This window comes from Melitaea cinxia, chromosome Z (genome assembly GCF_905220565.1).
Source record: "Melitaea cinxia chromosome Z, ilMelCinx1.1, whole genome shotgun sequence".
NCBI classification, from domain to species: Eukaryota; Metazoa; Arthropoda; class Insecta; order Lepidoptera; family Nymphalidae; genus Melitaea; species Melitaea cinxia.
In genome coordinates, this window is record NC_059424.1 from 17,867,319 (window position 1) to 17,932,752 (window position 65,434).

At 32.7% G+C, this 65,434-nt stretch overlaps 3 protein-coding genes across 3 annotated transcripts; all 3 read right to left on the reverse strand.

Annotated features, from left to right (window-relative positions):
- Positions 1–27,949: 27,949 nt before the first annotated feature.
- On the reverse strand, positions 27,950–31,740 carry LOC123668891 (actinia tenebrosa protease inhibitors-like). The gene is made up of 5 exons (XM_045602582.1): positions 31,722–31,740; positions 31,536–31,626; positions 30,671–30,780; positions 29,230–29,323; positions 27,950–28,081 (listed from the first exon to the last, which is right to left on the reverse strand). Exons 1-5 carry the CDS (start codon positions 31,738–31,740, stop codon positions 27,955–27,957), a joined length of 441 nt encoding a protein of 146 aa, XP_045458538.1. The 3' UTR covers positions 27,950–27,954.
- Positions 31,682–34,209, reverse strand: LOC123668942 (ATP synthase subunit b, mitochondrial-like). The gene has a single exon (XM_045602634.1). The coding sequence runs from the start codon at positions 33,179–33,181 to the stop codon at positions 32,408–32,410; it is 774 nt and encodes a 257-aa protein (XP_045458590.1). The 5' UTR covers positions 33,182–34,209; the 3' UTR covers positions 31,682–32,407.
- Positions 34,210–34,673: 464 nt separating this feature from the next.
- On the reverse strand, positions 34,674–50,146 carry LOC123668940 (chitinase-like protein EN03). Its single transcript, XM_045602633.1, has 9 exons — positions 49,996–50,146; positions 44,802–45,052; positions 43,013–43,145; positions 41,013–41,183; positions 40,693–40,861; positions 39,888–40,018; positions 38,964–39,089; positions 36,615–36,714; positions 34,674–35,466 (listed from the first exon to the last, which is right to left on the reverse strand). The coding sequence occupies exons 1-9, from the start codon at positions 50,102–50,104 to the stop codon at positions 35,355–35,357; spliced, it is 1,302 nt and encodes a 433-aa protein (XP_045458589.1). The 5' UTR covers positions 50,105–50,146; the 3' UTR covers positions 34,674–35,354.
- Between the last annotated feature and the right edge of the window lie 15,288 nt (positions 50,147–65,434).

A 65,434-nucleotide genomic window follows, 5' to 3' on the forward strand; every position in this document is an offset into this window, starting at 1 on the left:
GTACTAAAATATCATTATTTCGCTAAAGTTACGTATAAAAGAGAAGACACGAAGTCGAATTGATCAATTAAAGCATTACTTTGCTGGATCCATTAGAACGTAGTCGTTTTTATTGTCTTTTGATGTTTTTTCTAATGATTTTAATACATAAATTAGAATGATCGAATACATAGAATGCTTTAGTTTTATGAGTAGCAGAAACTTGACATACTGCCTCAGACATGTTGGAAAGTTTTGGATTTATTTTATTAACGGAACACTTTTTAAAATATATGTTTATAATTATGTAAGGTATTGTTTTTTTTTTCTTATGATTTTTCTACAAGCTAAACAAAGGTGTGTACTTTAGACCACACGATTGCAGAAAAACTTCTGCACAATAGGCCTGCACTGTGTCATAGATATACGAAACTGGCTATGAGAGAAAGAGAGAAAGAAAATTTGTACTCGCACCTCTCTCTCTCTTGCTCCGTATCTTGCCCAATAACACTTTTCGTAACGCTCTCGTCACGCATTCACCAGCTTACTCCACAAGTCAAGCGTGGGAAAGAAGTTTTACTTCAAAAAAACGGCGGTGCTTTAGACCACACGACTGAAGTAAAACTTCTTAAACTTAAAATATACGAAACGTAAATCTCTCTCTCTCTCTGACTTCACTAACTTATATCTCCCTCTCAACGGTCACAGCACTAGTTTGTAGCTGTTTTGCTAGCGGTTGCGGGTTCGATCCCCGCACATGACAAACATTTGTATTGGCCATGCAGATGTTTGCCGTGGTCTAAGTGTTTGTTCAGTCCTTGTGTGTCTCCCCACCGTGCCTCGGAGAGCACGCTAAGCCGTCAGTCCCTGTCTTTATCGTAATAGTGTCATTATTTTAATAGTGATCGTAACTCATAGTAGGGAAAATATCCGCCAAAACGCATTGGAGCAGCGCGGTGGATTAAGCTCTCATCCTTCTCCTACATGGGGAGAGAGGCCTGTGCCTATTAGTGGCATATTACAGGCTGAAGCGAAATATAATATTACATGTGAAATGTCGTATACGTCAATGGCATTCGGTAGGAATGCTACATGTAAATGCCTTTCCAGGTCTATATATTATATCTAATATATAAAATTCTCGTGTCATGGTGTTAAACATTGAACTCCTCCGAAACGGCTCGACCGATTTTAATAAAATTTTGTGGGCATATCGGGTAGGTCTGAGAATCGGCCAACATCTATTTTTCATACCCCTAAGTTATAAGAGGGGGGGATTAAGGGTGTTAATAACATATATGGCAAAACAACGTTTGCGGGGTCAGCTAGTATAGATATATATAGAATTGACATAGTCCCCCATTTGGGTAAAAATATTGATAAAATAACATGGACCATTGATAGATTTCGTGCAAATAGATATAATAAAATTAAAATATTCAATTACTGAAACTACTAAAATATGATTATACTTTACAATTAAATTCATTAATCAAATTTATCGTAAGTAGAATATATAGAGAAAAACAAATTACCAACAGTTAACACCCATGCATTCCACATAAGAATAATTATTATATATTATCTAGCTGACCTGGCAAACGTTGTCTTGCCTCTAAACGGGTAATGTAATGTAAATGTAAATAGGGGTAAGTAATGGTAGAAGGGTAACAATTTAGGGTATGTATTTTTAATGTCAAATCATAATCAAATAAAAAATAAATAATTTATCTAAAAATTAAAAAAAATTAGGGGTGGACTACCCTTAACATTACCCAAAATAGATGTTGTTCGATTCTCAGACCTACCCAATATGCACACAAAATTTCATGAGAATCGGTCAAGCCGTTTCGGAGGAGTTGAACTACAAACATCGCGACACGAGAATTTTATATATTAGACTAGATATGAAATAATTATGAAATAAATACTGAACCTCGTATGTTTACCATCTTTACCATTTTTCTACTATTATATAAGCACGTGTTAATCTGCTCTTATTTCGCCTTCTTCATGTATCAACTTAACATATAAAATAGCAACTGACGCAATCACCATTTATGCGACATACTTGCATGCTATTCACTTCGTTTATAAGATGAGTTCACGTGGACGTAGTTGTGTAATAATTGCATTTTTATGAATAATGTAAGTGGAACTACTGTTTTTGATAAAACGGACACTTAAATACGCATTATTAGAGATAAGTTCAAAGAATATTTGTCAGATTCGATCGAATTTAAAGGAAACCACATGACAAGCACGAAGTTTCGATTGAAAAAAGAATTAATTGGTACACCCAGTAAAAAGTAATGTTTTACAAAAAAAAAAAAAACATTCGAATTGAGAATCTCCTCCTTTTTTAAACTATACTCTACCTATACAAATAAATAAAATTCGAGTGTCTCTTTGTAATATTAAAATAATCGATTTTTACCAAATGCATATGGATGTATACGCGGTGCATATACCAAAATAACACTTTTTACAATTTTTGTCTGTCTGTCTGTTGGTTCCAGCTAATCTCTGAAACGGCTGGACCGATTTTGACAGGACTTTTACTGGCAAATAGCTGATGTAAAAGGAGTAGCTTAGGCTACTTTTATTTTAGAAATTTATTTATTTTATACCTCTGCGAACTGAACGATAACTTTCTGTTCAATTCCACGCGGACGAAGTCGCTGGCACAGCTAGTTAGTTTATAAAGTTTGTTACATATTCGGTCAAGTGTCTAAACGCGGCGCAGCAGTGTGTTACTTACGCACGATTGTCCCACTTTCTCAGGACAAGTTTGCGCATAAATTGCGCTCCCGGGACGTTTTTGGCTCTTCCTTTAACAATTGACGACGCGTCGCGACGGCCGGAATCCAAAACAATGGAATTTACTTCAGCACTGAACTCGTTTTTATTGTTATCTAGACTGTAAGACGTTTAGTAGTATTACATTTTATTGTTTTTTTTTTCGCATTCCTTGTAATAATAGTATTGCCAACACTTTGTATTGAATAAAAACCTACTAATAAGAACTAAGAACTAGAATCGAGTTCATTGTGAATTTATTTGTAAGGTATGTATAGAATTTAATTATATGTATTGTATTTTCATAGTTTCAATTTAAAATAATTTTACATACATATAAGTGTTTAGTTTTAAGAAAAAAATTACTTAAGCATAAAATATTAATACAAATAATGATGACAGACGCATACAATTTATCCAGTTATTTTATAAAATATAGAGAACAACAACACTACAAACTAGCTGATCCCGCATACGTTGTTTTGCCATATATGTTATTAGCCCTCCTTAATCCCTCCTTATAACTTAGCTGTATGGAAAATAGATGTTGGCCGATTCTCAGACTTACCCGATATGCATACAAGATTTCATAAAAATCAGTCCAGACGTTTCGGAGTAGTTTTGTAACATTGTGATAAGAGAATTTTATATATAAGATTTTTCACTTAATTTTTTGTTTAATCACAATAAAATATAGCCTATGTTACTCCTGAATAGTGGAGCTTTCTGTGAGTGAAAGAATTTTCGTGATCAGATGAGTATTTGCGAAGATTACCCCCTACAAACAGAAACTTTACCTCTTTATAATATTAGTATAGATTATTACGTTATACCGTATTTTAGCAAAAATCATATCTTCTTGGTCTTGACGATGAGTAATGAAAAGATTTCAGGTGAGGTGCTTGTAAACAAAGCGCTAAATTTTTCAAAATTAATGAATAATTTAGCAAACATTTCAACGCGAGAGATTTATAAAATGGACTATTTTCAAACAAAACACTTAACCTGTCATCTCCATACCAACGACTATCATTGAACCCTCATCATTGGACGGTATTTTTGAATCCTGTATTTTATTTGTGTATTTAAAATTATTAAAAATCAAACTCAAAACCTTGCTTCAAAAAATTAAAACTCAAATTTAATTTTAAATAAATAAAAATAAATGTTACTAAGCGCACAACTCGAGAATGGCTCGACCAATTCGGCTAATCAATTTTTTCGTATATTCCTTAAGGCCCACGAAAGGTATTAATACAAAAAAAAATATTATTTTTTTTACTATTATCTTTTGACAGAACGAAGTCTATCCGAGCAGCTAGTCTTCTATATAAATAAAAATGAATGTTGCTAAACGCATAACTCGAGAATGTCTCGACAAATTCGGCTAATCTATTTTTTGTATATATCTTAGGGCCCAAGGAAGGTTTTTATACTAAAAAAAATAAAAAAATCTATATAAATAAAAATCTATTAACTTTTGACAGAATGAAGTCTGTCCGGGCAGCTAGTTTTAAATAAATATTCTAAACATTTTAAAAGGACAGTGCATTGTGACGCAGCAAATGGCCTTAAATGGTCTTTGAACCGAACCTTCTTGTTAAAGATCGTCATTTAACTACAAGCTTACTTTTTGAACTACTGTAGAATTCTTCACCAATGATATAGGCACTAGTTTCCTTTTTTTTAACAAAGAGAATTGCTGGATCTGATAGCTGGAGTTTTCTGATTACCACGAGATGAGTGATCGTGCTGACATGGCGAACGACGCGTGAATAAATCATTTTCAAATTATAGCTTGTCTTGACTCATCAACAAAAAGTTTATTTAAATTAATATTTTTGAATTACGTAATTCGATCATTGTTATAAAAAGATACAACGATGACTATTTAGAGGACAACAGGACATTAGCATTAATATTTAATAAATTATATTATCTTATACTTTAAATATTATTATTGTAACGAAGTTCCTTACGGCAGGCTTGACATTTGGCTGGGCGACCGAACTGAAAAAAATTCGATACTAAAACCATAAGAAAAATATATAACGGAAGTGACGTAATATCAGTCACACGACTGTATAATATGACGTTTGTAAAACTAAAATATTTAGTAAACTCTTTTAAAATATTTATGTAATTTTATACTGTTGACAAAAATAAATAAAGACATGTGTTTTATAGTTTGGATTATTATTATTGTTATTATTTTGCTTGATTTATTTTATTTTACGGTATTTGTTATTTTCTAAAATACTAAATTTCCTAAATACTTTTATGTACTTAATTAAAAACTAATCAATAAAATTAAAAAAAAAATCAAGAACTAAAAAATGTATATAAAATTCAACACTTTTTTTTTAATTGTGTTGCTTCTATACTATCCAAAGGAACTTCGTTCCTACCTGGTGTCCCATGACACCACATTTTTTTTATCATTATGACGGAGGAGTAAAAAATTTTGCACACCTATAGTTTATCTATATAAACTATAGGTGTGCGAAGGGATAACACAGTTCCACTACCACATTGGAACTTAAAAAGTCGACCGATGGCGGGATAACCATCCAACTGCTGGCTTTGAAATACACAGGCCGAAGACGGGCAGCAGCGTCTTCGGTGCGACAAAGCCAGCCCTGCGGTCACCAACCCGCCTGCCCAGCGTGGTGACCATGGGCAAAACACGTGAGTTCACGCCATTTTTGGCGTGAACTTGTGGAGACCTATATCCAGTAGTGGACTGCGAAAGGCTGCTGTGATGATGATGATGATGTGATGAACCGTTGCGCCAACGCGGCGTCATTTTCGATTATCTCTAATTAGAATTAATTAATGCAATATTATCTGGAAATTAATTAATCTGGTTATGGAAAGATTCAATATGCTAAGTGTCTTGTATTTTTTTATTATTTTGTCATAGCTTGAATAACTATGATGGTAAATGATGAATGATGAATAAGAGAAGGAGTGCAGGATGTTAATACACTTTAAAACTATGCATTAAAAAATACATTAAGTCAATTTAAAAAAAACACTACACACACTACCATGTATTTGACACACACGTATATATACTCTTTTTTTAATGTTCAAACTTATAATTTTAATTAATTATAGTCGAATTTCGACCATTGACCGACCACTCTATATACCAGTATTAATACGAATCGAAGAAAATAACAATAAAAAAACTCGAAATATATTACGTTGTTTAGTATAATTATGTATTATAATTTCAAAATGATATATTTCACGAATACGCGGACCAAATTACGCTAATAACATTTTGAATGCTAAAATAATTCTCCCTCGGGTATATGATGGTATCTTTATATGAAAGTGAATTCCTAACAACGTTGATTTTCATTTCAATCGGAATTTTTTAGTACTTTACTTTCTGTAGACAAATGTATCCTTAAAAACTACATTATTTTTATTATTTTTGATATTATGCTATTAGTTTAATGTATTTTTGCTTTTAATTTTAGCGAAAGCTGATTCTGTTAAATTTATTTGTGGACACAGTTTTGATTTATGTTTTATGTTTGTAAATTTAATTGTACGTGTTTATTTTTAACTGTTTGTGCTACTTAACAATAAAAAAAATCACTCGTATGTCTTTGTCCTAGATGGAGAAAAAGGCATATGCCCAACAGTGTGATATTACAGGCTGAATTTTTTTTTTTAAATGTTGTGTCACCAGACTTTTCAAGCGGTAAGAATAGTACTAAGCATCTTTTATAGCAAATCCTCTTTTAACGTAGTATATGATTTCTATCACGATAAAATAATACCCGATATATATGAGTAGACCGTCTATCGAATCGCTCTGAGAAGATTCCCAACAAACACCATTGGGGACTTAGCAGTAAAGTGCTAATCGTGCAAGCAGATCAAACACCGTTAATAAGGTGATGAGACTAGGTTACATAATCTCAGGCAGTCAAAATATAACATGACTTGTTTTAAATCTGAATATCCAAGAGACATACAAACGAACCGGTGACAATTGCAGGCTGCCTTTGAATAATTGACGATTTATTTTATAAAGAAAAAGTAATTGTAATAAGTTAATCTATACTAATATTATAAAGAGGTAAAGTTTATAACTTTGTATGTAGAGGGTAATCTTCGCAAATAGTGATCGGATCATGAAAATTCTTTCACTAACAGAAAGCTACACTATTCAGGAGTGATATAGGCTATATTTTATTGTAATTGAACAAAAAATTCAGTAAATAAGAAAAAGATTAAAATATAATATCAAAATGGTAAATAAACTAGCGCCATCTATCGCTATTAGAAAACAATTTATTAGTCTTTCGACATTATTAATTTAGTCTTATTTTAGTCTATCGACGACGTTTTCTCGATTTACGATAGATGGCGTTGGAGCAACATATTATTTATTTCAGTGCTATAAAATTTGTTTTTTAAAGTATGTTATTTGGTTCTGTAATTTAAAATAATAAATACAGGGAGCAACATATTATTTATTTAAGTGCTATAACATACTTATTGTTCTTTGAAGTATGTTATTTGGTTAATATAATAATAATTAACGCCCAACGAAGTGGGCACGGGTCGGCTAGTATTAAATATGTATTAAATATGTATACATAGTGAATCACTGTTGACACACTTTCTGTTGTCAGAACTATAAAGAATAATAATAATAATAATACTTTATTTTTTTATAAAAAAATTTACATTTGTACTTAAACGTAGCCACAAAGCAATTTCACGGTAATTGTATTTAGGATGCCTCGTCTGCCATACTAGGAAAACCTGTGTTATGGCACTCAAAAACCATACATGATTATCCCCGATCTGACAAAACAAAAATTATAAACTGAGTAGGTACTCACCACAAACAGTAACAAGGCTTTTATTATATTAGATGTGCATGTTTGTATCATTAGTGGATCGTTTAATTATTCGTGTTATTTCAAAAAGAAAAATTTTATGATTAATACGATCTACATAAAAATACGGTGTAAGTTAGTTTTCCAATATGTCCCTTCTATTTAAGATAAGCATTATCAGTCGTTTAGTACTTTTATGGAAGCCATTGAATTAGAGCAGAGTAGGAAAATCTCGACTGGGAAGTACCTCAACTTTACAAAAGATTTTCGAAAAATACCCACTAGTCTTGAGTAATTTTGTATTTCTGTGGTGAGTATAATAGTCAGAGTCCAGGGGATGTAAGCTATCCAGAGCTGTGATGATAGTTTGTCAAGATCGGCTAGTCGCTAACATCAGGTGAGTGGTATACAGGTTGTTGCAAAAAAAATATAAAATGACAAAAAACTAAAGGATAGAATAATAGAATTTTCATAAAAAAATATACTAATATAAAAAAAAAATCAAACAAACATTTTCCGATAGAGGCGCATTTAACAAAAGATGACTCTTTTGTTACCATACCATATTAGATTTATAAAATTTCAAAAGAGGATTACATAAAATTAAGTAGAATCTTTATCTACTAAAATAAATGTTCAAAGGACCAGTAGGTATTAATTAGACTTGGACCTTTGAGAGGTATTAACGGTGCATCTTGACTTAAAAACATTTCGTTACTTATTCATCGACCCTAGCCGATCCCATGGCTCAAAGAGAATTTTCAAGGAAACTTAGACTAGTTTTTAAATGAAGTCAACCTAAAGCGTCATAGTAAGATATTGGCAAAGAAAATTCTATATCAATCAGACAAAATAAATATAGTTAAATATATTTACAAGATATGAATAGTTTCAACCTTATTGAAAACTTGATGACCTGAACTTCACTAACTTTGTACTGCCATTGTTTCTTTTTTGTGATTATGTAGATGTGTTAAAATTTTCTGTAAGAAATAAGTTATTCTAGAAAGAAAGATAGCTAGCTATGCAATTTGGTGCAGTCACTTAGACGTTACAATCCGTGCATTTCTGCTATTCAATTTTATTTATACAGATAATTAAAAATTGATTTTATTATTAGTGATTATTCATACGACGTGTTTTGAAGATGTATTCAAAAAATTAATTCGTTAATTTGTAATATAACCCACTAGCTTACCAGCTGACGACATCTAGGCCTGTAAAAAGACTGAAGAGAGTACATGTGCTCCCTACCTAAAAGAGGGCTGCAGCCCAATCCTGCAGCCACTCTAATCGCCATTCTCCTTTTAACAAATTTACTTATAGTCTGGCGACTGATTGTAAATTACAAAAAAAAAAAAAAACAAAAAAAAATTGTAATATTATATGTTATAGTTGAAACGAAATGATTCAAATTAAATTACATAAAAAAGTATGTTAAAAAATTACGTTTACTGTATTTTTTTTACAGATGATACGGCAATTTTGTAATAAAATGGCAACGTTTTTGTCGATGGCGCTGGAACGGAAATCTAAAGCTTTAGATTTGTATAAATATAAACGAAACTTATAAATTAGTTTGCCAAAGAACTTTTACTTCAGACATGTGAACTTTGTACAAGCGCACTTTTTAATATTTTTTACTTTTTAATGTCTATAATAAGTTGTTTTGTAAACTACAGTAGGGCTTTTCTTGATTAGATCGGTAGACTGTAGTATGTTTCGTTACACAAATTGTCGTAAAAATTACATTCCAAGTAAATAAAAATACAAACAAAATGTAAACTACAAGGTCAAACTAAATCAAATTCGTACGCGAATCTAATCGGAAATCTTTAATTAATCAGTGTAAATATAAACAAAATATCTTAACAATGATATCGACTAAGTTAACAAAAATGCTCATAAAATAAAAACTTGTTAGCTAAACTGAATTACATTTTTATGGCACCAAATGGCAAATATTTTACATCGAATAAAAAAAGAATTGCGTAAATCGAATCAGAAGCCTCGGCGTAATTGGTGTACATACATAAAAAATAGCAACCGAATTGAAAACCTCCTCCTTTTTAAAGTCGGTTAAGAATAAAGTCATAAACCCAAATGTAAATAATAATAATTTTTTGCCTAAAATTTTCTCTGCTATTCGAAACTTTAACTGATCCAACTTACGTTTTTTTCCCAAATTCCCTTCTTTGACTAAAGCAAAAATTGAAGTCAGTGAGTGCAGAAATATTTTAATATCACAGGAAATGAAATCTAAAGATAGCTAAAATCTGCAGAGTTCCTAAAGATAGTCATCTCGACTCAAATTATATGCTACTGCAAATGATGAAGTCCAAAATATTACGACTGCATTAAATACAAGCGATTCAGTACCGTTCTTTGACGACTTAGAGCGTTTGAAAGGCTTACATGAGACTTTGGTACGAAATTTATATAATTACCAGTCGACCCGTGCCCACTTCGTTGGACGTTAATTATTATTTTTGTGATACAAATATATAGTAAAGTTTTCATCTCGGTCGCATTTCTGCGACTTGATTTACATATACTATTATTTTTCATTAAATTTTTGTCAATAAAATAAATTATAGCTTATATGACTCCTGAATAGTGTAGCTTTCTCTTAGTCAAAGAATTTTCATGATCGGATTAGTATTTGCAAAGATTACTCCTTACTAACAAACAACGTTACAAACTTTACCTCTTTATAATATTAGTATAGATAAACATTAAAAGTAAAGCCAGTATAAAAAAATATATAACATAAGGGAAATGAAAGTGTAGTGAAAATATGAATTTATATGTATATCTTATTCCATTAACTGAATAATTATCTGAATGGCAACTGTTTGTATATTTAGACTTATTGCTGTCACCTCATGTTATCGTATAAGTGAGTCTATCTTATTGATAATATATTCTTTAGCATATTTAAATTTTTATAATAACTAAAATATTTCCCGTAAAAATACCAAAAAATGCTGGAATGTTGAACCAAAACAGAGATAAGACTTCAATTTCCAACTCCATCAACACCGGATATCTCAGAATAGCTCGGGATTGAACACTTTATTTAATGCCATAGACCGTTAACCGTTACTAGGAGAAAAGAGAATATTGAGAATTAGAAGTTTAGATTTCGCGAATTTGTCTGTGTTAAATAGCTTTTGACTCTTTTTAAATACACTTTAGTTATAATAATAATTATACACCTAAAACAGAAACATACCAATAACCAAAATAGATAAAACTAAGGTTCATGTCTTATCGCTGAAAAGCGATCTTTTCCTGTATTGTCCTTCTAGTTATCTGTTCTCTAATGATACATTTTTTATATTTCCAGATTCATGAACTCCTAAATATTAGTACCTAACATCTGTTGCCAATTGTTTGAAAGTTATGCCACTCAGACGTCTGTACTGTCCTCCTTCTGTACTACTTCTCTGTCTTGTACTTAAATCTAATATGTTGCACTACTCCAAACCGAATTTTATGCCTATGTCGCTTGTGAATATCTCTACACTATCAAGTATGACTTTTAGATTATTCCTATTGTTTGCGTATACATTAAGGTCATCCATCATGTATAGTAGATGATTGATCCAGATATCTTTGAGGTTGTAGTTTTTCATTTCATACTTATTCAACAGGAATCCTAAGCAGAACAATTATGGCGAGAGCGAGTCGCCCTGGAATATGCCGCGTCTGATGCAAATTGATTCACGGCTGTTATAATTACTCGCCAGGATGGCATGGCTAAAAGAAGAAATCTCTTAATTATAGGTGAACATATACATCTAGCAGCTTGAGAACACATTCGTGTGAAACACTATCAAACGCCTTTTTTTGCTTAAGATAAAAAAATGTAAACGACGTTTAAAAATTACATTTATATTTACACAAATTCAAGTGATACATAAACGTTAATTTGAAATTATTTATATTTGAATTTAATTAATTTGAAATATCACAAAGATGTACAGTTCCTGCTTGCACTAGTACAGATTTATAGTATGCGTCACCGGATCGCAGTGTACCCGATCTTTAAATCTTGTTAACGCTAAGCCTGTAATAATATCGTCCCCGTTCTTTCTTTATCCTTTCAAATAGACTTACAGATTTTCGGTATTAAGGCAAGGAAAACGGTATCCAACGTTAAGTATTCCGATTATGTACTTGTTTTAAGTTTAAAATTTCGATTATCCCTAGTTTTCGGTATTGGGTCACTTGTGGTACATTTTGTATCCAAAAAGAAAATACGGTTAAGTATTCTTTAATCTCAGTAATCAAAATGTGTTGATTTTAATAAGAATCTGCTATCATCCCATCTATCTATCACAGGATATCTTATCAAGTCATCTCACAGTTCTGGAGATTCGGATCAGGATGCAGGTTATCTTTGAAAGCGTACTTTTAGTGAATTCACTTTCTACCAGTCAGTTTTATAGCAGTATAATAACGATACAAAATCATTTTTAAATTAAAGTAATTATAATAAATTAAGATTTGGACTATATCTGAAACAAAATAAATAAATAAAAATAAAATAAAATAAATAATATGAAGATTAAACTTGCCAAATTGGCCATTGTACCTCTTATACTGTAACTCTCTGTAGGATTTGTTTGTAATGTATTTGTATAAAGTATACGTAAATAAATAAATTGCTTATAAGCACAGCTTAGTAAAAGTTCCATTTTTATATAGAAGTTAGGTTTTAGCTTACAGAAATGCGTAAAGTTTTTCTATCAAAAAGAAAAATACTTTCTCAATATTTATGTATTTAATAATTGTGTTTGCTCGCAAACGAAAAAAAAACCGACTTCAATTACATCGACGAGTAATACAACGTAGATCGACGAAAAAGTAGTCAATTTACTACGCGTTATCAAAGATTACTCAAAAAGTAGTTATCAGATCTCGATAAAATTTATATGCGACAACATGACGACCTACGTTGTATTATACCGCATAACTTTCTACTGTATGTACCGATTTTGATAATTATTTTTTTGTTGGAAAGGAGATATCCCTAGTTTAGTACCATGATAAGGAAACCAGGATCTGATGATGGGATCCCAGAGAAATCGAAGGAATCTCTCGAAAATCCGCATAATTTTTTACTGGGTGTACCGATTTTGATGATTTTTAATTTAATCGAAAGTCGATGTTTATCATGTGGTCACATTTAAATTTCATCGAGACCTGAATACAACTTTTGGAGTAATCTTTGATAATGGGAATTTACTTGACTATTTTTTCGTCGACCTACGTTGTATTACTTGTCGATATAATTGAAGTCGGTTTTTCTTCGTTTGCCTGCAAACACAATTATAAGTTAGTACTGCGACGGTTAATAAAATACCCCACCTTTCTTAAAGCACCCTAAATCTCCAATAGTGTTGGTAATAATTATCATCAAGGCAATAATATTTCGATGACCAAAAATATAAAAATAATCACATACCTATTTTTAAAATGTAGGTATGTCGAACTCATATTCACCCGTTTAAGAATATAAGTATCGTGGTCTTCAGATTTATTGATACCCTGACCTTTACATGCAAATAATGATTTTATTTATTTATTTACTATATGATAAGCGACAACAGATACACTAATAATAATTTCTTACACATGAGCTTAAAAAATTATGTTATTAATATTCTTTTAATTACAAGTTACAACAAAACACAAACTTTTAACACTACTTTTAAAAGCAGCACTTAATTACATAAACTTTGTGTATAGTACTAATTAATTTTAAAACGACAATAACACCTAACTTAAGAAATAAAATATGTATTATAAAATACGTATTATAAAATATTCTCGAAACATCGTCGGAAGCAACATTGGAACAAGGTTGATATGATCTTTATTACCGATACGTACACATAAAATAATAGTTTAAATAATTTAAAAAAACATGCTTTTATAAATAAACCAACTTAAAAAGAAAAATCATTTAATCCTGAAGATCTTAATTAGTATAATGGAATAATCTTATCAAATTGTTGTATTGTCATCGGTTCTAGATAAGTCTACTAAGTTTAAATGAAATCTGAACTTTTAAAGTGGGACGAAATGAAGTCCAAAGGAGTCGTTTACAAACAAACAAACAGACAGGTGAAGCTCATAAAAACCGTGTAAGAAGTAAGAGGTCGATGTCTGTACACAGGAGATACTTAGAAAAACTCTACGGGGTTCTTGGTAAAAGCATGGATGATGTTGAATTCAGAAATCCTAGAAGTCTAGCTAAACCTACGATTATATATCAAATTGTATCAAGTAATAAATTAGAAAAATGATAACCGAGTCGTTTTGTACACGCATTTTTTACTATCGACTGCCTTTGTCTTTACTATTAACATAATGATTAAATGACCTATTAATATCTACTCAAGTTTTTTTTTATCGAACATGTTAATCAGTCTAATTCTGACACAGTGTTTGTACTTAGAAAGTGATTGCTTCATTGTAGCTTAATTTTTTGCAAAGAAATAAAATTACACTATTACAAATTCCACGCGTAAAACGTCGCGGGTAAAAGCTAGTATTTTACCTATATTATGGCGGGTGCTATGTTTGAACAAGTTTTGACCAAATATCGCATTGTAATGAGCCACCGTATCGAAGTATAAAGTCTTTCTCACACGTGTTTCATTTTAATTAAATTTAAAGTAATCTCATACAACATCACGTGAAGCAAAAACTTTGTACCCTTTTTACGAAAACTACGTGGACGGAGGAGTATGAAACTACGTACACCTATAGTTTATATAGAGAAGGAGTGTAGAATGCTAATATTTTTTTTTAAATTATGCTTAAAAAATACATTAAATCAGTAAAAAAAAACATTACACACACTACCATGTATTGACACACACACGCATATAGATGTATACTCTTTTATTTATTGTTAAGTCTGTAGTCAAATTGACAATAATTGTGTTTGCTCGCAAACGAAAAAAAAAACCGACTTCAATTACATCAACAAGTAATACAACGTAGATCGACGAAAAACTAGTCAAGCAACTACTCGTTATCAAAGATTACTCAAAAAGTAGTTATCAGATCTCGATAAAATTTATATGTGACCACATGATAAACATCAGCTTTCGATTAAATTAAAAATTATCAAAATCGGTACACCCAGTAAAAAGTTATTACGGATTTTCGAGAGTTTCCCTTGATTTCTTTGGGATCCCATCATCAGATCCTGGTTTTTTTATCACGGTACCAAACTAGGGATATCCCCTTTCCAACAAAAAAATAATTATCAAAATCGGTACATCCAGTAGAAAGTTATGCGGTATAATACAACGTAGGTCGACGAAAAACGCGTCAAGTAAAAACGCATTATTAGATATAACTCGAAAAGTAGTTGTTAGATCTCAAATAAATTTAAATGGGACCAATTGGCACACACCACCTTTCGATTAAAACAAAATTTGTCGAAATCGGTCTACCCGGTCAAAAGTTTGAAGTAACATACATAAAAAAAAAAAAAAAAAAAAAATACAGTCGAATTGAGAACCTCCTCCTTTTTTCGAAGTCGGTTAAAAACGCTGTCTAAAAAGTTATAATATGCTTTATAAGGTACCAAAAGAGAGCGATGAGGCGACTCACCGAGACTCAAATGTAAGATAATAAGAATTAGCCACATTGGTCGAACCATTTTCTAGTTATGCGCTTAGCAACATTCATTTTTATTTATATATAATAAGATTAGTATAAGTACAAATATCTTCTAGACGTCAGTATAACTTATGCGCAACTAAATTTTATGCAAGGCAAAAAGTTACCAACTACCTAGGCTAGGCTACAGAAAGACTGACTTACCAAGATTATCATTTTAAAATTTACGGTATTTTTCGGACGTGTCAAGCACCATGGTCGCGTCGTCAAGTGTTCGTATTGATCGTGAAAGCTAAATTGATTGATAGATTGATTGGTTTAATGGCTTTCAGTTGTGCTAGTGAGGCACGGTTAGTTCCGCCAATGTCACGTAGAGTTGCAAACACACGATGGAGATTGGTTGGGTCAGTTGGGATAACGTGAAAGTTTAAATTATGGTAGGTACAAATATTACATGCCATATTAACATCATTAGACATAGCTACGTTGACAGTTCCACCGGCAAAGGATTTACTTTTAAAAATGTGAATTTCAATACAAACATACACAGAACATTTCAAAAAAGAGCGCAATGCTATTAATATTGCAATAAAATATTCAACATACAAATCTATCGGACCCGTATTCCAATATAGGGTATATTTTGCAACTGTAATATTAACCGACATTTGACCAGCTATGTTGACTGAGTGAACTATGAAAAGGATAAAAGGTCAATCATTCATACTTGTCATCTCAGTTAGTAAGTTAAACGAGAAGTTTCACGTTTAATATAAATTAATATGAGGCTGGAATTTTAGGTCAAATTATACTAACGATTAAAATGTAGGTAAAGAGACAATTTTTTGTGACGTTTAAATTTCTATCTACTCATATGAAGTGCTCGTGCAAAATAAGAGTTAAAATTTGCAGCGTTTTAAAAAAAAAACTTGTCAACGATCTTTGACTTACGTTGTAATTAAGGTTCCTTTATATAATTAATACGTGAAGCAAAAATTTGTACCCCTTTTTACGAAAATCGCGCGGACGGGGGAGTATGAAATTTTGCACACTTTTAGTTTATATAGAGAAGGAGATATTTTTTTAAATTATTCAAAAAATACAATAAATCAATTTAAAAAAAAACATTACATACATTACTATGTATTTGATACACACACGCAAATATACTATTTTGTTTATTATTATAGAAGAATGGTCTTTAACAACAGAACGGCAATAATGTTCAAACTTATAATTTAATTTAATTATGGTCGAATTTCGACCACTGAGCGACTACTAGTACTTATAAATTTGTATCAGGTGTATATTTTGTTTGTGTATATATCTATTCCAATTTTACCAACCCACCCGCTCAACGGCACCGCACCGCCAAAATGGGATGTCATAGGATTGCTTTCGGATATAACCATGACGCCCCTGCACTTAGCGAATAAATTAATAATTTACCTCACCTTAGGTTATCGTTATATATTAATTGTTCACCTATTAGTGATCGACTATAATTCGGTTTCCAAAGGACGTTTTGTAATCTCACGGTGATCAAAATATTTATATGAAGTAACATACTCGATTCGAAATTATTTTATTTAAGTACGAAGAATTGTACGAACAATGGTTAATTAAACATTGGTACAGACGTGACGTGAAAGAATATAGCCACCCCCTTTCTTCCCGTGAGTGTCGTAGGTGGTGACTAAGGGATAACACAGTTCCGCTACTACGTTGGAACTTAAAAAGCCGACCGATGGCAGGATAGCCATCGAACTGCTGGCTTTGAAATACACAAGCAGCAGCGTCTTCGGTGCGACAAAGCCAGCCCTGCGGTCACCAACCCGCCTGCCCAGCGTGGTGACTATGGGCAAAACACATGAGTTCACGCCATTTTTGGCGTGAACTTGTGGAGGCCTATGTCCAGTAGTGGACTGCGAAAGGCTGCTGTGACGTGACAGAAGTAATTAAAGTTGAAAATGTTTCATGTCTTATTACTTTACGTAAGTAAAATTCATTAATAAAACATATGTGTTAGAATGATGGAAGAAAATTTAAAAGAAACTCATTATTTGCCATTTTGATAAACATACATAACCTTTTCTAGTTTAAATGCCTTTTTTATTCTGTATAAATACAATTATATAGTTAATAAAAAATACACTAATACACACGCACACATACACATGCACACAGTCCGAATCACTATGAGATGTTTATGCTTTATAAATAATTAGGGAATGGTATAGTTCTATAACGAACATATAAAATATCGCGCTTAAATCAATAATAACCCACAGAACATATTTATGACAAAATTTTGCAAAGGATGTTTGGTAAAATTTCACTACAATTAAGTTTAGAGTTATGATAACAACATTTCTAGGCGATGTATCAACCTACAACAGACTAAATTAGTCCACCAGAATAACAACGGCTAGAATCACAGCCAGTTTCACAACAATAGATAATACGCTAAGGCGGAACAAAGACAGACAGACAAGTTCTAGAAATAAATTACTTAAATCTTTTATAAAAACTTCTACAACTTCTCAAATGTAGAGATATTAGATATGTACAATGAAAAGACGAACGACAACGTAACAGATACCCGTTTTCACGCTTTGAGCAAGTAACCTTTAAAACTTTTAAATCTAAGAACGTCAGTTTTTTCCAGTTGAAACCAAATGTCGTTTTATTGAATTTAAATTATAGATATAAATATTTCAATTTATACCATTGTATACAAAATAAAATAATGTTTGGAAGCATGTCATAAGACACAATTAAAATTATTCATTATGATACAAATCTAAACATCAAAAACAGACATCCTCTCGGGGCTTAAGCGTTTTTTAATTTAGGACTACCATCCACTAACTGTGAACAGGTATTTTGTCTTTAAATACATATAAATCAATGCATCTTATTTATTAAAATTTTAAATCAATAACTCACATGTTCATAACCATATTACGCAGAAAAACCTTACGAAACGCCTTAAATGTGTTCTACTAATATTTACCAAAGTCCAAAAATATGCTAATGTAGCTTCATAATCTCCCCATCAGTATTTGTTCTAGCTATGAAAATTTCACTTGAAACTCAAATGACTTGTATTTTTTACTCTTTTTACTGTACGCTACTTAATCAAACGCTGCTTCATTATTAAAAGAGGAGTTTGAGTGCCTTATGAACACTTAAGAATTAAGATCATATTGAAGTCTTTTGACCAAGATACATCTGTATAAATATTTTAGTTTGTATTTTTATTTTCAAGGGGATATTTAGGCCTTTAATTAAATGGTGTACATCAGAGCGTAAGATTGTCCTTTTCAACAGCTTTTTAATCAATTAGTTACAAAATTTAGAGTCGGCTAGAATTAAATAGTAACGTGATTGTAAAGCCTACACTCAAGAAGATGAAATGACTAATAAATATACAAATAAATGTTTATAGTTTTTTTTTTCTAAATTATTAGTAATATTTTTTTGTTGTGTAATGGGGATATAAGTGTATGGGGATATACTTGACTAGCCCGTTGGCGCAGTTTGTAGTGACCCTGCTTTCTGCTCCGAGGCTTGTGGGTTCGACTCTCATCCCGAGTGTGGGTGTAATATAAATATTTATTTATATGCTCATATATGTATTATTTATAAGTATATCGAAAAAAAATATATGTAGCTATGCCAGTCGGCTGTTACCTATAACACAAGCATTAAGTTGCTTACTTTAGAAACAGACGACCGTGTGTGTATTGTGTAGATATATATTTATTTATTATTTATTATATATAAAAATAAAAAATAATAGTGTAAAATGGGGACGAAAGATTCTAGAAGAGTTCTGCCATTTTTATAACAAGAAATATAAAGAAAATGCCAATTATACCATTTCGTAGGAAGTTAATCTCTTTCAAAAAACCAAGACGAAAAGGAGGAAAATCGGCGTGTAGAGAAGACTATGAGTTAGTTAGCACTTATAATGGGCAATTTTCAACATTAATATAATAAGAAACAAAACTTTTTCCAGTCATGTATTCTCATTAATTTTGTTGGCAGCCAATAATTGTAAAAAATAAAAAACAATACCCAAATTGAAAATTTATCGCTAAACTTTTTGAATACTTAGAATATACTCGCGATTCTGAAAGAAAACTCTAAGAAGACTCTTTTTTCTGCAAAATCTACACGAATAAATGAAGAGCCGGTTTTTTTTTTTTTTGTTTGGTTATATTGCGAAAACTATTGAACCGATTGAATTAATCCTTATACCATAAGATGTGATAAGATAGCGTGTTTCGAAAAAGGTTATAAGTTGGTGATTGCTTGTCGTGTAAAAAAAATATGGAAGGACAGAGGTCGCTATTTTAAAAAAAGAATTCTTTATTTGAAAACGATATCATTCAAATAAAGAAACGTATATTTTATTATTAATTTTCTCATAGATACTATTATAATAAAGCATACTTTTGGCGAATTTTCTATGTTTTTTTTTTACTTTGAATAGTGTGCTTGTGTTGAGCAAATGAAAAAGTACGAAGACCTGATGCAGTAATGATGAGATACGGTTAAAAAAACAAAGATCTATTAACAAAGTTAGTTTTCTATAATTTCTAACCGACTTCGAAAATGGAGGAGGCTATTAATTTGACTGTTTTACCTCATAACTTCAACTGGGTGGACTAATATCGATAATTCTTTTTACAATCAAAAGGTGGTGCATTTAAATTTGGATAGATTGTCATGTGGTCTTTAAAAATTGAGATCTGATAAGTACTTTTTGAATTATCTCTAATAATGCGCATTTACTTGACTATTTCTCGTCTATCTACGTTGTATTACTAGTTCATGTAATCGAAGTTGATTAAGCAAATACAATTGCTGGCTGAATATCTTTATAACCTGATCAGGGATATCTTTACGTTACAAGTGGATAATATCTCCGAGAATACTTTTAAACTTATCAAAGGATAAGTCCTATATACTCACCTACTGGTAGAATTTATTACACGACATCGATACACAAAGGATCAGATAAATATTGAATGTCAACACGTTTCGGATAGTTCTTTCTATATGTACAAAGAGATCAATAAATGTATGCCTTAAACGAATAGTGAGAGAGGAAACCGAGGAAGGGCACAGCAGGAATATCCTGCTCAAAATCTGGAGCAGCCCGACTGGGGTTGTACCTCGACCTTACAGAAGATCACAGCTAAATAATACTGATTTCAAGCAGTATTGTGTTGAGGAGGATTGGGGATTGGGTCGGCAACGCGCTTGCGATGCTTCTGGTGTTGCAGGCGTCTATAAGCTACGGTAATCTCTTACGATCAGGTGAGCCGTACGCTTGTTTGCCGAACTAGTGATATAAAAAAAAAGAGGAACGTCGATTATTATGAGGATGCACAATTGCACATGCAAAAATATATTGGACAAAATCTGAGCAGCAACATAAGAACCAAAAAATTTGTGTATCTTCTTAAAGATAAAGAGCAAGCAGCTGAAAGACGACCAATTTCCAAAAAAAAAAAATAATAACATGTCAGTGGCAGATTAGAAACGACCGTCTGGTGCAGTAGTGCGAGTAAGTCGCCTTAAATACCGACGGTTTGCGGATTCGATTCCCGCTTGGGATGGATATTTGTATTTGTACAAATTTTGTTTGACTGTCTGTCCTTGCAAGTCTCCCCACGTGCCTCGGAGAGCACGTTATGCCATCGGTCACTGTTGTTATGATACCTTATAGCGATCGTTACTCATAGTAGGGAACATATCTGCCAACCTGAACTGGGGCATCGTGGTCGATTAAGCTCCAATCCTTCTCCTAAATGGAGAAAGAGGCCTATGCCCGACAGTAGGAAGTGGAAGACTGAATGCTTGAGATTAGAATACCGAAAATTTTAAATATAACCATTATGTGGGCAATTTCGCATATATGAAACAGTAAGATAAGAAACCCTGGTGTAATTTCGAAAGATTAAAAGGTAACTGGTTTATTTTTTTGCTAAAAGCGTATTTTTTTACGACTAGGGTGGCAAATCCGCAAGCGGTTACCGTAGGATGAAGGTATATATGACCAATACAGGTATGTAGGACCAATACAAGGGCTTAATGCTCTAGCAACACCAAGAAGAGCGTTACGAACGCGTTGCCAACTTACCACAGTAACACAATACTACTGAAAAACACTACTGGATACTAATATTTTTGGCTGCAATAAACAAACGATGTTTCAATGCTTTAAGTATTATTAAGATATATACATTTATTTACCACTGGCAAGGATATAGCTTAGCACACAGTAAAAAAAACAGTCGGAATGAGAACCTCTTCTCTCGCAGGTACGGATCTCAATGCTCACATTACCATAAACGGCGCCGAGGGAAGAATACCGATGGAGTAGTCTAAGCGTTATTTTATGAGCAAATACCGAATCCCATTATATTAGTGCCTCCCGCGAGCATTGTCGGGCGTTTTCTTAATGTTTGCTCAACGATACCAATTTATGAGACTTGATATAATATGTATGGGGTAAATTGAAAGCTAACAAGTACCTTACGTCAAATAATTTGTTTATCGTAATGGAATCTTTTCAAACCCAATGGAAGGTTCATTCGATTTAAAGAAAATGACAAGGAATTTACTTCAAAGTTTGATAAATCTTTCCTTTTATTTTAGCAAGATAGGAAGTTGTTTGTTTGTAGCAAATTTACTTTAAGTTCTATTTGAAGAGTACGAAAAAAAAGTTTTTTACAATTATAATTGACCAATGCGTTTAACTTCGTAATAATTATAACATAATGATTTAAGTAACAACGGTCATAATAGTCAGTATTCCCACGGGAATACCTTCTAAATCCAATTACGAGTTAAAACTATACAGATATCTACACAAATACAAACAACAAGTATAATATTTATATCAGACCAACCACTAAATAGTATCTAGTTAGTTTTGTATGTCAAACAATGTATTTGGGAAAAAGTAAAAAATATCTGTATTAACACTATTATAATAACCGCCCCCGTGCTGTGCCAGCCCACGTTGATGACAATCTCATGATAATACGTACAAATATAAACAAAGAAGTTATTTCTTCTATAAATGATTATATCCTATACTCAGATAGGACGATTTTATTTCAAACTAGCGACACATCATCAGCGACATGCAATGTTGATACTAAATATAAAATAATTATTTGCAATGTAAGCGCATTTTTTTTTATTTACGACAACACATTATAAGTCCTTAAAATTATCAGTATTCCTCTACTGTAGTATGAATGTATTATACACTTAAACGCTTCCTCTGGAATCACTTTATGTACTAAAGAAATCCGCACCAAAATCTGTTGCGTACTTTGAAAGATCTAAGCATACAGACAGCGGGAAGCGACTTTGTTTTATACTATATAGTGATTAATACCAGCTCTGTTCGAAATGGACTCGAAAGAGCAAAACATAACGTTTTCACTTTTTACATGAGACAATTAGTTATATTTAGGTTTTCTTGATTTCTAATAAGTCGAGACGCTAAGCATCGCGCATGAATTTATCGTGAGAATCGATAAAAATGATTACTTGATTGAGTTTTTAACACTATTAGAATAATTATCAAGACATCATATGTAGATTTCTATAGGGTATTTGCTCAGACAGGAGACACATTGTTGCTATTTGCTTATTAATCTTTAGTTCAAAGTGAATTTTAGCCTTATCTTCTACAAACCTATAATGAAGACAGATTATAAATATAAGATGTCAGTGCTGCTAGGAATGTAAAAGATTTTAATATATATATAACAAACCAAAAAACTATTATTGTATTTGAGACACAGATAAAACACCGTTTATAACTTCAGGTATGAAACAGCGATAAAAAATTCAACGGTATTTCGGTCGATCTCACAAAGCACTTTCAATACTTATTGAGTTTCAAATATTCCAATTCAAATGCAATGTTTGAATGCTGTGTCCAATAAACATTAACCCGTATGTGCTCAACTTTTTTTTCTCGTAAAAACTTATATTTTTTCGTTATATTCTAAGTCCAATAAGCATAAAAATAAAGGTATTCTGTAAATTAAATAAAAAAAATATGCCGTTTTGGACATTTTCACCGCCCCAATTTTGGGGCGCTGAGCACGGCAGATCACGTCTATAACTACTCCTTAATTTTTTCAATTGCAATTATTTCAAAGGGTAATATTAATAAAATAACTGTTATAGAGGTTGTAAAGAAATTTTTATTACATCTAAGAACATCTATACACATCCACACATCAGAATAATGCCATTTTTTTAATTTATGCTATTGCGGTAGCAGCCTATATTTTGATCTAGACGATCTATTCCGCCCATATATTGATTATATATTTGAACACAAAAGGGCTGTTGAATCGAGGGTTTTTTTTCAGCACTTGACCATCGCTTGCGGATCCAACTGGAGAAACACCTTCACAGTTCGAAGCTACGGTAACGACGTTACTGACGTTGTATCGCACTAGGGACACGCCTGATGTTTTCATCAATGATTCGATGAAACATCAGGCGTGTTGATCATAGCTCCCACGCTGTTTTTTCTTTATGTCGGCGATTAACTCCAGCACCGCATTTTTGACCCTTTGGCCCGTATTGTTCATGTTCTGTTTTAACTGAGGTAGGGCACAGCAGGAATTTCCTGCTCAAAATATGGAGCAGCCCGACTGGGGTAGTACCTCGACCTTACAGAAGATCACAGCAAAATAATACTGTCTTCAAGCAGTATTGTGTTCCTGTTGGTGAGTAAGGTGACCAGAGCTCCTGGGGGGATTGGGGATTGGGTCGGCAACGCGCTTGCGATGCTTCTGGTGTCGCAGGCGTCTATAAGCTACGGTAATCGCTTACCATCAGGTGAGCCGTACGCTTGTTTGCCGACCTAGTGACATAAAAAAAAAAAAAAAAAAAATGTTCCCTGGTGACCAAATTCCTTGAAAGCGATAAGCAATCTAAACTATGTAAAGAAATTGTCTGTGTAAACATGAACTGGAAAATCTGTAGGCAATTTGGCCGCCAAGTTCGTAATGACAGATCCTCCAACACCTAGATCAGGATAAGTGCTACCTGTGCTAGCTCTTTTTGGCGCAGAAGTGGATGTATCTCCGATAGGGATATCTTGTCGTCATCAATCGAGTCCACTTCTATAACTTCTCTTTGTAAAAGTGAACCCGATTTGCGCACACATTCAAGCAGCGCCTCGGCCCGTAGTTGTTTGCCTGTCAGATGACTGATATTACCTACAAGCGCATTTTCTTCGTCACTATCGCAGTCACTCGTCAACATTTGGTTGCTGGGCTATGTGTGTGTTCAGTGTCCTCATCTTCCGTCTCCAATAAGTCGATAATTCCTGCCAAACTCAACCTAAAACAACATAATAAATATAAAAATATAACATATAAAGTACCAATATAATCGGCAGTTGCTATAAACAATGTAAATAAAGTATAACACATATACTATAAAGTTTGAAATCAACATGCAAGTACGCGCCCAGCGCCCCAATAATGGGGCGCTATAAATAATGCCTCTAAAAAACTAAATCTCAACCGAAAGAATCGATTTTTATCACAAAACTAATCAAATATAAAATAATACATATAAAAAAACTGCTTTACACGGTTTTACTTATAAAGAAATAAAAAATAAACTTACTTTTTATTCCCGCCATCGTGAACGTCACACTTGCACTTTCTATTCTTCCAAAAATCAGAAAAAATGGCGCCAACAACTTTACGTTTTTTTGTTTTTATAATGCCAAAATATAAACAAATCGAACAGTACAATTCAATAATCAAACCACAGTTTTAGGTCGACACAGAAAATAAATAACCTGCCGTTTTAAAAATGAGGCGGTGAGCACATATGGGTTAATAACAAGATCTACAACGACGACATCTACAACGTTCTTTCTTTGAGCTGAGTGTTTACTCAGCTCAAAGAAAGGATGTTGTAGATGGTTGCAAGTGTTTGATGTATTAAAAGTTTTAAAGAAAAGTTTAAAGTTCGTGAACAGATTTCGTTTCTTTCATATCTGTAAGAGAAACTGCAAACTAGATAGAACGAGGAGGAAATTTTTTGTTTTGGAGTACTCGCAAGAAGGGTTTTTAATAAATGTTTGCAACCTTTGAAGTCATCTCAAAGTTTTGCATGCAAACCGAAGAAAAAAGGTGAAATATAAGCAAAACAATTTAAAAATTCTGCTGAATGATAATAAAAACTTTCTCATAATTTTTCTACATAATAACCAAATCGATTCATAGTTTACGTTTTATTTTGTTATAAACACTGTATATCGTCGCAAATGTTTCAAAGCTACGACCATAAAATAACCTTAAAGGATCTTAAACGCTTTACATTCAACAGGTAAAGTATTTTATTACAAGTTCAGAAGTGTACATATATTACACATGGATAAAATCTTTATGTACCTGCATATGGTTTTTCTTCACGTGTTCTGAACTTCTTCTGATAACAGAACTGGAAAAAAAATATTAGTACGTGTTTCATTGTTTTCTTTTTTTAATTTTTTTACACATGATTTTATCTAACAGATAGCACTTCCGATATCGATTATCGATATCGATATCGATTTCCTATCTTTTATTAGTTAAATACATACGTGTATAGGCATTCCGTCTAAAATATAACTGTTTCTAACTGTTACACCTACTTCTTGTACTCATACATAATATCACTCACTATATCACATCACTAACTATCTTGTACTCATAGATCAATAAGACAGAACAAGTATCTTGACCATAACCAAGTATTTTAAATCTTAGTAGTTATTATATACTCGTATTTCTAATATAAAAAAGATTCTGAAATATAATAGTGACCAATGATGCTAAATAGTCCAATGAACTGTATTCTGAATTGTTATAAGTTGCACCAAAAGAAAATCAAATGTGAATTTCTTAAAAAAAATCCCAACTAAAATTTAAATCACACTGTAAAATTCTCTTTTGATGCAACAAGAACCTCTTTTAAACCATTTTATTTATCGAGTTAACGCAAAGTTATCGTACTTTAAATTCTCATCTCTATCTAGAATAATAACCATAGGGTTGTAACTATCTTTTTGCTAACAAGAAGTAATTAAGATCAATAACTTTAATAAGACTAATTATGTCTTACTATTTTATTTTCATAATTTTTCTCGTGAGAATTTTAGTACACATAATTATTGAGGGAATTTTAGTTATTTACGTAAAATATTTCATTGCATTGGATCCTCAAAAACATTACACTAATTACAATACCTACCGGCTATAGGCCAGCATTGCTGAATTTTCAAGTGTTCAATTTGTATGAAATTCATTGCGAGAAAGGCTGTATGTCTTAAAAGAAACGTTGGAAAATGTCATTTTGAGCATCTACAATTCTGTAGTGGAACGTGTTTTTTTGTCCATTAGCGAGGCTTTGTTACTAAGCATTATGCAAAACAAAAAAAAATCAACCAAATAAAAAATGTTTTCAATGAATAATTTAAACTATATTTATTATTTTTATGCAAAGTAAGATATTATATTTTGCGCTAACCAACGCAAGGCACAAGGTCAACAACTATCGAGCATCAAGTATTCGAAGAGGTCTAGACATGATGATGCAACAATACCTTATACCTAACCTACTACCACCTTACTAATACCAGGACAAATTATAGCTAAAATTAAGCTCACTGAATGACCATTTCAATATAGAATACATTATAATATTATATTAAAATAATACATAAGCTCAATATGGGTGATTTTAAAAAATATTTGGGAGAAGAACAAAGGAAAACCATAGTTTTATATTTAAAACAACTTAACAAACGAAAGAATTTTACGAAATGTTGGCAAATTGGAAACATAATGTGATTTTTTCATGAATAAGTTTACTCCAGAGATGGTTCCATATCTTTTAGTTAGGTATATAATTAAATTCAACCAAACTTCGCCGAAGTAATGCGTAACTTTCGTGTAAACTGTCTAGATGATAATGATTTACCGAGGTATTCGAAACAACTAAAATGTTACAACATTGTTGCAGCAGTCACGTTTATATATATTTAGAACTTCTGCTGTGGTCATAAATATATCTTTATGTAAGTAAAAACCGCCCACGCGCCACAGCCATGTGGGATCGGCCTAGTAGAATAGCACCCCCTTTCTTCGTGTGGGGGTCGTAAGAGGCGACTAATGGATAACACAGTTCCACTACCACCTTGGAACTTAAAAAGCCGACCGATGGTGGGATAGGCATCCAACTGCTGGCTTTGAAATACACAGGCCGAAGACGGGCAGCAGTGTTCTCAGTGCGACAAATTCAGCCCTGCGGTCACCAACCCGCCTGCCCAGCGTTAAGTGGGCTTTTTAAGTTCTAAAGTGGTAGTGTAACTGTGTTATCCCTTAGTCGCCTCTTACGACACCCACGGGAAGAGATGGGGTGGCTATATTCTTTACTGCCGTAGCCACACAACAGACGTCTGTTTGGTAAGTTACTCTGCGTACCCTGTTCCTTAAATTAAAAGAGTATTCATATTAATACATTTTATCAATATATATAAACAGCTACACGTTTTTTACTTTTAAAAAATAAGAATGATTTAGATGTATCAGCGGTAATTAAGAAATTATGTCCCCATCAGTCCACTACACGCCGTGGCGCATAATTGCTGCGTTGCAAACCTATTCATGTTTCCTCCGCAGCCACTATACGAAAAACCTTTGCACCGTCGAGTTGAGATATCATAATACCACCTGAAATAATATCAAAATTTATATTAAAAACCCGATGATCAGCAGTTGTAGTCATTTCTATCACTATGTCGTCATTCTAAGATTGTTGATGAAAATCAATGATTATCGATATTAATTAATCAATATATTAATTATAACGTTGTACTAACGTTGTATATCATTACGTAACATTATAGAACATTGTAAAACATTGTATAACATTGTATAATAATAAGTAACAAATTAACTAGTTTCCTATATTGTAAATAGGATTCACTCACAAAAAGTCCTTCGAAATTAAACGGGTCATGAGTAAATTACATCGTTTTGTATCGATATAGAAACCCATTAATAGCGAAATTTAATTTTAGTATAGTTTATACAACTTTTATTTTACATAATAATAATAATAATACACTTTATTGTACACCAAAAACAGAAATAATACATAGCAAAGAAAGAAAATTATTAACAATATATTCATTAGGTACAAAGGGCGGCCTTATCGCTAAAAAGTGATCTCTTCCAGGCAACCTTAAAGCAAAGGAAATGGTCTAGCATCAGCATAGGTATACAAGTTACAACAAATTTATAATAAACTAGCTGACCCGGCGAACTTCGTATCGCCTAACAGTGACTTTTAAGTATTATCACAAATCTTTTGTATAGGAGTATAGAAAAGTGTTGTTTTTAGACTTTTTCAGGAAATTATTTTTTTTTTTTTTTTTAGAATTTTTCTCTCCGTAAGAACCATCCTCGTACTTCAAGGAACATTTTAAAAAAAGAATTAGCGAAATCGGTCCAACCGTTCTCGAGTTTTGCGCTTAGCAACACATTCAGCGACTCATTTTTATATTATAGATTTATAATAATTAATAAATTGTTCTTACAGTAGCATTATGTTAAGCTTTGTTTGTATATGATTTCCTAAGTTTGTTTCTGGGAAAATCTTATGAAATTTGCTTGACTCCATTGAATAAAGTTAAAGCCAACTTAAAAATAACAATTCTAGTCATGAATAAAATTCGTATCAATTCTGTTTTAGTGCTTGCTAATAATATCAAAAGTAACATATTATAACAATATGTATGTAAAAGTAATTTATTTTCAAGAAAAGAGTGGCTTACAAGCAAGGTTTACTTACCAAAGTTTTTTTTTTAACTACTTACTTTGGATGATATCCATTACAATTTCCGAAGTCATATTGTAACCGACAAATTATGCCTAACGATAGATCTTTTGGTGCTTGATGAATCCCGATATCTAGACAAATTAAAAACGTATACTTTTAAAATACGGAAATTTAAATTACACAGGTAATTTTTAATGTGATAGTAGAACACATATATTTCAAGTTACTTACAGACATTATATATCCAAAAAAAAATAACAGAACCCAATAATAAACCACCTATTGGTATAACATATAGTTTAGGTGCTTTAAAAATTCCATAAAAATTGGTAGAAGCGTTTCGGAAGAGTGTGACCACAAACATCGTGACACGATATTTTTATACAATAGATTTATTAATACTCATAATCAGATTTACGTCTGTTTGTTTCTAAAAATTTACTCTGGATTTATCAACAACAACAAGAATTAACCCAAAGTTACTAATGATACACTTTTCTTAGCTTTTGACACTTACCAAATTTAGATATTTATATTTAAAAAAAATATTTTTAGAAAAACTTCCCATTTGTTACATAGAGATGAAAATAAGATATTAACATTCCAAACAATATTAATGTACTTCTTAAGTTACTGTTATCTTCTGTAACTTACTGTTATTATTGTTGATGAACTTTCCCGTATAAATGTTGGCTTATCCCTTATTTTTTAGACTCAAGAATGAGATTCGGGTTCTCAGTGTAATAAATGCATAAGTTTTAATCTCATGATATTGATAATCAAAAGTAAATATTGGGAAGCGATATTGTTACTTTAATCGCTCTAGTGTAATGATGCGTGTGCCGTGTCGGTGGCGCCTTAACACCGATGATTGCGGTTTCAGTTCACGCTCGGAGTGAATATTTTTGGTCTGGTTGTTAGTCCTTGTGGGTCTCCCCACCGTGCCTCGGTAAGCACGCTAAGTTGTCGGTCTCAGTTGTTGTCATGTACACCTGATAGCGATCGTTAATCATAATAAAGAATATATCCTCCAACTTACTAGTATTCACTACGCTGCTCCTGCTGTGGTTACTACAGTAAAGAATAAAGCCACCCCCTCTCTTCCAGTGGGTGTCGTAAGAGGAAACCAAGACATAACACAGTTCCACTACCACCTTGGAACTTAAAAAGCCGACCGATGGCGGGATAACCATCCAACTGCTGGCGTTGAAATACACAGGGCGAAGACGGGTAGCAGTGTCTTCGGTGCAACAAAGCCAGCCCTGCGGTCACCAATCCGCCTGCCTGCCCAGCGTGGTGACTATAGGCAACACACATGAGTTCACGCCATTTTTTGGCGCGAATTTGTGAAGGTCTGTGTCTAGCAGCGGACTGCGATAGGGTGAAGTGATGGAAGTGAGAAAAAGAAGATGATGCATAGTAAATAAAATCAATAAATTAATCAAAAATAAATTAAGTTGTCAAAAATACTGTAATACCTCGGCACGTTTCATGGCATTCCGATAACGTATTAAAAACGTTCAAATTATGCGGACAATTGCTGACGTAAGCTGTCTTACAGCCCTCCATTTTAAGATCATAGTAGAATCTGTATAAAATAACATAACTTGTCTAAAATATTATATATATATTACAGGAGAATTCCCTGGAGCTCATTTATTGTGTAGTATAGCGTGTGCCATGTAGACGCTAACACCGTCGTTCGCGGGTTTTTGCTCCAATTCGAAATAGATATTTGCAACTGTACTGATAAATATGAAGGTAATTAATATAAGTTTTGTACGCTCTGACTCTTTACAACCACTTTGATGTAGTAGTGCATGAAATCTCATTAAAACCGGTGGCCACTGGTTCGATTCTCACTCGGTATGGGTATTTGTACTTGTATAGATATTGGTTTCCAGTGTGGGTGTCCGCAATCTTGTGTTTACCCACCATGCCTTTGAGAGCACGTTTAGCTGTCGGTTGCAGTTGTTATCATAGACTACTAATAACGAACGTTACTCATAGTAAAGAATATATCCGCCAAACCACAGTGGAGCTGTATGGTGGATTAAGTTCTGACCCTTCTCCTATATGCATAAAAGGAAAATGCCTAGCATTGGGATATTAAAGGCTGAATCAAACCAGGACAATTGACCAAAACTCATGTAGACCTCTAACCAGGTAGACAACGCGTTTAGTTAAACCAATAGGTTTAGTTAAAATTTCAGTCAAACTAAGTTTTGAAATGGAAATTTAACGAGTAAGTTTAAATATTACTAAAATACATCACGTAATCAGGCCGTCCCTTAGTTACAAAAAGAGAATTTTGTATCAAAATGACGACGATAAATAACTTACCTTGGTCTTAAATATCCTTTTCCATCGCAATCATAACCATTCGGTTGAAATTTACAGTAAACGAGTGCGTCTAAACTCATGAAATCAACAGCTGTAAAATTTAGTTTAAAGGAAAAATATTTTAGAAAACATAGCATGAAAACAAATTTTCTCAAAACTTAGTTATATTTTATCCAAATACCGTACTGGTATCCCCCGTCTGCATTTTGAATAACATTTAATTTATTTCTATTAATTTTTACAATTAATAAATACTACTAATTAACAGTAATTGCTGTACGAAGTTTCGTATAGCATAATATTAGATAATATATATTGTTGAAAGACAAAATCCATTGAATCACCTCTATCTAAAGTGCTGCATATAGAATAACAGACGAAATATCTTGTTTCTCTTTGTTAACAAATACATTAACACTTTAACTTATAGACTAAATAATGCTTAAAACTTTTAAAAAATATGAGACAAATATTTAGTTTTGAATACCCTCTGTTGTAGTGGTTGTAGTAGTAAAATTTTGTAGTTTCACATTTCGTACATAAGAATAAATAATCAAAATTTTAAATATTCTGGGCCACCGAAGCATGTCAATTCCACTTTATCGTTCAATCAAACAACACAATTCAAAATTTTAATATCGATAAAATAGCGATCTATTCAATTTCCACGACCGTAACGTTTATTATTAAAACCAAATAGACTTCGGAACGTATTTATTTGTGGATTTTATTTACCTAAATAAATTTCTATTTTCTAAGTCAAATATTTATAATCTCATACAACTGAAAAATTATTTATATTTAAAGGCTTCCACTGTCCTCGGTAAATCAACCATAATTAAAAAAAAATATTTAACATTAGAATTGCCTTATCACTTTGCAGTAATAACAGCTATGTCTTGAATTGCCTTACGTAGCACTTCCTTTTCAAATTCAGGAGTAATAGATTTTTTTACATTTTCTATTATCCAATCAATCATCCACTTTTGATGTATCCTGTTTTTGGCTTTTTGAAGTCTCACATGATAATCGAGACGTCCTTTCACAGCATGATATACCTGCATGCGCCTTTCCCGATAGGCGGCTTCTAGTTGCATTTCTATATTTTCCTTTTTAGCATCCATCAGCACTTTTTGTCCTTCGGCTCTCCACTGTGCGTCTTTAGAGTCTTTAATTAGTTTTTCATAACCGTCCATTTCATCTTTTCTTCCCTTTTCAAGCTGATCAACATATTCGTCAACCTCCTTGTCGAGAATGCGGGCTAAATGTGGACCAAGTCTGGTTGAGAGGAAATACATTATAGGAAAAACAGATAGTCCAGTATAATATTCATGATCTAAAACATAAATTTCCTTACTCAATAAATAGTTTGTGAGGACTATTCCGAAAACGTATGGTCCACTAACACCAGTTTTAGAGTGAAAAAACAAAAACCATTCTTCTGGTATGAATCCCATTCGAACTTTACCTGATTTTAGAGGTCGTTTAAAACCAATAGATGTAGTGCTAGTTGTTGTAGGAGATGAAGCTGTGGAACCAGCTGCTTGCTTTTTATGTGTGGGACATGTTTCAGTATGTCCTGATACCGTCCATATTTTTAATACACTTTTAAGACTTCCTAATTTGCATATGCGTTTGATTAACATGTCTATTTTTATTCAATAATTTTTAGAACAATTCGATATTGACAAATAATATTTGTAAATTGACAAATAACACCTTTTTCTACTTGAGTCAAAGATTAAACACAAAGATATAGATGTACACAACGAACAAAAAAGGTTTTATTTATCTAACTTAAGCAACAAAAAATTATTGAAAAAGAGTAATTATATGATTAGTGCTTTAGTTCATACGGTTAGTTTCTTTCTTCTTTAGAGTAATTTCAAAGTTCTGATGCAAAAAATTGCTCGATATTAGTAATCAGGCGTCAACAGCGTCTTCGGTGCAACAAACCAACGTCACCAACCCACGATAATTCTTTTTTTTGTATTCATTATTTTCAGGACAAGATTTTTAGATATGAAAGATATCAATATTTTTACGAAAAAAACTATAACAACGCGATTTTCGCGGGTCAATTAGTCAATATAAAACTACTGAAGCCGTTGATTGATCGTTGGTATACGATTTAATCACTCAACTCAAAACTTTTCTAAATATATATGTTATTCTATACAGCCTTGCCTTTTTTACGTGGAGAAAATCCATCATGGATACCCTCCGGCGCGGGGGCGCCAAAGGGTTACGTCAGACTCCTACTGACTAAAAAAAACACCACGTGTGACAAGTCGTCCGTCTGAGTGGGACGAGATGGGGTCGCGCTAGCATTCGCTACCTCGCCCCGGCGGTAGACCTGGACGAAACCTCCGGGCCCCGGCACAATGTTGGGGGTGCCCCATACTCATGGTAGGCTGGAATCGCCTCCCGTGTCGTGATTTGGTGCAGGTACTTACCGAAGCACCCCTGTCCGGAAAGCACCTGCACCAACTGAAAGGTCAGCGGCCCGAACCGCCGCCTCACCCACTTCCGAAAGACCGGCCTGACCGCGTCCACCGTCCACTGCCCGGGGACCGACGGGGCCATTACCTATGTCCGCCACCGCCAAAGTGTGTCCTGTGCCAGCCTCCGCATGCGTGCTGCGACCTCGTCCCACGTTAGGGACTCCCTCCTGGATCTCTCCCTTCTCCCCTGATCTCTCCCCGGGATCGCCGCCTCGAAGTGGTAAATTTTGGCTAACTTCTTCGCCTGCAATCCCCAGGGAGGATCACAAGCTAGCACGTACGCCGCCATCTAGGACACCATCCAGAGGCATATAGCATGCCCAATAATCTAACCAAGAGATGTCTATAGAGCGTTCTTTCTTTACCACTTTTTAGCTTATTTAATAAATGAAATTACTTTATTATAATCAAATAAAAAAAGTTTTTTTATTTTATTTTAAATGGTTTATCTTAATTACTATTAGTTTATATTGTGACTATTATTATATTTAACTAATATAAATTTATAAACAACAAACTGCGAAAAACGCGCTTTTTACATAGTTTTCAGAAGTCCGATTATTTCTTATAATTTAACGTGTGTGGTTTATGATTTAATGGTTTCTTTCAAGAAGGTTATAAGTAAAAAAAAAAGTTATATCAATTTACTTTATTATCAACATGCAATACATGCAATATCAATAATCCTTCTCCTACACGGGGCCTATGCGCAGTAGTGGGGTGCATGCAATAAATACAATCAAATTAAAAAATGAAAATTAGACTACGCAACAAAACCTGGCGTGTGTCTTCAAAACAAAGTCTGGTATGTGTCTTCAAAACAAAGTCAGGTATGTGTATTCGAAATAAAGTCTGGTATCTATCTTCGAAATAAAGTCTGGTATGTGTCTTGGAAATAAAGTCTGGTATGTGTCTTGGAAATAAAGTCTGGTATGTATCTTCGAAATAAAGTCTGGTATGGGTCTTGGAAATAAAGTCTGGTATGTGTCTTCAAAACAAAGTTACAATTAATTGGCCCTATTCAAATTTGTAATATAATCATAATCATATTTTAAATATAAGTTCGTCTAAATTTTGAACTGAATGCACTTAGGGGACTGGGGAAGATTGATGAAGAAAGAAAAAGAACAAGAAGGAAGCATGTAACAAAGTTTCAACCGCATCCAGTCTCCCCTTTACTAAATTCTACTATATGCTACTGACGTTGTCATATTAGAAAAACTTGTCATATTAGAAAAACTTGGACTTCGTTTGCCTGTCGAATTAAATAAGTGTACATTTATAGGAGAATATAGCATTTAACATATTATATTATTTATAATCGGTATTTCGCAGCACGAAGAATTGGATATTTGTCGCCAGTGCAAAGTCCGCGGAAATCATCCATACTCAAATCCACGATGGAAACTCCTCCAAGGTTTTTGGACCTATGAATAAGTAAAATGAATTAATAAATCATTAATTAAAATAATAATATTTACACTGTTATCATAGAAATAAAACACTGACAATATTAGATAATACTGCAGTTTTAAAGATTGAATGAATACATTAACTTCAAAAGGATATTTGTTTGAATATATCTATATCAATGTATTTGTCTTATAAATTTCAAGACAAGAAATATTGACTACTTTAAGGAAATGGTAAAACAGAATGCAAATATCCCACGGTTTATAAATTTTATATAACTTGACACATTTTAATTTTTGTCTCTATATTCTCGGTGATATTTTTTCATAAATATAATTGTTGCTATTTAAAATTTTGGGGTTTACGCATGGGATCTTGTGACACGTTCATTAGTTTATTAAATTTCACCCTTAACTCCACAATTACTGAACTATTTACACACTTGATATCTTGACTAATATTAAACTTAGCTATATATATTTATATTAGTCTTTAACAGAGGAAGTGTGAAAGTTGGTGCTTAAATAAATTTTATACCATCTAACTAAACATCTATAGTAATATTATAAAGAGGTAAAGTTTCTAACTTTGTTTGTTTGTCGGGGGTAATCTTTGCAAACACACATTTGATCATGAAAATTTTTCACTAACAGAAAGCTACACTATTCAGGAGTGATACAGGCTATATTTTTTGTTATTGAACAAAAATTCAGTGAAAAATAATAGTATATGTTAATCAAGTCGAAGAAATGCGAGCAAGATGAAAACTACTACGAGTATACATTTGCATCACAAAAATAATGAACGCCAACGAAGTGGGTACGGGTCGGCTAGTTTATAATAAAAAAAGAAGATTTGAAAAATCATACATGGATGGAACACCAATATATCCTACGGAGTATAATTCAATTTGATAAGTAGCAACTAAAAGTAAATTCAACTTCCACTTGAATGCCCTTACTTAAAAACAAAATAGTTTAGAATACTTTGATATATGAAAGAATAAAAGGGTGACTTTCGTCAATCTGACGGCAAATAAAATTATTACTATTGCGTTTGCAGATAACAGGCCTTCGTCGACAGTAATGGAAATATATATTACGCAATTTGAACGTACAACGACTAAACGTAACTAGGTGTTAAGTATTTATACAATTCTTACTTCGCGTATGTCGCCTTTTGTCCGGCTGTGTCGGGATCTTCATAGCTGACCCACAAACCACCCTCGCCGCTGTCGTCGGGCAGACGGAAAGCGTATGTTCCTAGAGAAACGTAAAGCACTTTAACTCATCCCATTTCATGTAAAACTATTTGTGCAGAAAAGAGCGTGATGTAAATTACAGTACAGTGCTGGTAGCTGTATCTTCCAAATAATTTCATCATATGAACGACCAAAACATGTAACCTATAACATAACACAATTAAAATATATGGTAAAACCGGGATAGATGCCGCAGTGGTGTAGATGCCTCATGTTCTAAAAACCTAACATCCCGAACTCACAAATAAAAATTAATCGCATAAGTAGGAGTCGAAGTCACCCCGTAACTCCGATACCCACAGATATTCGTGTGGTAAGGACGCGTTTGGCTCGTGTGTGTAATTGTCTCCGTGGCGAAATTTACAAATACGTCAAAGTTTTAAAGGTTAGTATTTAAGGTTGTATAATTTTATAAATAGTAATAAATTCGGTTATATTTTTTATCACGTCAATATACTGGGTCATTGAGTCTGCATATAGTTGTAAATAGATGCTATTTTGTTTATAATTTATTTAAAAAATACGTGGGCATCTATCCCAATCACAAAGGATAGTTGCCCTGATTTTTTGAGGTATAGGTGCCTTAGCATCTATCCCTTCATTCAGCACATACAGAGTAAGTTTATATGTTAAATGTTTTTTGTATCTGTTATATTTTTTATGTATTTACGTATATTTATGTTTGGATGTTTTACTGATTCTAGCAGAACTATGCCACGAAAATATAAAAGAAAGGAAGGAATGCGAGCTCGAATTTGTTCTTGGACTATAGAAAACCTACAGTCAGCTTTCGATGAGAAAGTATGATTGTGCAATGTGCATGTTGACACTTGATATGAATATTTTAGACCAACAATTAAGCATTTATACTTTTGTTGAATAAATGCCTGTAAAATTTAATTAAATTTATATATATAAATATCTCTTCCCCCCCTCTCTTCCCGTGGGTGTCGTAAGAGGCGACTAAGGGATAACAAGGTTCCACAACCACCTTGGAACTTAAGAAGCCGACCGATGGCGGGATAACCATCCAACTGCTGGCTTTGAAATACACAGGCCGAAGACGGGCAGCAGCGTCTTCGGTGCGACAAAGCCAGTACTGCGGTCACCAACCCGCCTGCCCAGCGTGGTGACTATGGGCAAAACACATGAGTTCACGTTATTTGTGGCGTAAACTTGTGGAGGCCTATGTCCAGCAGTGGACTGTATAGGCTGTAATGATGATGATATATATATATAAATTTAATTAAATTTTAATATATATATATATATGTATGTATACGGCTTATATATATATATATATATATATATAATATATATATATATATATATATATATATCTCATGTTGAAACTTAAGAATCTATATTTTAGTTAGACAAAAGCTTTAAAAATTTAATTAGGTATAGTAATATGTGTGATATAAAAATTTTATTCTACTTATAACAATTAAAAGATATAAAAAAAACACAAAATGTTTTTCATTACTATGGTCCATGTTTCTTGGAGACAATCGATGTTTTAGGAGTAGAACTACCTAACATTTGATTTGGGTTTTTCGTTTACACGGTTTAAAGGGAATCTATCCTACTCTCTATTTTCATGGTGGGGCAACTATCCATATAGGTAGGCATCTATCCTCAAAAAAAAGGGTTCACGAAAAGCCAATTTCTGCTTAATCTGCATTGGGTAGGTTAAAAAAAATAGTAATAATTCCACATAAAGGATTGAGCTAGCTACATTAATAAAAATTATTCGTATAAAAATCATATTTTTAAAATTAGGTGGCTATTTCAAAAAGTGAGGCATATATCCCGGTTTTCCCCTACGTAAAGTAAAACAATTCATTACAGTTCAGAAAGCTTGAAATTGAATTTAGTCATTCTTTCCAAAAATAATTGGTTAAGTGCAGAAAACTTTGTACCGAAACCCTGACTAAACTACTAAAAAATTATTTTATCTTAATTCTAACTAAATTCAACAAATCATGTTTTAGCACTCCATTCACCATATCCAACAATTACCAACACCATATACTATAGCTATAGAAAAGCCATAACATAAGCACATATACATAAGCACTTGTGGTGTACCAACCAAAGAAATCTCCGTCCTTCGTTAAGCCCTGGTCTGAAAAGTTAAATTTAGCGGCTAATTCCCGATAATTGACAATAAGCGAACTTAAGCTAGTCATAACCAACGAAAGTAACTGTCAAGCTTTGTTATTTAAGTTTTACTCATGAAGAACTTACCGAAACGTTTGCTGGGATCGGTGACCTTCCTTAAGTGAGGACGCATGCCCTTCTGGTGGTTAGGGTTGATAAGTTTCGCGCATACTTCTGGGTAGCTCAGAAGACCTTCGGTTTTAGTGTAAGGTCCTAAAGATTATATACAAATTTTAGAAATATATAGATTTTACTCTATCAACATCATTAGTTCGTGACCGGGGTTGAGTAAATTTAAATAAGAGTTGCATAATAATACATGTATATTACCGTGATAATACCCATAACATGATATATTATTGCAATATAAATAGGTAGGTAGGTTTCTATGTATGTTAGAAATAGAAGAAAAAAAAACAATATAAGTTACTTGACTAAAACGACCTAATATAATTAAAACTCAGAATGCATAAACATTTTTTAAAGTACGACATATCTTCAGCTGTCTTCTCTATCGTATAGACTTTACTTTTATACATATACTAGCGGACCCGGCAGACGTTGTCCTGCCCGGAAAACACTAACTACACTACTAACTTTGATTGCTTACATACCGATAGCAGCGCCACCTACCGGGTCCAATTGGGATAAAAACTATTCTATCTCCCAGGTTGGACTAAATTACAGATGCTTACAAAATTTGATAAAAAGTGGTTCAGTAGTTTCGGAGTTTATCGCTCACATACATCGTGAATTTTTTATTTATATATAGATACATAAAACTCGCAGGTTACTTATTAAAATAATGAAATCATCAAATAAAGTCACGAAAGATTTTTAGATCATAAAATACTCAAATAAGTATATTTTAAGGTGAAGATAAGATTTTCTTTACAATTTGATATTGACGAAAATTAATTTACTCAATTAATGATTCAATAAGATACACGGCACTGTTGAAAAATAGTTCTACATTACAGTGTATATGAAAATTTAATTTGAATAACGTACCGGCCTCGCCCGGTCCATTAGCGTGTAGTGGTGGTACTCCGGAAATTTCGCTCTCGGAATCTAATTTCCATGTACGAGCATAGGAGGCGATACCGACTACAATCTTGTTACTGGGAGCTCCGCCAGCGAGCCTGTAAACGTTTGATACAAATTAGTGGTCAATACAAGTTTTTAAACTTTTACGATCACTATTCAACAGCTCTGGTCTAGTGATGCGTGTAGTCGCCTTTTGCACCGGCGGTTTGCGGTTTCGATTCCCGCTGGGGATGAATATTTGTATTTGTATAAATACCGGTAGTATCTTATCGGTTTGGATATCTGTCCTTATGGGTCTCGCCACTGTGCCCGGAGAGCACGTTAAGCCATCGGTCCTGGTTGTAATCGTGTGCGGATGATAGCGATCATTACTCATAGTAGGGAAATATATCCGCCAACTTCTCCTACATAGGGAATAAGGCCTATGCCCAACAGTGCTATATTACAGGCTTAAGCGCGTATATATATAAACGGTAAGAATTTATTCTAATATAAAGAAAAATCCTCCTGCTTCATATAAATATATTATAGACGCTATAAAAATAGTGTTTAATATCTGTGACATCTTTGATACTAATTGGACTTCAGGAAAATTACAAAAACGAAAAAATAACCACCTTTTTATACAGTATGACACAAATTTGATTTTGTACTACTCGTCATTAATTACGTTTTCAATTTAGCTACATAAATATAATAGTAAAAATATTATTACAATATGCACAAATAAACGCATAAAAACACTTCGTATTTTAGCATTATTAATTACCAGTAAGATACGGCAGAGTCGACGTTGAGAAGGTCATTACGGTTCTGGGGCTTGTAGATAGGAGCCGTGTAATCAGCTTCCTTGGGGTTCCTCGATGGAGTGTAATAGTCGAAAGCGTTCAAGTTGACGATGTCCACCATGTTAATGATGGCTGGCACATCGAAGTAGACTGTACGGAAATATTTAGTTAAAGTAAGGGGTTTGAACTTCCTAATACAAAGTTGCAAAAATTAAATAGTCTTATCTCATAATCCATTATTTACATAATGAAATTATTTTTTCCATGTGAAATATTTTAACACAAATTAGCATCTACTTACTAGTAGAGTTCACATTAGGGAGAACGGTAACAGAAAGTTGCATGTGAGGCTTGAGATTGAGGGCAGCCTTCAATTCTCTGACTAGGGCAGTGAAACCTTCTCTGTGTTCAGCCTCTTTTTCGTCAACGGGGGTTGAGCCGAATGTTTTCTTGAAAGTGTGCCAGATTGATCCTATTATATAAAATTATATTAGTTATATTATCTAACCTGAAGTAAAAGTAACTTCACAAAGTTTTCTCTACTTTTTGGTCGAGAGTAAATTTTACTACAGTCTGCCATTTATACCGACAACATTTTGCCTGCGTTTTAAGATTTACGACATAATTTGTTAATCACAGATCAGCAGGGCTATTCTGTAAATAACAATTTCGATATCGAGCTTCACCTGAGTGACAGCGCTCACTTCGAAAGCGAACCCACTTCACCTTGGTTTGGAATTCTGTAAACATTCCGTACGCACAAGCGATGTGAAGTGAGTGTCGAATCGAAGAGCGGCAATTTAGAGCTGTGTTTATTTTATCGATATTCTTTTCTTATGACTTTATTTTAGAATATGTGCAATGAAGTTAAGTGTCGAATCAAGTCTCGAATTGTGATGTGTGAAGCGGTAAATCCCCTTACAGAATACCGAAGTCATACTATTAAATGTCAACGTTCTCACGCAACAGGGTTCGACTCGTCGCCGCACTCACAAGTGTGGCGCTACGGGACTGTCGAGTTTTAATGAATACGAATTTGATATCTCACCGCGGATTCCGCTGTCGAGACACGAAAATGTTCTTACAGAATAGCACTACAGAACAAGCTTTAAAATTAGTACCTGGGTGACCGAGCTCAGCTCGGTATTTTTAGTAAATCGTGAAGGATTAGTAGTAGAAGAGAGAGTTAAAATGATTCGCTGCCGGTTTGGATGAAGTCTTTTTCAACCGAATTCAAAAAAGGCGGAAGTTACTCAATTCGGCTGAAGGAAACTTAATATATATATCCCACCTTCGGTGCAACAAAGTCACATTCAGGACACTTTTTTTGTTATGTCTTTTATTAGGACTTTTTGATAATTTAATATAAGATTTTTAAACTATAGCAAAGAAAGTAAACTATTAATTTTACAAAGATTTTAAACCTACTATAAATAGTAATCCAGAAATGAGGAAGTAAAAGCGAAAAAAAAAAATTAAAAGTCCTCTCCTGTAAAATTAAGAAATGAGCTGCTTTGACTTTAATAGTATTAGATAGATACTTAAAGGTGCTTCTAACTTTAATATGCTTAAAAATTTAATTTTTATTGCAATAAAGTATATAATAAAAATTTTCATTGATTGTTCTTTTAAATAACTATAGACAATAATTTATAATTGTAATATAATATGTAATAATTGTATTGTAAAATCTCATTATAAAAACACTGTTAATAAAATTTAATATTCTTAGTAATGTTTGAAAATTCCTCATTTAAAATAATAAATTAGTCATAACGTTAAAATAACTATTAAATAGGTTACAAAATGTCAATAAAAAAAATAACTAAATTGTACAAAATTAAAAATTACATAAATATTGATACATATTTAAAATGACGTCTGGCCGCATCTAGTTCAACATTTTTAGATCTGTGTATTTGTGTTCCTTCGCTTATCGTATTGTTCCTTTATCCTGAATAGTGAGCGGTCTTACCATCAATATATACTTATCTACCCTCACTTTTTTACTTTTTTGTGACGACATCCTATATTTTGTTGAACTATTGTGTATTATCCGACACGCTCGGCTAATAATAATGTAATACCTATACGGTATATATATATATATATCTATTCAAAAAATGTTTTCTTTCTAATATTTTTCTCGTATACGTTAATTGTGTAAATATCTTTGACCTCAACTATACACAATAATTAGTACTTTCGCAGTACTATTTTAAATAATAGTTCTAAGACTTGAAGTTTTGTTGTTTAATTACAATATGTCATATTACAATAGCAGTTTATAATGAAACATACCCAAGGTGGAGCGAATCTTCTTCGGCTTGATCCTTGCGAATTGCCAAGCGAGATCGATACCATCAAAACCATGCTGTTCAGCTAACAGTACTCCAGAGTTGACGAAAGCAGTTCTTGCTTGTGGAGTCTCGAGCTGTAATAAATATAATTTTAAGATTACGTACAATACACATCACAGGTAAATGTACGGTAAATATTTTTGCTATAACTCAAGTAATAAGTATGCGGTATTTCTACAATATTTCTTTTAGTTTTAAAACGACTTCAAAAAGGAGGAGGTTACTCAATTCGACCATATATATATTTTTTATGTATGATCGGGGATAACTTTGTCGTTTATGAACCGATTTTGATCATTTTTTTTTAAAGGAGATATCCCAAGAGTGGTACTATGATAACGAAACCAGGATCTGATGATGGCATCCTAGAGAAATCGCGAACGAACATTGTATTACTTGTTGGTGTAATTGAAGTCGGTTTTTTTTTTTTATTTGCTAGCAAAAACATTATTTATTATCTGTAACTAATCGAGTGGCTTAATAGAAGTTTGTCAATATACATAGAGAGATCACATCTTAAGGGTTAAAGGTTTACTCACGGAAAATATAGCGGTAAATCTATTTTAGTAACTAAAATCTCACTTTAGTATTCTCTAAAATCTTGAGGTTACACTTTCTTTTTAATCTCTCGCGAGATTTTCCTTTGTAGATATACAAGGAAATTTTATAACTTGATCCGTTTGATTAATTTTGATAATTTTCAAACTAAGTAAATACGAATACTTAAATCTCGCGATAAGCTTATAAAAATTGTATATAAATTTTGTAAAATGGCGTTATATGTTGATAGTAAAAGTTTAAAAAAAATTTTTTTAGGACATTTAAAATAAATACTTGTCCTTTATAAAGTTTTTTACTTATAATCTATATCCTAAAATACAATTAAATTACATGAGAAATGTAATAGAAGCTAAAGTTAAATTAATATACAACGTTGGCAATTTAAAAATACATCAAAACTAACACAACACAAGAAAAAAAAATTGAGGGTAAAACGAAAATATATCACCACAAAGTGCGTTTGAAAGTGCAAACAACTATCGACGTGAAATGAATAACTGGAGGTGGCTAGGAACGCTTGTGAGCATAGTAAGGTTTACGTATTTCGTACTTTTTAATATTATATATATACAATATATATATATATATATTTAAATCAAACGAATTCGACTCTTTTATATAATTAGCTAGGTTATTAAACAAACATCAGGCAGTTGTTACATAGGCACATAGATTCTTCGATGTTGAAAAAAATGTTTTATGAATTAAGTTTGTATGAATCTTCAATCCCTTACCAAGAAACATTTCATGCACGCTCGATTAATAATTGTAGCCGCCATCATTGTTAATAAAGACGGTTAGGATTGTTACATTGATCATAAAACTCTTAACCGTAAAATGGTTGAGAAATGTTTAAATTTATGCAAAACGTATTCTTTGATGTCGAAATTAAAAATAAAGACTAACTGGGCTAAGAAGTATGTAAGTATGTTGAGCATATTGAGCATATTTTGTTATTATTATTTATCCTAAATGTAATGTGAAAAAGTTTTGCTGAAATTTCACCCAACTACTGACATACATTCTGGAGGTTAAATGGTAAGTAATGTTAGAAATTATTAAATTATAAATATACAATCGTATAACTAAACGTTGTACTTGAGATGGAAACCGAACCCACAATCAGAAGCTAGTATGGAAAGGAGGATTACTACATTTATATAACTCACCAGCAAGTTGTATTTTTGTTGTTCTTCCAAATCAGCGTCTCCTCCAACAGATAATAGTACTTTAAGACCAGGGTATTTCGACTTGAAGTTGGTGATAGCTCTGTAGTTGGCGTAGTTGCGGTCGGTGTCCAGGTTCTCGTTCAGAGATACCATTTTGTAAGTGTCAGGCTGTACTCCGGCATAGCCATACACTAAGTGAGTGCAGAACGACAGTGCTGGGTCCAAGTCCATGGGGAGCATACGTGCTTGAGCTGGATAAATGCATCCCTCAACTTTATTTCAATGTATGTAACAATTGTTATATACTTTTATGTAATATTGTAAAATTTCGAAATAAAAATTTAAAAAAAACAAAGGAAAAACATTAATTGACGCTTGCTATTCGTGTTGGTACAGAAAATGTTGGTTATACTATTATTATTATTATATTTTATATTATTATTATTATTTCTATATCATTCATAAACAGCTTTGCGCTGGTAACTAGTGAACGACACTGCTCAGCGTTATTTCATACGACTTCACTCATATTTACTTCATATCCCCCACGCGTATGGTAAAGAATGTTAGGGATGAATGTCGAAGGACGAAGAGCGGTCGCCAGACCGAAAAAGCGATGGATGGATTGTGTGCGTGAGGATATGAGAAAGAAAGGAGTAAGCGCTGAAGTGACGAATAATAGAGAGGAATGGAAGAGGAAACATGTTGTGCCGACCCTACATAAGTGGTATACGGGCAGGAAGATGATGATAATTACTTCATACCCCGCGCATTATATCGCTTATTAAAGAATACACTCCAAAAATTCAAGTCATAATATCTTAAAACGATAACGTACGATCAAATCTTTAACTCAAAATTTACCATATAAAGGTTAAAGATCATTTATTTCTCAAAAGAATACTTCACTTACATGAGTAATTAAAAACACTAAAATTAAACAAAAATTTATATTTTGGGTACATCGCAATTAAATATATAATATGTAGGGTAGTATTAAAATATATATACACAAGTTAACAGAAATATGCGCAACTGGAAGTGTGTAGAAAACAAGTAGTTATTTATTATTCAACAACCGTTCCTTATATTAAAATTCAAAAAACGTATTGTAGTAAGACGGTTAAATCCTTTATAAATATCTATAAATTATATTCTAGAAACTTCTTTGACCCATGTTAAATAATAAATTTAAATAAACTTGCAAATCACAAGAAATAAGTCTTAAGATAAAAAAATTTGAAATAAATTTCATATAATTTATTTAAGCCATGAAAAAAAACCTTTTTACTGGGTATACAGATTTTGATGATTTTTAATTTAATCGAAAGCCGGTGTTTATCATGTGGTCACATTTAAATTTCATCGACATCTGATTACAACTTTTGGAGTAATCTTTGATAAGGCGTTTTTACTTGACTATTTTTTCGTCTACCTACGTTGTATTACTTGTCAATATAATTGAAGTCGGTTTTTCGTCGTTTGCCAGACAATTATTAAGAAATTTTGTGTGCATATCGGGTAGGTCTAAGAATCGTCCAACATCTATTTTTAAAAACACCAAAGTGAAGTGGGTGGAGATTAAGGGGGTTAATAACATATATGGCAAAACAACATTTGCGAGGTATATATGATATATATCTCATTCATAGTTATATATCGTTCTTTTGTAATAAAATAAAATACTAAACGTATAAAATTTAAACTCGATCGTAACAATTCATTAACGTAGGCATATAGCACAGCAAACATCAACCTCACACTATTATTTTGCATTAAACACTTAAAATGTTTAACCACAGCAAAATGTTGTATAAAAAAATAACATTTACGTACTCGTGTTACGAACTCTATGGTTGGAAATGACGCAATGGTCACAGAGTATAATTTAAGCTACAGAGATTAACCGTCTAGTCGAAAATTGTCTAAATTACTTTTCTTGACAAAATTATAATAACCGTATAAAATGATAGTGGACATTGTACTCTACAATTACTACGGACCGAATCCTGACTTTGTTACTTACGATCAGATGCGGTCTCACTTGAATTGTCATTTAGTGGTATAACTTTGTGTCGTAGTATTATGATATATTTCTTGACGAAGAACTTATTAACGGCCTTACCAAAATTGTTTCTATACTTTCATAATTTATAGGTTATAAACAAAAAATATTGAATACAAATTACGTTACAATTGATGTAACTTATTGGAAATGGTAATGACGAATACGTAAAAAGCGTAAAGGATTAATAGATAGACCACAAAATTTGGTTTAATTATTTTTAGAAGTAAACAAAATGATTTCAGTGTGGGCGTCGATTGTAGGCGTAAGTATATATATGTATGTAGAGTTATTAGAACTCAGTGCGGATAAGACAATCAAGTACAAATCATTCTTAAAAACAACAGGTCAACGACCAGGAGAATATTACAAAATTATGCACGTGTTAGACAAAACTATGCACATCTTAGATACTTTCTATTTTTACACAATATTACATAAGATTGTATATGATTAAAGATCATGTAAGATTTAGTCTATTTGTAATATACCCGAATACCTTCCATTTGATCTTCTTGTACATTTGTTATAACATTGAGGGTACTTATAGATACCACTTCTAAGAAGTAATACTGTGACGTTGTGATGAATAAATATTTTTGAAGGCAATTTTTAAATAAAAATTATTTACTTAGTTATTATAAATACAAATGTACAGAGTACACAATTACATAACGCATTTCGCGTATTTTAACACGCAAGTTATGTAATTTAAAAAATAGGACGGACTGCTAATAAATTTAAAATGCATGTAGGTACATGCATTTTTTGGTAAGCATTTCATAAGTGCCAGTTCAACTTACGACTATACTCGTACTAGTACATTTACTTTATATTTTAATGTGGTTATGTTTTCATTACATAAAGCTTAAAATATCGAATAACTCGTATAACAATACTTTTAAGTTGTTGTTACTTTAAAATATGTTTAACCGACTTCAGAAAAAGAAGGTTCTCAATTTGATTTTATTTTTTAAATGTATTAGAATTTTTCACTGGGCGGTCCGATTTCGAATATATTTAATGCTTATTATAACTTAATTGTTACTGCCATGATATACGCATTACTTCATTGAATACTTATAAAACTTTTATCTCGAAACTGTAACCATCGTCGAAACAAAGGAAAGATTTTCAAACACTTCTAGAAACGTTTATTTGTTCGTTATCAACTGACACGGCTGATAAAGGGGTCACGTAATTGTCGAGAATTTAATTATCTTAAGTATTGTTACTAATTAGAAATTGTTCTTATCGTAATGGGTCAAATCCTGTAAACAAGACGAGTGACGTCATCGCTCACTTAACATGTGTATAATAGGTTTGTACCAGAACATGTAAGGAGGAAAACAGTTTACAAGAATGAAATCAGACCGTCATATAATTGTCCTTGTAATTCAAAGGCTTCCTTCGCCCACATTTGGTTTATTCGAATATCTTTACGCTTGCGCGGGATCAAGTATAATCTACTGTTTTTTGTTAATACCACAAAGATTTTTGTTTATTTTTTCATTTTTGAAACGCTTTATGTACCTATTCTTAACCCACAGCTTACCATAGGCCTCTTTCACAATGTAAGAGCAAGATCGGAGCTGCTCCAATGCGGGTTGGCATATTGCCTACAACAGTCACAAACCAGTGCTGTGACCGTTGCGCCAACGCGTTATCACAAGTGGGTAGTAGGGTAACTCAAATAATTCTGGTCTCGATACTCTCGATAATCTCGGTGAAAAGTTATGAGTAAGTATGTTCAATGAAGTCGAAATTAACAAAAAACGCAGACGGAATGTATTTATTTAGTTACAATTTACGCATATATGAACCATATTGCTTTCAACCTCTTTGTAATTTTATATTGGTTTTATTTTATTGATTTAATGGCTTTTAAGCTCTGAGGAAATATATTATGATAGTAATATAAATATTATCTGCATTTTTATGTTTTATTTTATACATAAACAGCTTTTAGATTTTAGATGTTAACTAAGTAAGATAGTAAAAAATAATTTTATAAACTAGTTCATTACTAAACAAGGCCATATTTGTATATAGCCTACAGACCATTTATATAAAATATAGCTTATTACATTTCAACTGGAAACGTCGAAGGTTCCAAACAAAGATGACTAATAAATAATGTAAATGTCAACATTACGATTTCTCGAACTTGTTTGGTTTAACACGATTTTGCACAAAAAAAAAAATGGCGTCCGGTAATATGGCGGGTAGATCTTTCATTTTGGGTTCGTGAACATATTAAAATGTTTCCTGAATCAAATAGTAAATGTGAATAATATTTAATGTCATTCAAAGAATAATACACATAATATTAATTTTTGCCAAGATTAAGTGAAGCACGGCGGCGGATAACACTATATATAACGCTTCTCCTGTTTAAAAACAAGGATTTTCCCAACTGTGGGATGTACACAGGCTAGCTTAATTTATAAATCAATTCATTTGTTAATATTTAAATAAAATTAAATAAAATATTTTTCTAATCTTGAAATAGTTTCGTAAATACTTTTATATTGGAAAAGCAAATATTTTTTTGTGGAATATTCCATTCAGTTTTAATAATATAAAAAGTATATAAAACACCTTGACAGTAATGATAAAGGTCAAATAATAGCCCTGAAACATGTTGTTAGTTTCGGTTTAGAATTATAATTTATTGAAAGTAAATAATAATATAAATATGCGGCAAAGATATCTAAAATCTATAAAAAATGTCATAGTAAATTCAGTCTAAATTAGACTTAAATTAATATAAATTATAATAAAAATTGCTAAGCACCGCTTATAGATTTCTTCATCTACCGTCAAATGATCTTAAAAAGAAAAAATCGAAACGATATTTAAATTATTGCAATTTTACATCATAGCTTTTAAATCAATTGTTCGCTTTTAAATTATTCATCACAGCGTAACGCTTTTAGAAGTTTCCGAACCTGTTTCGAATGTAAACTAAGGATGTCGTTAATTGTATGAATAAACGCTCAGCAACAAAGTTCCCAATTATTAAAAAAAAAAAATAAAGGATTTATTTTAATTTCGATATTTAGTTCAAAAATGGAACATAATATTAGAAATAAAAACATTCGCAATAGTTAATATTAAGTAACTTACATTCTCGGACATAGCTCTTGCTGTCATAGTAGCAGACGACTTTGGTTTGGCTGGTTGTGGTGGCTAAAGCCAGGGCGAAGAGCCCGAGGAAAGCGACCAATATCTTCATGCTTGCGATAACCACGTCTGATCACCACGGAGCGTGTGTGGCGAATGTGAGTTAGCTGCGATCCGACTAAGATGACCGCGACCATTTAAGAAGGTCATAGATTAGTAATCGTTGAACACGTAGTTTGCTTATTTTCCGTTATGGCCATGACAATCTGCTGACCGGTAGATCGCCAGGTCACGTCTGAATTTACATGAAAAAAAAATAATAAGACATTTTTTAAATAAAATTCATGATTTTCTACAATTGTATTTAATCTTAAACAAAAACGTAAATAATACTTTTTATTGTTAACATGACTTACATTTCCTATCCTTCCTACTCGTATGTATGTGTACAGTTGTACTAGTTACAAACAGTAGATTGTTTTTTTTTTTATTATAGTAATTTTTTGATACAAAACGTAAGACTATATTTTACTATTTTTTCATTGATTAAAATATATATTTAAAATAACACAATCATTTTAGTAGTCATTCATATGTGAGCAATTAACTTACCTGACCTTTCATTAACAACATATGGTTTACAAACATTTTGAATAGCGATCCGTCTTCATAATTCTTAATCTTTGACAGTTATTAATAAAGTTGTAAGGTAGGAGTTAGTATAACATTTTTTAAATGATGCCCTCTTAAGGGGATCCCAGACAAATTCGGCCGTTTTCATGTGCTATAAAGTATACGTTAAAGTTACGTTAAAAATATCAAATAAATATATGTTGTAACTCGGATTCAGTTTATTAATGTGACTGTAAGATAATTGTATAAAATTCTCTAAATAAAGAGAAATAATTATTTACCTGGACCTCCTTTCACGTACAAAAATCGTATAGGCTTTCTAATTTTACTACTTACAATAGTGAATATTTTTTTTATTAATTAAGAATCCTGTACTTAATATTTCTACAGAAGGGTTTTTTATTAAGTGCAGTATTTTATTAGAAAATCGTAAAAATATAATTTTTGGTTATTTGCCGGGCGACAGGCGGCCCGCGGCAGACGGCCAGAGGCCTTTGTACGGGGAACTTGTGTCGCTCGTCATCGCACGCTGCTCTTGCTTACGCGCAAATCTATTGACTTTTTTAAATCCAAGATAGGCATCAAAATGTAAAAGGTAGACAGACTTACTGTTGAATTTTGCAATTGTATTTAATTCAAATAAAAAAATAATTTAAATTATTAATTTTGAGCTGTGTAAATGTAAAGCTGCTTAGCTTGTGGTCTAAGATCCGAACCTAAACTCGATCTTCACCGAGCCGATAATTGAATAAAATATAAATTTAGTATATCTGTACAAATAAAATTGGAGCGGCTGCTTTTAATATTAAAATAACCGCTTTTTACTAAATTCATATGGATGTATACACGATATATACACAAAAATAGCATTTTGACAATTTTTGTCTGTCTATATGTCTGTTTGTTCCGCCTAATCTCTGAAACGGCTACACCGATTCTGACGGAACTTTCACTGGCAGATAGCTGATATAGTAAGGAGTAACTTAGGCTACTTTTATTTTAGAAATTTATTTATTTTACAACTGCGAACTGAACAACAAGTAACAACTAGTAATTAATATAATTTTATAGCCTAAATAATCGACACGACAAGAAGAAAATTAAATAATAATTATGGATGATCACAACTTGTACGCAAGCTCTTGGTCTAGGAAACGGATCAATCGCATGTCCTAAGTAGTACAAGCTAGAGCCGGTAGATGGCCGAGTTTAATAACCTTTACGTAATACTGATCAGGTGAAGTGCGGGTGGGTGGGGTGTGGCAAAGTCTAAATGCTCAAGGTCATTGAGAAGGGGGAGCCTCTTAAGTAGGTATATTTTGGATGGCTAGTAAGTATTACGGAACTATTGAAGTATGTTTCTTACAATTATATTCATTTTGTGTTACGAAATATTTTTGTGTATGTTTTCTAACTACTAACTGTTTTTGTGTATACTTTATGGCAGTAAAGAATATAGCCACCCACTCTCTTCCCGTGGGTGTCTTAAGAGGCGACTAAGGGATTACTCAGTTCCACTACCACCTTGGAACTTAAAAAGTCGACCGATTGCGGGATAGTCATCCAGCTTCTGGCTTTCAAATACATGGGCCGAAGACTGGTAGCGGTAGTCTTCGTTGCGACAAAGCCAGCCCTGCGGCCTGCGGTCACTAATCTGCCTCCCCAGCGTGGTAACTATGGGCAAAACACATGAGCTCGAGCCATTTTTGTCGCGATCTTGGGGAGGTCTATGTCCAGCAGTGGACTGTGATGGGCTGAAGTGAGTGAGTGATGTTTTCTAACAAAATACGTCCCTAACTTATATAATTAAATATATATTGAACCGAAATTGCCAAGGCCAATGACATCAAAAAGGCTCCTCAAAGAAGCCCATCCCTATCATAGTTATGCAAACCAACTTCGAAAAAAAATGATGTCGATAGTCGTCACATTCCTAAAGCAATATTAATAAAATTTACAGGTTTTAGTACCTAATAGTGGTTGTAGGAATACGATAATAAATGTTTTGTTAATAGTGATCCAAATATAACAAGACACATTCATTTATTTTACAAAATTATACATTTATACATCGGTAAAACATGTGGAATTATGTGAAGAAAAATGCTACCTGAATTTCACCGTTGACTTTCGGTGCTCTAGGTGTTTTAAAGTGTTTTAAAATGTACCAGCCCTTCTATCACCAGTCCAGCGAAGGTATATAACATGCGATGACGTGGACTAAACTGACAATTTTCAAAAAAAAATAGCTTTGTAACAATACAACATATTTAGCAGTTGTAACGTACACAAGTAAGTTTTAAATAATTACCTTTTCTGACGTTTTGCAAATAATTGTAAGACCTTCAAGCGATATCGTTTTGTCAGTTATAATTGATTCGATACAAGAACTATTGCAAATAAAGTTTTAATTTATTTTTAAAGTAGCTGTGGCCGCGACTTCATTCGTGTGGAATTTAACAAAAAAGTTGTTTTTTAGTTCGCAGAGTTAAAAAATAAATAAATTTCTGAAATAAAAGTAGCCTAAATCACTCCTTACTACATCAGCTATCTGCCAACAGACAAACACACCGATAGACAAAAATTGTAAAAAATTTTGGTTTATGTACCGTGTTTACATCCATATTCATCTAGTAAAAAGTAATTATTTTAATATTACAGACATACACTCAAATTTTATTTATTTGTATAGATGTACTTATTTTTTGGCACGAACTTGGGGAGGCCTATGTCCAGCAGTGGACTGCAATAGGCTGAGCTGACTGACTGACTGATAGATTTACTTATTTCTAGTATATCTTCTTGTCTTAAAACTACCTATTTAATGTTAATTTTGGTATATGGTCAATAAAATCAATGATCGTTTGATTCATACTGTGATATTCAACAAAAAAATTGATGATTTGCTGATTTATGATTATATTTTTCTAAAACATTTAGTTATATTAATAGCATTATTCTTAACAAGTAGATATTTGTCACGTAAAGTATTAGCGTTCTTCACATGAAGACTCCAGTTTTGAAAGTATATGCCTTGGAACATTCACAAGTCAAAATAATGGGGATTATATTTATGTATCGGTAATTATATTAATTAAGAAAGGCTAAAGTAATCAAAAGCTTAACGCGTATTTATTCCCAGATAGATGAATACTATGTCGAGAGTCGAGAAAAAGAACCATTTAATTTATTCAGAAAGTGATAAATGTCGCAAACAAAGAACACAAAGTAGTAGGAAAAGTTATATCATGTTCATAGAAAAAAGAATATACAAGGTCAAAAGTTTTTTACCCATAATAGTTGTTTCCTTTCAACATAATATTTGAAGGTATTTTAACAAAATAATTTCTTGTTCTGTTTTCACTATACTTATACAAATAGCTTGGTTTTAGTTTTGATATGTATTACAAAAAAAAATATATAATAATAAAAAAAATAAATAAAATAAGACGCTTAGCGAATCTTAAAAAGGTAACTATAGTTCATTGAGACGGTTAGGTATTTACTTATATTCCAAAAATACTAGCTGTACAACTGGAACAAATGGCATCTAAATCATCAGGTATACACAATTATTCAGTTAATTCAAATGTTTGTTTGTCTAAAAGACGAAAATATTCAAAATTATTTAAAGATTATAATAATCATCAACGGTCACAGCACTGGTTTGTAGCTGATGCGCTGGCTGTTGCGGGTTCGATCCCCGCACATGACAAACATTTGTATTGGCCATACAGATGTTTGCCGTAGTCTGGGTGTTTGTGCAGTACTTGTGGTTCTCCCCACCGTGCCTCGGAGAGCACGTTAAGCCGTCGGTTGTTAGCATGTACACCTGATAGCGATCGTTACTCATTGTAGGAAATATATCCGCCAACTCGCATTGGAGCAGCGTGGTGGATTAAGCTCTGATCCTTCTCCTACATGAGGAAAGAGGCCTATGCCTAGTAGTGGGATATTACAGGCTAAAGCGTATACTAATCAAGCTACTTTTATTTTACACTTTTGTATAATTTAATATTTACATAAGTTTGTATTTATTGAACGTCTATAGTCTATTAACATCTTTGAAAGCATGTAAGCCAAAATAAGTTGCAGTATTTACAACAACCTCGTTCATAACGATCAATCTTCTTTGAAAAATCGTCTGTGCTTGACACTATTCAAAGCAATTAAACCGAATGAATGAATTAATTAATGAAGTTCGTTCTGTAGACTCTTGTACTCTAAATTCTTCCAATCGAGATCAAGTAGTTAGTATAAGTAGTAAGATCAACGCTGTATTTAAGCTTTGATGTTAGGTACCTGCAAAATTCTGCCTAATTTAGGAAAAACTAATTAATAATTTAACCTTTTGGAAATTTAAATGGAAGCATAATCGTTTTTATAATAATTACGTTTATTTTATGTATTGCAGACCCAACATACGCTGTGTTGTCTTGCGCTCTGCTAGACGCGTATTCCATTAGTAACTTTTATAAAGTTATTAAATTAAAAAAATATATATATATTATAAAATAATAGACGAATTCGAGTTTTACGCTTAGCAACACACTTAGCTATATATTTTTTATTAATACAAATGATCGGGTAGGTATATGTTAACTGGTTTTTGTGGTCGAGTTCGTTTTGTTAATGACTTTTAATGATAAAACGTTTCTTTTTAAAGTTGGTATAACTGGGACCTATAAAATAAAACCTATCTACAATACTAATAACAAAGCGTCAAAGATTTTAGTTTTTTTTTTTTTTACTTGTTTTGGTTAAAGCTGTAAAAACAGCAAAAATAAATCAACGTGAATAAATAATAATATTTTAATATTATTTTTATTGACTTTAAGAGGCACAGTATCGCTATTTATGCAGAAGCGGAAATTATTTAGGGCTGGGTATCCTTTGTCCATAAAAATGTCCTCACATTAAAACACCTAATCAATAGTAGTATTTCAAAGTTGAAGGGATTGTTTGTTTTACATTCTTAAAATCAGAGTATGATAACAACGCACTACGGCGTAGTATGCCAACAGAGCTACAAAACTAAATTAATCAGACAATAAACAACAATTGTCAATTTTGCGTTATCGATTACATCAAATCATTGATTATGTTGAATAAGACTTTAGCCAAGTTCTTACTATTAATTTTAAAAAAAAATGTCTTTTATACCACAAGGTTGGTAATAAGCATGTCTATCTAATAATAAGCGTTTACCGCAGGCTATGGACACCTACATCCTAGATCAGGAGTACATAAGCGTGTTATCGAATATACCCCACCTACTCGTATCAAATTAACGCGTCCCAGAAAAATGAAACTACCTTACTTACCACAGGAACACATCACTACTTAATAGCAATAGATATTAATATGTATGTTTTTTTTTTTTTTGTTACCCACACATTAGGAATTCTAAACATTTTTGAATATCATATCGAAAATTGACCGCTCCAGCGGGAATCGAATCCGCGTCTCCGACTGACCGTGTCGGCGCTCTAGCCAATTAAGCTATGGAACGATGTACCCGCTAGATCGATTTTTTTGATATACGGGTCTCTGTAAAGAACTCACTATAGACGGCGCCACGGTTCGCTTAAACCGAAAATAAAAATCATCATATCAAAATTTTTTAGCGATAGATATTATTTGCAATGATTTATTGCGATATATTTACTTCCCCAGTCGAGCTGTTTAAGATTTTGAGTCAGATATTTCCCGCTATCTTATTACTTCATTCTAATCCGTAAGAAGTCTATTTATTATTCCAATTATATGTATGTAAATATATGGTTAAGATAGTCGTTGTCTATTATTAGCAGTTCTTTGACACGGCTTAGTCGTAGCTTGAATTAGCTGTTGCGTTAAACCACAAGAACCAGTTTATCTTGCCAATATTGACTTTAGAATTCGTTAAAATATACGACCATTCTTGTCAAGAAACAAGATGCTATATTATTTGAATTCGTTTCTTCGGGATTTACACCATGTACCTTTTTATATTTGAGGCTCCGATATTTCGGCGCAGTTGCATGCGCCATGGTCACGGAAGAACTGAGTTAAATATCGGAGCCTCAAATATAAAAAGGTACATGGTGTAAATCCCGAAGAAACGAATTCAAATAATGTTAACAAGATGCTATAGTCACGTTAAAACGTAATCACACTTTTAAATATATCAAAAAATACATTTCATTCCACTTTAACAGTCGTATTACAATGTCAGATCATTAGTAGCATTTAGAGTGATACTTTTAGCATTCAAACGCTTCCCACTAACTTTCATCTATTTTTCTGTTAAAATGTCAAATCTGTTTCAATTATCTATGTCCAGATATAAACAATGAAAATAAAATATTTCTATAATGTTATTACGATGATTTAATATGTCCATATTTTATTTATATGCATATATTATTAATAACAGAAATAATCTTTTATATATGTAGTATATACCAGTGACCCCGGCTTCGCACAGGAGCAATGCTGGTACTAAATATAAAATAAATATAATAAATGTGCAAAAAATTTGTTTATTTACGACAGCACCTTAGAAACCTCTAAAACTATCAGTATATCTTTACTATATTATGCATGTATTATACATAATTATAAACCTTCCTCTATTTATTAAAGAAAATTTTGGTTAACAAACCAACATAACAACAATTTAGACCATCAGGAAATAACTTTTTTAAACAAGCGGTATGCAAACTAGTACGAAACACCTCTATGGGGGTCGCAATGTTAATCGTACGTCTGTAATATACCTAACATTATAGTTAAATTTGCAAACAAAATTACCAGCATGTGGGCTTTTTGATAAAATTAATCGAAACAATAAATTAGGAAGCCTTGTTTTGTTCAAATATTTTACCACCAAAGCGCAATGATGACGGTTTGTTTTATTGGTTGTAATAATAGAGATATATTTGAATTATAATATAATTATAATTGTTTTAATCTTTAAATTATTTATTTACGTTGTTTGATTTATTAGCTAACTCGAAAAGAAGCAGGTAACCCTCAGTCCTACATATCAGTCAGATTATAAAATTTAATACATTTTAATTTCATAAATCAGAAGAGTCCGTTTGTTTAGCGCTTAGAGTCAATCAAAATTATTTCTTTTTTCTTAGACAACTTAATCAGAGCTATATATAGAAGAGAGTAACAATAAATATCAAATAGGTATAAACATTAAAGAATATAGCCACCCCCTCTCCTCCCGTGGGTGTCGTAAGAGGCGACTAAGGGACAGCACAGTTCCACTACCACCTTGGAACTTATAAAGCCGACCGACGGCGGGATAACCATCCAACTGCTGGCTTTGAAATACACAGGCCGAAGAGGGGCAGCAACGTCTTAGGTGCGACAAAGCCAGACCTGCGGTCACCAACCCGTCTGCCCAGCGTGGTGACTATGGGCACACATGAGTTCATGCCATTTTTGGTGCGAACTTTATCTCTAGCAGTGGACTGCAATAGGCTGAAATGAGGATAAAATGAGGTACAAACAGACTTAACGCAAGCATCGTCGTACATTAAAATAATATTTTTTTTAGTATATTTACACTCACACATACGCGTAGTTTTACAAACAAAAATTAATTTCAATACAATGTTATCACGCTGGCATCGCTCCGCTGTCCTTATAAGTATATCAATGAACCTCCGAATATCCTTGTACTAAATTCTGCGATGATGTCAATGCGATCTTGGAAACAGGATAAACAAAGAAAGGCTCGGCTTGAGGTATTATTTTACGTAAAGTGTCAAATCCAAAAGTTTTAATGAGCGTTTATTACTTCAGCCACAGAAACAAAATAACTAAATAAAATTAAGAATCAATAAACCGCCTACCGGGAAATAAAAATTAATTCATCTCTTCCAAACAGACCTCGTACAGAAAGATTCAATGGTCTTAATAGTAAAAAACACGGTGCTCTAATTTGTGAAAAAATTTATCCAGACCAGCTTCGACTGAAGACCCAGCTGCATATAAATTATATTTTATTAATGAAGTATTACAATTCGTGAAATAGCAGTTTTAAAATACATTTTCATAGCTCTCTTGAATATTTTTTATTTTTATTTTAGTACTAGCTGTGCGGCGACATCGTCCGCGTGGAATCTAACAAACAAGTTATTGTTCAGTTCGCAGAGTTATAAAACAAATTTCTAAAATAAAAGTAGCCTAAGTTACTTCTTTATTACATTAACTTTCTGCCAGCGAAAGTCCCGCCAAAATCGGTCCAGCCGTTTCAGAGATTAGCCGGAACAAACAGACAGACAGACAGACCAAAATTGTAAAAAATGTTATTTTGGTAACGTGTTATAGTTTTATTAATATTAAATTGTGTATTTTATTAAAGAATCACTGAAATTTTATTTACACGTAATATTAATAATAAAAATAAATAGTTAAGCTATATTTAACAGATAAATTACATTAAACTAAAAAAAAAAAAAAAAAAAAAAAAAAAAACCTTAAGTATATATATACACATAATATAATAACTAAAAAATATTATTAAAAGGAGTCCCTTTAGGCAAGGTTCCGAAGATACTGGCAGCGTTCCCCCTTTGAATAGCTAGACTAATTCTTTGTCCGAAGTAGCTGCCAGCTCTTCGGTCTCCTGTGACGTCGACTAACCTTTTTGCTATTTCCTTAAATAGTGTTATAGCACTAGGACCCCACGGACCAAGGGTCTCGACACCGAATGGGACAAAATCATATTCGGAGCCTAGACCCCTGTATTTGTCTACTTTTGTTTTTTCAGCCGCTTCACAAGCCGCACCAGCTCTGTTGTTTGTTCCATGTAGATGGGAAGGGGCTAGCGTGTCTGAACAGGTTGCATCCCATACCAGCACCCGACCCATCTTCCATGGAATCAAACTCATACCGTCCGGTCTCTTGCCATCGTCTCTTGCAATACCAGTCGGCTCAAGTAGACTTGGCACGTTTACGGTGGCAAGGGACCGGCGTATGATATCGTTAAGTGCGGCATGTCTCGAGAAGCGGCCTGCACTTTTTAGGCATGACAGACCGTGATGTCCTAGCTTATCGACATCACTGCCACAGGGACATTTATGAGGAGCGCAGACCGGAACCCCAAGCCGTAGACAGGTTGCGATTCGGAGCGTGTCAGGCTCAAGAAATGTTCCTGTATTTGTTGAAGGGTACGCGTGAAGCCAGTAGCCGGCCTCTTGCGTACCCACGGCCAAAAGCCTAGCACGCGCCGAGCCTGTACTACAGCTTAAAAGATTGTCATAAGTCAATTTGCAGTTTATGTCGTCCCAGCTCCTCTGTGAATTTGGAGAAACTGGAAAATTTTGACCTGGGCATGCAATTAAGAAAGCGTTTCTAGCTTCTTCCAAACCAGCAATCTCAAAGTTTGAAGGGGATGCCCTTAAAATTTTACTTATGAGATTTGCTGAACTATGGACAGAAGATAGAAAAGCTGGTAAAGCGACACTGGAAATTTTGCGAATCCCTAAACCACCATAACGGATAGGTAGGGATGCTTGGGTCCAAGATTGCTCGTTCATTTGCATATTAAGAATCGATTCTAAGCTAATTTTGATTAAGTCGTCTACTTGTGTTAAAAGATCTGGGTGATTCCAAAACGAGCAGCAACGGAGCGCATACGTAAATTTAGGGACGAAAAGACAATATTTTAAGATGCAAAGTGCATAATGTGGACTAATTTCAAGGAGACTGTCAACTGAATGTTGAAATTTAGTGATTGAATTATTAATATATTCAGGAATAGATTCATCAAAAATTGGAGAACCTAAAAGGTAAAGGGAATTACTGTTAACTATTTTAATATTTGGAGCCAAAATATTAAATTTTTGTTTTACGTCATTTAAATTTAAGTCGCAGTTATTTATAAAAAGTTCGCATTTGCTAAAATTAAGTTCCAAACCAATGGCTTCAAATTTATTTTTGATTAAAAAAAGGTCCGAAAACACAGTATCCACATCACCTCCTAGGGTTCCGTCGTCCAAATACCAGACGTTGAATTTAGAATTTAGATTTTTAATTATCGGATTTATAGCTAAACTAAAAATTGCAGGCCCAAGGGGATCACCCTGTTGACAACCTACTTCCGAGGACAGTTCATTAGAACGATATAATAATTTTGTTGGGTCAGCGTAACTGAGAAGAAGATAATTGTATACTTCCGGTATATGTTGTTTTATTTCTGTCAGCAGGGTATCCCTATTTACCGAATTGAAAGCATTTTTGACGTCAATTTTGAGCAACACGTCAGGCTGGCCGTAAGTTAGGAAAGAGCGTAGGGCATGGACGGCTGCCTCACAGCCTCCTTTTACACCGAAGCCTAACTGTACGGGTTCAAATTCCGAATTTAATTTTGGTAAAATATGTCGAACAGCAATTTTGGAGGCCAGACGTCGAAGTGTTGATCCAACAGCAATTGGTCTCACCCCTCCGTCCTTTTTGGTGAGGGCGATGAGGTTCGCGCCGAAAAAAATGGGAACAATTTCTGGATTGACATTACCGGAATACATAAAATTGATTAATTTGGTGATCGAATTTACAAGTTGCTCACCTGCATCACCCACAGAATGCGATGTTAAGTCTTTCAAATGTTGGGGTGAGATTCCATCCAAACCTGCAGCCGAACCTGGTTTAAAAGATAAAATAGCATCCGTAACATCTTTCTTTTGAATTTGAAGGCATTCTTGCCCAGCTGTTGGTGGGTCGAGAAAAAATGGGTTTACTGGAGCTGGAGGGTGTTTTGTCCGTAAGGCCTGAAGGGTGTCAGGGGTATCTGGTGATAGCACGTCATTGGAGAACAAAAGGCGAGCGGCACCTTTGAGATCTCCGTCACAGATTTTTTTTTCGATGATTTTGTTGCGATTACGATCATGCTTGATTGGAGGTGCGGGAGAAGGCGAGGAGCTTACAGCACAGTTATTCTTGATCTTTTGTGTCAACGATAAATTCGGTTCATCAGTTTTTATTATATTTAGTGTGCTGTATGAAAATAAAAATAGGTTCTGCCAGTCTTGAGTACAATTGCTAATGTAACATTTCTGGATTAATTGTGATAAATGTGTAGCAACTGTTATTCGGGCTCCTCGAGGGATTCTTTTAATTATGGGTATACTATTTTTCAAATGGCTGAGATATGTGTGGAAAGGAGTTGCATCGTTGGCTACATAAGTAGGCGCACGCGGAATAGTTGGATGGATGTCTAATGGTGAACTATTTTGGCTACATTCCCTGTGTGTTTTTGTAGTATGTATTTTGAGGCCTTTCAACGATTTGAATATCTTGTTGCACTGTGTACATGTATGGGTCGTCTTCGACGTGCCATCACAAGATTGGGTCACGGACTGCATTTAAAACATTTAAATACATTCATAAAAAAAAGGAATAACTTAAAAACAAATTAAAAAAAACACAATAAAGTAACTTAAAAATAAACACCGATTAAAAATAAAAATAAAAAGTCTAAGTTAAAATATGACGGCTGCTTGTTTAAATAATGAGTAGCGTCACAGAAAGGTCTTGCAATTGGACGCAGTGGAAGAGATCGATGGCGGCCTTAGCAACCGCATTTGAGCCTCCTGGTCACTTATATATGTATATATTTTATTTTCCTCTGTAAATACGTAATTCACGTTTTTTCCACCCACTTTCACAACACATTAGCTTACAGACATTAATTTATAAAAATCCATTCACTATTTATTTCAATTTGTTTTTCTTTTTCTTTTTTTTACATTTGGAGTTGATTTCTTCTATAAATAATGTGTTAGTTTTTAATTATTCAAGTTGATTTTCGGTTATGTCAAGAAATATAATTTGTTCGTGTTTTTCTGATTAAATCCGACATTCCAAATCACTTTTTTTACACAGACAAATATATAATCTAAAACTTAGGTCTTTTTATAACACTTTACCAAGGTTTTTAAACAATTTATATCGTAATTTTTAATTAAATCGTATAAAATATGCAAAAATAAATTTATGCGATTTTGACAGTTTTGACGTTTTATTTTTTTTTTTTTTTTTTTTTTTTTTTTTTATTTTGGTATATATACCGTGTATACATCTATATGCATTTAGTAAAAAGTGGTTATTTTAGTATTACAAACAGCCACTTCTATTTTATTTATTTTTAAAGAATACGTCGTCACTACGTTTAAATACCTACACGATTGATATTTTGTTATATTGTTTAAGCAAATCTTCCATTATCATAATTATAACACACGACGTGTACATTAGAAACACTATTTACCTATTGAACTTTACTTTTAGATAATGTAAGTGAAGTCAAGAAGAAATGTATAAACACAATTTTATAAACTACACAAACGAACATATAAAATATGTTTATTTACGTATAATACAACGATATATGCCAAAAGAGGTTTCACGTACATATCTGTGGGACTTACCTTCTTTGTAATTATTTTTTATCCGCAAAATTTCAAATTACTTTAACCTTTCGTTGGATTTTTTATGCAGTACAAGAAAATTTTGAGCTAGTGTCCTCGTGTTTAGGAAACCTTTGCATAATTTGTAAGCAGACTGTACCTAAATATACTTCAGATTAGCGGTTAGTGGGGAAACTGATTAAATTTACTAAAAGGGGTTATTACCTATTTTTACATTCCAATAATTTAGGACCTCCTTGTATTTATGAATCTCATTTATGAATCTAGTTTCGAACGCTAAAACTACCAGTCTGCTCGCAGCTCGATTCGATTTCATTAGGCTTCATAGAACATTCGTGCCAAAAACAGTTAACACCAAAACACCCTTAGTATACGAACTAATCTCTTATTTTACTTTGGAATATAAATTCAAAAACATAAAAAATTTTGACAGACTGTGGACATCTACTAAATTTTAACGCAATTTTTTTTTATAAAATGAATGATTTTATAAAAAAAAATCAAGGGCATGATTTTATAAAAAAAATCGAGGGCACCCTAAATGCGACTATTTTGCAAAATCTTGGTGGACGATTAACTACGTCTCTGTCAAATTTCAAACTTGTAGAATAAAATATTAAGGACTTTCATTCAAACTTGTGAATGAAACTTTTTAACAGACTTTGAAAAAGGAGGACGTTCTCAATTCGATTGTATTTTCTTGTTTCTTACTTCAGAACTTTTGACTGGGTGGACCGATTTTGATGATTTTTTTAATTGAAAGGTGGTGCATGTCATGTGGTCCCATTTAAATTTAATTAAGATCTTACAAGTACTTTTTGCGTAATATCTAATAATGCGTATTTCCTAGACTAGTTTTTCGTCGACCTACGTTGTATTATGTTGCATAACTGATATGATATGATATGATTATACCGATTGTGATGATTCTTATTTTAATCAAAAGCTTACGCTTTTCACGAGGCAACACAATTATGTACGACCCAGTCGCACAATCCGTTCTTGGTGAACGTCTACTAACTATAAAATACTAGCTTTTACCCGCGGCTTCGCTCGCATTAATTTTTTTTAATAAAAAGTATCCTATGTTACTTCTAAGCTTCTAATACCTCCAAGAATATGTGTACAAAGTTTCATGATGATCGGTTAAGTAGTTTTCGCGTGAAAGCGTAGCAAACAAACTTGTATTCACATTCATAATTATAATAGATATTATAATATTATATATATAACTAGCTGACCTGGCGAACTTCGTATCACCTTATTTTTTTCTGAAATATAATAATAACATAATATATCAAAATAAAATATAGCCTATCTTTTAAGTTGGATCGAACTGCACATGGTGTGCGAATCTTATTATAATCGGTTAAGTGGTTTAGGAGTCCATTGAGGACAAACGTTGTGACACGAGATTTATATATATTAAGATGACAGAAAAAAATAACAATAAATATAGAAAAATCCCAAACAGCTGAAACTATAGTCAATTGGATTGGATATTGACGTGATAATACAGTGCAACGGTATTACAGTACTCAGGGTTGGAACTTCATTACTGGACTGCTAGATGGCGTTGAAGTAGCTAGATTTTGAGATTTTTTGACAAATTTTTTTATCATTTTTCGTTAAAAATAAATATATTTTTTTTCATAAAAAGTATCCTATGTACTACTACTACTACTACTAGTACTTTCGAATACCTCCAAGAATATGTGTATAAAGTACACATTTATAATATTAGTAGGGATATCTAAAAGAATCTCTCAAATGTTAAGTAATAATGAATCACTTTTGTCAAAGCTTGTGAGTACCCTTAGACCTATTTAATGCGGCCTTTGTAACAACATTCGTTCTTAGAGGATGTCTACTAACTAGTAACTAATTTCCTGTCAAATTTTAACCTTGCAGCACAAAAGATGAAGGACTTTCATACAAACTTGTGAGAGCCCTTAGACCCATTTAATCCGGCCCTATTGAAAAATCCGTTCTATTTTAATAATAAAAATAGTAATAAACTCTTTATTTGGACCAAATACTTTATAATTTCTTAACCCACCTATTAATTATAAACTAACAACCTCCCTACCAATTTTCATGTTTATGCGTCAGTTGTTTTGAGATTTAAATATATAGAATATCGTACATAAATACTTATGATAGACAAATAATAATGATTTTTATTATAAAATCTTCTTTTAAATAAAATTGAATGATAAAAAGGATAACAAATAAGTGTTAAATTTTAAAGCAATATATTATGTGCACCTTCAATTTGATGTAGCTTAAATTTTATTATTTACATTTTATTCGGTCTAATTCACTGCGATTTTAGCATCTAAAACTAAAACTGTTCTTACTTGTTATACCTGTTACAC

Coding starts and splice junctions, on each gene's coding strand:
- LOC123668891 (XM_045602582.1), bottom strand. Junction 29,324..30,670: donor ATGCCATGAAACGTGCCGAG/GTATTACAGTAT, acceptor TAATTTGTCTAG/ATATCGGGATTCATCAAGCA. Junction 28,082..29,229: donor TGTAATGGATATCATCCAAA/GTAAGTAGTTAA, acceptor ATATTATTTCAG/GTGGTATTATGATATCTCAA.
- LOC123668942 (XM_045602634.1), bottom strand. CDS start 33,181: ATGTTAATCAAACGCATATGCAAATTAGGAAGTCTTAAAAGTGTATTA.
- LOC123668940 (XM_045602633.1), bottom strand. CDS start 50,104: ATGAAGATATTGGTCGCTTTCCTCGGGCTCTTCGCCCTGGCTTTAGCC. Junction 43,146..44,801: donor AACAAAAATACAACTTGCTG/GTGAGTTATATA, acceptor TATTTATTACAG/CTCGAGACTCCACAAGCAAG. Junction 41,184..43,012: donor GAAGATTCGCTCCACCTTGG/GTATGTTTCATT, acceptor TTTATATAATAG/GATCAATCTGGCACACTTTC.